Source organism: Neovison vison, chromosome 10 (genome assembly GCF_020171115.1).
Source record: "Neovison vison isolate M4711 chromosome 10, ASM_NN_V1, whole genome shotgun sequence".
NCBI classification, from domain to species: domain Eukaryota; kingdom Metazoa; phylum Chordata; class Mammalia; order Carnivora; family Mustelidae; genus Neogale; species Neogale vison.
Genome location: NC_058100.1, coordinates 73,818,947 through 73,888,112, shown reverse-complemented (window position 1 = coordinate 73,888,112; position 69,166 = coordinate 73,818,947). Strand labels below are relative to the sequence as shown.

Genomic DNA, 69,166 nt, shown 5'->3' with positions numbered 1-69,166 from the left:
AGTGAGATGGGAACCAGGAGTAGCGGTAGCCCCAGGAGGGAGGGGAAGAGGCCTATGGCTTTGCCCTCTGTCTGAATATTCCTGGTGGCAAGTAAGGGAGAAATCTTTCTTGGGTTCTGTCCATAGCAAGACTAAGGGCAGAGCCACTGACATGGCCCCATGGCCAGAGCTCCACAAGGAGCCCGGCAAGTGGCTGAGAAGGCTAATTGTAGCTCTTTGTATTTCCCCCAGGGAAGAGTGGGTAGATGACAGAGTGTCGGTTGAGCCAGGTTGAGCTTGGTGATTGGGCAGAGAGAGTAACTTCTCCCCCACACCCATCCCTCCAAGCTACATGTGGGACCTGAGTCTTAAAGCTTAGGATGTGGATTCTCCCGCCCCTCAGATTCCATGATTGTAGGCAGGGGTGTCCCAGTTGCTGTGGGACAGGCAGAGCTCCCTCCCCAACCATCCCCAGCCTGCCCCAGTGTTCAGGAGATACGGACTAGGGGGAGGCTCCGGTTTTAGGAAACGAGCAGCTCTCCAGAATGTACCCTGGCTGGCTCTTCATGGCACAAAGGTGGCATACATCCCTACAGACATCTGGAGGACCAGAGAAGTAGGGTCTCACTTGGGTAACCCCCAGGAGACAGGGCCACTGTGGGTTAGGACCGCATGCCCATGTGGGAGAGGGGAAGGGCTCAGTCCTCCTGGCCCTGTGTCCAGTCACCTGGATTCCTTGGGAAGAAGCCACCTCTCTCAGCTCCTTCTCCCAGGCTAGACAGCAGCAGCTCTGGGGCTGGATCAGCAGGAGAGACTCCTATGGCAACGTCACAGACACACGTGCTCGGACACACACCCAGCCAGTTTGACGAACCAGTCCTTCCCTACGTTTCTAGGCAGCTGGAGCCAGGACAAGCCTGAGAGGCATGTGAGCTGGGATGGGCTCATTGCCAGGAAGTCAAAGGGGCTGAGGGTACCAGATCTCTAGATCAGCCTTCCTTGGTACTATATAGTTTACAAACCACATTCATGTACCTTTATCTCTCCTCGGATCCTGGAGGCAAACATTATGATGGGTGTTGTTTTCCAAGTTCACGCACGAGGGTACTGATTATAAATCAAGCATTAGGCACTATTTGTCGAGTGCCTGCTGCTATGTCAGACCCCAAGCCTGGCTCAGGAGCACCGGAGTTCTCGCTGACTTCTTTCGATGTCTTCCCCAGCCCTGTGAGCTTATCATTATATCTCTTCAGATGAGCAAATGGAGGCACAATGGTTAAATAACTTGCCAGGGTCACCCGGCTAGTGAGTGAGGGGGCCAGGATTCAAACCCCAAACCTGAATTCCTACTGGTGTATCTGGACAAGGTTTGCCCACAATCCCCAGGCACAAAGTAGCAGATTCTGAACCAGAGAACATGACTTGTCATTCTCATCTGTTGATGTCCCTGCCTTCCTGGGAATTTGCAGGCTGGTCTTAAGGATCCTCAAAAGCCTGGGGCACCTGGTTGACTTAGTTGGTTAAGCATTGCACTCCTGATTTGGGTTCAGGTCATGATCTCAGGGGCACTCCCCACAGAGTCTGCTTGTCCCTCTCGCTCCTCTGCTCCTCGCCTCTCTCTCTCTCTCTCCCTCTCTCAAATAGATAGATAGATAGATGAAAAGAATCCTCAAAAGCCCGAACTTCCAAAGAGAGGAAGGATAAGCCAGTTCCCTTGGCCTCACCTCGTGGCTCTGGGAAAATGATGGGAGCTTCAGCAGCCCTGTTCCTGCCTTTACTTGCCCCTGCCCCACCCCGCCAGCAGATAGCCCTACAGAAAGATCCTATCGGCCTTGGGGCAGGGGGAGGAGTATGTGACCCCCACTGGGAGCACTGCCCTCTGGAATGGCCTGACGTTCCCGCCTTGCTCCGCCGCAGTGTTTGAGAACAGCAGCAAGATTGTGATCGTCATGGAGTATGCCAGCCGGGGCGACCTATATGACTACATCAGCGAGAGGCCTCGGCTCAGCGAGCAGGACGCCCGCCATTTCTTCCGACAGATAGTCTCTGCCGTGCACTACTGCCACCTGGTGAGCTCCCCCTGCCAGCTCTCTTCCGAGGGGGTCCCTGGGGCTCTGGGACTGTCCAGGATCCCACAGGGAGACAAACAGAGGCAAAAACTCATCTGGACTTGGGCCTTGGGGATGTTGGCATCTCTGGCTGTGGCTCCTGGGGTGGAAGTCTCTGTGATCCGTGGTCCTGTGTTTTCACGAGATGGGCATTCCCAGCCTACCCATGCTACCCATGCTGGGCCCCCTTTGTGTTGACCTCACTTTCCAGACTAGGCCTTCATGTCCTCCTGTCCCTCTTGGAGACCTCCCTCTGACTCCCTTTCCTCCCTCCATCTTTCAGAATGGGGTTGTCCACCGGGATCTCAAGCTGGAGAACATCCTCTTAGATGCCAATGGAAATATTAAGGTGAGGCCCTCTTCTTTGTTTCCCGCAGCTCCCTACCCCACCCCAGCCTTTCTGCCCTGTTTCCTCACCAAGTATCCATCTCTAAGCGCACAGAGATTCTAGAAGCTCAGGTTTAGATGGTGGTACCAGTAGGGAACTCAGCCATCATCCTTTCCAGTACCTTGTTTTGTGGATGAAAACCTAAGGCTTCAAGATAAGGGGTGACTTACCCAAGGTCCCACGGCAAGGGAGTGGTTGCATCTGGGCTAGAACCAAGGTCTGCTGATTCCCGGGCCAGTGCTCTTGACGTAATCCACTGATAGGAGCCTAGATCTAGGGTCAACTTTTTGCATGCAAGCTGGGGCCTGGCAGGGAGAGAGGGCCACGGCCTGAGTTCTCCCCAGCTGCCTGTGCATGCAAACACACACACACACACAATCTGCTACCATTTGGTAGCCCTTTGGCACTTTCCTCCATAGACCAAGCACCCCAGCACCAGCGTTCTGCCTCCTGCAGCTGCCAAATTCCCACGCCTACGTAGTTAAGCTGAGGTCTGAGAGGTGCTGGTGGCATCAGCTCAGAGCTCAGGGCTGGAAGGGGGACATAACCAGGGCTGGCCCCTGCAGGTGCCTGGCCGGGCTCTGTCTCTGCAGTAGGACACTCCTCAGACTCTTCCTGAACCCAACACACAGTCCCTCCCCTTCCGTGGCCCTTGAACCCGTGCCCTGAAGTCCCCTGACACTGAGTTTATTCCCCTTACCCAGCCAGTTCCCGGAGCAGGTGGGGCTTTCTTTGATGCTAAGCAGGGGGAGGGGAGCCAGAGCCAGGAAACTCACAGAACCAGACAGGCATGAACTTTCCCATCTCAACCAATCATCTGCCTCTTTATGGGCTTCAAATGGTAACTGCTTGATAAGAGGCCAATAAAGCCATAAACCAGGAGCCAGGGTTTCATAAACAGCCCCTCCCCACCCTGGGCACACATGGCGCTCTGCTGGGGGTGAAGAGGTAGGGAGCAGCAGGCCATTGGCCTCTGCTTCTGTCTGAGGATAGTTGGGGAAAGGGTCTCTCTGGGGAGTGAGAAGATGGGCTTGGGGCCTCTCAAGCCCTCAGTATCAGACGGCTCAGGGAATCCTGAAAGAAGATTCTTTCCTCTGGGCTCTAACCACAACCCTGATCTTTGTTCTGACATCACCATTGCATCTTAGCTATACCAGGTGACCCCAGGTCCCTTCCACTGCATTCCTGCCCAGCTAGGGGCAGAGATGAGCCCTTTGCTGGGACGGGCCAGCCAACCCTGGCCTGGTAAATCCTTAATGGTTCTGGCTGGCTTCTGAGGGCCATGGTGATGGCATGAGAAGGTGATACTCTCCCTACATCTGGTCAACCCCTCCTTCAGTCACTAGTGTTGGTTGAGTCCCATCTGTGGGTCCCGCCTGTGCTGAGAGCTGCAGGAAGGGTGGGGGCAGAAGGAGGTGAGCCCAGGAAAGGTGCCAACACAGTAATGTGAGAAGGCAGACTGATGACCACTGGAAACTGTGGGGCTTTGCTGGAAAAGGAGGTCTTAGGAGGGGTGGGCTTGCCAGTTCAGGAGGATGTTTCTAGGCAGAAGAGGGCATCCCTGGAGTGGGGGGTCCAGCATGAACAAAGGAGCCCGGGGAATAGGGAGGACCCTGGAGCCTACACACGCCTAGGCATTCCTCACTGATCCAGCCTCCTGCGAGGGCCTGGGTTCCCCTGGGACCTGGAGAGGGGCGGGCTGAGAGCTGCAGAACATTCCAGGCCTTAGCATGACCCCTGCCTGTGCTTGACCTGCTCTTCAGATTGCGGACTTTGGGCTGTCCAACCTCTACCACCACGGCAAGTTCCTGCAGACGTTCTGCGGGAGCCCCCTGTACGCCTCGCCTGAGATCGTCAACGGCAAGCCCTACACGGGCCCCGAGGTGAGTGTCTGCTCTCCGCCCGCAGTCTGCCTCCGCCACTGACCGGTGCCTCTAGGTTTTTCTGAGAGAGGTGGGCTGGCTTTCCAGTTCTTCCCCTCTTCAGAGCACAGACCTCCACCCCCACCCTTCACACACAAAAGTGGGGACTAGCCAGGTCCTAGCGGGAGCAGCAGAAACTGGGCCAAGAACTGAAGCCTGCTGACCTCCCCCACACCCCCATCTGGTTTTGTGCCTCCTCACCTTCCTAGTTGCTATTCTTTCCTGGCATCCGTCCAGGATCCCTGGAGAGGTGCGCTTTCTCTCCACCACCCCATCCTGCCTGGAAGGGATGACCTCACCACGCTTTCATCTGTGGCCGCCCCTCCTATGGGCAGGCGATGGACAACACCTTTCTTCTTGAACTTTAGTCCCTCTACAACATCACCATCCTTACTCCTGGGTCCTAGAGGGAGGTGGTCCTTGGATGCCCCGGCACCCTGAGCTCTCCAGAGTGTACCCCTTTCTTCTCTGGGGTTGCTGGATGCCCTCCAGCCTGTGACATCCAGGCATCCTTGCTGACCCTCTTTCTCTCTCTCTTCCCCCCCTAGGTGGACAGCTGGTCCTTGGGTGTCCTTCTGTACATCCTGGTGCACGGCACCATGCCCTTTGATGGGCAGGACCATAAGACACTGGTGAGACAGATCAGCAATGGGTCCTACCGGGAGCCGCCTAAACCTTCCGGTGAGTTGAAGGCCCGGGTGTCATCCTCCAGGCCCCTAGGGTCCTTCCCTTATTCCTGAGGCAGGTGCCAGCCAGGGGCAGGGAAGGGAAGAGGCCTACCCCCTACCTGCTATCCGCTCTCTGCCTCCAGGGTCTGTGACTCAGAGAGAAGGGGCACTCCTGCTCTCTGGTGCGTAGAGCAAGGCTGAAGAAGGGGCCCTGGTCCTGAGGGGCGAGGGATGGAAGAAGAAAAGAGCTGTCAGTCCCAGGGGGCTGGAGGCTATGGGGAGCCAGCTGGGCTTTGGGGTGTGTGGAGCCCAGATAGGACTGGACACATCTGAACGGGGTGTGCAGTCTCAGCGCAGATCGGGATGAACCGCTGAGAGGGGCTGCAGGGGGCCCATTCTCGTGGCTGCCAGTCTGAGGCCCCCGTCTTCTGTCTTCCAGATGCCTGTGGCCTGATCCGGTGGCTATTAATGGTGAACCCCACCCGCCGGGCCACCCTGGAGGACGTGGCCAGTCACTGGTGGGTCAACTGGGGCTATGCCACCCGTGTGGGGGAGCAGGAGGCTGTGCGCGAGGGAGGGCACGGCAGCAGCGACTCCGGCCGGGCCTCCATGGCTGACTGGCTCCGGCGGTCCTCCCGCCCGCTCCTGGAGAACGGGGCCAAGGTCTGCAGCTTCTTCAAGCAGCACGCGCCTGGGAACGGGAGCATCGCCCCCGGCCTGGAGCGCCAGCATTCCCTGAAGAAGTCCCGCAAAGAGAACGACATGGCCCAGTCTCTCCAGGGGGACCCGGCGGATGACCCCGCCCTTCGCCCTGCCAGGGGCAACCTCAAGCTGCCCAAGGGCATTCTCAAGAAGAAGCCACTGCCCTCGCTGGAAGGGGCGAGGGAAGAGCCCCAGCCCAGCCCAGGCGCTGCAGACCCCGGCCAGGCTCCCCCGCTGCTCCCCAGGAAGGGCATCCTCAAGAAGTCTCGGCAGCGGGAATCTGGCTACTACTCCTCCCCTGAGCCCAGTGAGTCTGGGGAGCTCCTGGATGCGGGGGACGTGTTCGTGAGTGGGGACTCTAAGGAGCAGAAGCGCCCCCAAACCTCAGGGCTGCCCCTCCATCGCAAAGGCATCCTCAAACACAACGGCAAGTTCTCCTGTGCCACCCTGGAACTCCCAACCCCCAGCACCTTTGGCTCCTTGGATGAACTGGCATCCGCCCCTCGCCCTCTGGCCCGGGCCAGCCGTCCCTCGGGGGCTATGAGTGAGGACAGCATCCTGTCCTCTGAGTCATTCGACCAGCTGGACTTGCCTGAACGGCTCCCCAAGCCCCTGCTGCGGGGCTGCGTGTCTGTGGACAACCTCTTGGGGCTTGAGGAGCCCCCCACAGAGGGCCCTGGCAGCAGGGGCCTGAGGCGCTGGTGGCAGGACCCCCTGGGGGATAGCTGCTTTTCCCTGACCGACTGCCAGGAGGTGACAGAGGCCTACCGCCAGGCCCTGGGGGTCTGCTCAAAGCTCAGCTGAGGGGGGGTGGGGGTGGGCACTGCCCCGCCCTGGGCAGGTTCTAAAATGCAGCCGGGTGCACCCTGAGGGGGTACTGCAGCATCTCCAGCCTCCCAAGACTAGCCTCCTGGCCAGGAAGGCTGAGGTGGTTTGTAGTCGAGCCCTAGAGAGGGCTGGATGGGAAGTGGGCACATCGAGGGTCCAGGTCCTCAGTCCTGTGGAACGGAGAAGACGGTAGAGGGGAAGCTGGTAGAGAGAAAGGAGGGGAAGGCCTGAGGCCAGTCCAGGTGGCCCCCTTCCTGTCACATGGTAGAGACACGGATGGCAGGAAAGAGCCCTCTCAGCCCGTCTCCTTCCCCGCACTAAGTTTTGTGCACGGTGACTGCTGGCCAAGGATGGGGAATGGAAACTCTTCCCGTACAGGTCCCATCCCCACCTGCCCTTGAAACTGGAAGGTGGCAGCCCTCATGTGCCCGGGGTTTCCTGGGAATGGTCTGCTGGGGGGTGTCCCTCCTTATTTATCTCTGCAGTAAGAGGCCACAACCTCCGTCTCCTCAAAGGTTCTCTCCCCTTTCCCATCCTGCAAACCCGGCCCAAGCCTCCCGGAGTCGCTGCTAGGAATCTGAAAGACTTGAAAAGGCTCAGGCTGCTGCTATTGGACTTCATCTCACGGGGCCGGACTCCCCGGGACCCTACCTTGGACCTCGAGGACTCTAACTTCTCTGGCCTCTAAGCTGCTCCTGTTACTGAGAATGGCTCAGGGCTTTCCTGACCCTGAAATGCCCTTATTTATTTTTATGTGTTCAGCTCTCTGTCTGAAAAAACAGCATCTGGCTGTTTTCAATAATGTGAATATTATGTTCTGGGAAAATCCACTGTGACGTCTACGTTTTGTGAACAGGGAGACCTTTCACGATGATTCCCTACTGATCATGGAAGGGGGTTGGGTATCAAGCCACGGGTCCCACTGCACGGTGTGGGGCGGGGCGGGGGACGTCCCCTGCTCCCTCACTCCACGCCCTGACTCTGTCTACCTGCTGCTGCTTCTTCCTCTGTGGCCAGAAGGAACCATTCCATTAAAAACCAGAACGATGATTGGAAAATAGCCTCTGTTCTGTTTGGGCAGGTTGTGTGCAAGACTTTGGGCCTTCTCTTAACCCACACTCTCCTTGGGCTGCCACAGGTGGGAACTGGAGCACCTGCTTCATTTAAAAAAAAACAAAAAACAAAAACAAACCACAGAACACAACCACCACAAATGCCCAGCTCTTAGCTCCCAGAGGCTCCCGTGAGACGGCCCTCCGCCATTCTGGCCCAGCCCGTTAAGCGCACAGGTTGGGGAGCCCTGGACAGACGTGTCCGGTTTGCCCTTCCAGCCCGCAGCACTAAAGGAAGAGCGGGGTGTGGATTCTGCATCCCGTCCCCACCCTCCCTCATCTCCCACCCCGCCCCAGCCGTCTCTGTTCCCTGCAGCTTGAGGACACCCGCTCCACCTTTATTCTCTCCCACCAAAGAAACCCCTTTCCTCCAGCGCTGGGCAGCTGCTACCCCTCCGGCCCCTGGCCGCCTGCCTCCTTCAGGAAGTAAAGAATGCTTGGAATGCCCCCCCATCGTGGGCCGGCCCTCTCAGCCCCCTGCGGAGCATTCCCCAAACGCCAGCTCCATTGAGAAACTCCCAGGCTCCGAGGGCCAGGATGAAAGGGAGGATAAGGACAAAGGGCGGCCTGCAGCCGGCTGGCTCCAGCTTTACGCGGGCTCCCTCCCCCTTGCCCTCCCCGCCGCGGGCTGGCGTTCCCTGGCCCCTGGAACGTCCCCAGTCCGAGTCAACCCCACGGCACACCTGTCCTCCTGCCAGCCCGCTGTGCCTGCCAGGGAGCCCCATCTGGGCCTTCGCTGCCTCCCTGCAGCTGCGGGGCAGGCACGGTTGCGGGGTGTGGGGAAGAAGGGAGGAAGCCAGGCCACCAATGGGGTCAAGATGCAAGAGCAAACTACAAGTCGCACAGGCCACCCCCGGGGTGCACAGGCCACCCCCGGGGTGCTGCTGTCCGGTATCTTGTTGGTCCGGAAAAACAGGGAGTCTTTACCCTCAAGAAGCATCGAGCTCTGCTGTGAAGTTGGCTGGGCTCACTCACTCCTTCAGCTCTGGAGTCAAGCCCTGTTTGTGCTCCAAGCTCCATGAAGACTAAGCCAATGGCTGTGTCCCCAGTACCGCACTTAAGATCTTAGCCTCTGGGGGTGGCTGGGTGGCTCAGTCAGTTAAGCGTCTGGCCTTTGGCTCAGATCATGATCTCAGGGTCCTGGGATGGAGCCATTAGGCTCCCAGCTCAGCAGGAAGCCTGCTTCTCCTCTCTCTCTCACTCCCCCTGCTCATGTTCCTTCTCTCACTGCCTGTCAAATAAATAAGTAAAAATTATAAAATTATTTAAAAAGGGGTGCCAGGGTGGCTCAGTTGGTTAAACGACTCCCTTTGGCTCAGGTCATGATCCCAGGGTCCTGGGATCAAGTCCCGCATTGGGTTCCCAGCTCAGCGGAGAGTCTGCTTCTCCCTCTCCTTCCACCTGCCACTCTGCCTACTTGTGCTCTCTGTGTCAAATAAATAAATAATCTTTAAAAAAATTATTTAAAAAAACCGAAGTCTTGTCCTCCAGGGGGTTGCAGCCTGTCCGGCAAGTTGGCATGCATAAAAATACATAAAATTCGGGCGCCTAGGTGGCTCAGTGCGTTAAAGCCTCTGCCTTTCACTCAGGTCATGATCCCAGGGTCATGGGATCGAGCTCTGCATGGGCTCTCTGCTTAGCAGGGAGCCTGCTTCCTCCTCTCTCTCTGCCTGCCTCTCTGCCTACTTGTGATCTCTCTCTCTGTCAAATAAATAAATAAAATCTTTGAAAAAAAATACATAAAATTCAAAAGAGAAATTGTGGTCAATTCAGGTAATGTTGAAAGGGAGTTTGGATAACCGAAAAGCATTTCATCTTAAGAGATAATAATGGGGCAACCATTTCTTAGGTAGTTTTAATTTTATTTTGTATTTTTAAGATTTTATTTGAGCAAGAGATGAAGAGAGAGCACAAGCCAGCAGGAGGGATAGAGGGAGAAGCTGACTCCCTGAGGAACAGGGAGCCCAATCCCAGGACCCTGAGATCATGACCTGAGCCGAAGGCAGACACTTAACAGACTGAGCCCCCCAGGTGGCCCTTCTGCAGGACTTCCACATCAAGCACTTCATAGGTGGTATTGAAGCTCTTGGGAGTGTCATTAGTTCGGTGTAATGTTTTATCATTCTCATGTTACAGAAGAAGAACTTGAGACTCAAAAACATTGAGTAACTTGCCTGGCTAGCAAGTGGAGAAACCAGAACCCAAATCCAGATGTCAAAGCTAGCAGGGGTCGGCGGGGAACGGAACTACAAATACTTATAAATACTTACTGAGCATCTATCATGCACCAGGCTTTTTTCCAGGCACAAGGAATCTGGCAATTCCCTCAGCCCGAAATGCCTTTCCCTGCTCTCCACAAGCTCCAAAAGGGAACTGAGAAAAAGAGGGTGGGTGGGAGGTAGGGGGGAGAAGCTGAAGTTGGGGGGGACAGGATGGGCCAGAAGGGGCAGGCCACAGTGGAGGGAAACCGGCAATGTGGGTGAGGGAAAGGCCACAGCCCCTGCAGCCCTGTCCTATCAGCCTATCTGGGAAGGGGGTGGGGTGCGTGGAATTTCTGGGAAGGAAAGGGAAGAGAGGTGTTTGGTCCTGAGGTCTTTGTCCTCCTTGGGGTCTGTTTGCTTAGTGTCTTCGAAGTCAGGGGTGGGAGCAGTAGGCAGGAGAGGGGGCGGGCATGGGGAAGCCCACTGGGGAAGAATCTAGGTGGGAAGACTAGGTCTGGTACCCCAGTTCAGAGAGACTGATTCCCCGTAGCAGGGCCTTTCTCCTCTCACCTGCCAGGGAGCTTCATACCAAAAACATTCCAGAAAGCAGGCTCAGAGAGATGATGCTGGGCCCCCGGGGCAGAAGGCTGGAGCCCTAGGAATATTTAGTGCCACATCAGCGCTTCCGGAATGTGAATAACCCAGACAAGGCGGGGTGGGGGGGGTGGGGGGGAAGCGACAGGGGCGGGGGGGGGCGCGATCGGGAGACAGGAAGGGCCTTCTGAAACCAAGACAAGAAACATTTCAGTCAGAATCCTGTCCCATTCTTGGCCCTTCCCTGGGGCAAGTCCATCAGACTGTCCCTGAGTAGAACTCCCCTGCCTGGGGAGTACCGAGACTCCTCTGTGTGGACGGAGGGAAACCCCCAGGGCACGGTAGCCTGTCCCCACTGTCAGGACTACCTCTTGGTTTCTCCTTTGACTCATCCCGTGGGGGCTGTCCTGAGCCCTGGAGGGGTGGGGGGCTCACGTGAAAGGAAAATGGCAACCAGGGTGGACTCAGGACAAAAGATTAGCTGAAGAGCCTGGACATGTTTAGGCTGAAGAGGGCATTTTGGGGCTTTATGGGAAACCACCTCATAGATGACAGGGGTGATCTTCTGAAAATGTCAATACACTTGTAGGCTCGTGGCCCTCAAAGCAGGATGGAAATCAATGGGTAGCCGCTTCTGAGGCGCGGGATTCAGCTAGATAAGGCGATCGGCCGCAGAATGTGCTGCTTCATTCCTTCGGGAAGTATTTGCCCACAGAGTTCCCACAGCGTCCACTGCTCTGGGCTCTGGGGGACAGGTCTGTGCACAAAACTGACAAATCTCTGCTCTCCTGGGGCTGCCATTCTAGTGGAGGTAGACAGACAAAGCAAAGGTACAAAAAATAAGTAAATTATACAGTATGTTCATAAGTCCTAAGTATTAGAAGAATAGGATTGGAGTACAGGGATAAAGGGAAGAGGGAATCAAATTCTAAACCTAAATTCTAAATGATGAGAGAAAGCCTCACGGCAGAGGTGGCATTTATCCAAAGACCTGAAGGAGGGGAGGGAGCTAACGCTGTGAATATTTGGAGAAACGGTGTTTCCAGGGTAGAGAACAGTCAGTTCAAAGACCTTGAAGTGGGAGCAGGTCAGGCAAATTCCAGAACTGCCAGCGAGACTGGAGCAGAATGAGTGAAGGAGAGCGTGGCAGGGATAGGTAAGAGGTAAGGGGGAGGTTGGGGTACCAGGTGGTGGGTATTATAGAGGGCACGGATTGCATGGAGCACTGGGTGTGGTGAAAAAATAATGAATACTGTTTTTCTGAAAATAAATAAATTAATTTAATTAAAAAAAAAGGTAAGGGGGAGTGAGGGCAGAGATCACATTGGGCCTCGTGAGCCATTATTCAGGCCATGGCTTCTATTCTGAGTGGAATGGGGAGCCAGTGAGAGTTCTGAACAAAGGCAGGGAGGGGTTTGATTGGACATTTTTCTTTCAAGTTCCTCTAGCAGCGTGTTGAGAACAGCTGGGGGTGGGGAGTGAGGGTCAACACCACGAGATTTTTAACCAGAAGGACTGAAAGGAGGACTTCCATCCGCTGAGACAAAGGTTAAGCGTGGAGGGCTGTGGGGGAAGCCAGGGAGCACTTAGACCTCAATGCAGATAAGAGGTATGAAGAGTCTGGAATTTGGGAAAGAATTGTGAGTTGGATGAGCGATAGAGATTTCCCAGTTGTTGCTCGAAGAACTTTCTGCTCTGGGTGCTGACTAGGCAATCTGTGGTGTCCCCATTCAGGAAGACCCTAGGATTTTACAGAATCGGAGGGCAGGGGTTTCCTTAACCCATCAGTTGCTGGAGAGCCTGAAAGCCGAGGAGGGGGCAGTTTGCCTGGTTGGGATCAGCTTTCTCCTCCTGAAGAGGACCAAGGGCTTTCTCTTATGGATGGGGGAGAAGGTTGGAGAGAAATGGTCCTCCAGACAGTCGAACCTTTCTGAGACCCGGTTTCCCTATCTGTACGACGAGAAGGTTGTACTAGATACTTCTCGAGACCCTCCAGGGCTGACACTTTGGCCCTGCCCGTCTCCAAAGGCTTTCATGGGTTTCATAAAAATGCCAGGAATGTCGTCCTTGGGCCAGGGCTCTGCCTCTGACATTGGCAAAGGAGATGGAAGTCGCCTTGTGCCTTCCTGTGTTTCTGAACTTCCTGCTTCAGATAGGGGGAGCTTGGTCGGGGGGAGGTTCGGGAGGGTTGGGGCTTGAGCCCTGCCCACGGAGGGCCAGGGAATCTGCATTTCAACACACCTGGCATGGGGCTCCAATCACACCAAAGGCTGAGAATTTACTTCAGGTAAGTGGTAGCTTCTGTCCTCACCTGGAGTAAGCGCTCAGCCTTTGGTGTCACTGGGGTCCCTTGCCAGGGGCGTTAAAATGCAGATTCCCTGGCCCTCCGTGGGCAGCCTTCTAGCTGCTGCCTTGACAGGAATCACATACGGCTGGCCTGCAGCTTCTCTCTGGAGCTCAGGCCTTTCTGTCATTCTGCCTCTTTCTGGCTCTAAAATTCTCCCCTCACTGGAAGGCCCCATCCTTTTCAGTCATGGCTTCCCCAGTCTCTCCAGGCTCCAATCCTCTCCCCAGAGCTAATCTCACCTTCTTGATGTCACCATTTCCCCTCTCCTGGGGCATTTAGGTCAGGCTGGGGGAAATGAGTCATCCTGGGGTGGGGGAGGGGGCTTCAAGTCCATAAATGGGCAAAAGCTCTGATTTTAGCTTTCTGTCTTCGGGAAAGGGACAGTCTCTTCCCTCCATTATCCTCCCCACTCTGTCATCGTCCTCCCCCAGAGGAATTCCCCAGAGACAAGGAAGGCGTGCTGTGGGGAGGCTGCCTTTGACCAATGGAATTCTAGAAACAGCAGAGCTTCTCAGGGAACTGCGTTCCGGTCTGACTCAGCTTCCCTGATAAACAGACACTGCCGGCCAGGATTTTCCCAGCCCATGAGGCCAAAGCCCCATTTCCGGGTGGAAATGCTCAGCTCTGCCTTCGGAGTTGAGGACCCAGCGAGGGAGGGCAGGACTGGCCACACTCCCCCGCGATCACTGCTGTGTCCCGAACAGCTTCATCCTTGAAGCAGGCCTGCCGCCGCTGGCATGAATGTTGCCTCTGTTAAGGGACACTCCAGGCTCTGCCTCCCACCCTGCCAGTGCCCAGTGCCCTGGGAACGAAAAAGCCACAGGAGGGGCCAGGGGGTGTCTAAGGAGAGCTGTGGTCACCCCCCCACAGTGGATCCTCACCTGGTGGCCATATTTCTTTTGAGTTCTTTTCACCATTGGGGGTCTGCGCCGGCTCTGCTGCGGAAACCTTGCTTACAACAGGCTCTGGGCCAGACTTGCAAAGCTCCAGATACATCAGAATGCCAATTCCCTGACTTACTATGAAAAATGCAACTGCTGGCAAACCAACCAGATACTTGGGTTTGCTGGTGAGTACGTTCACCGTCTGTGGGTCGTTTCACAGAGGGGGAAGCCACATTTCTGCCCGAAGCTAACTCAGAGAGCGTGGCAGGTGGGCCAGGAATGCTAGGGCAATGGTCTTCAATGACTGCCAGGCTCGCCGTCTCCGGCGCGACGCCGGAGAGAAGCCCACACACATCAGTGGTGCCACGGAGACCACCTCACTGGTGTAGAGCGTCCTTTCTAGAGCCAGAGCACATGGCAGCAGTTCAGAGAGTCACTTTCCTAGTTCAGGCCTCACCAGCCATATTGCTGGAGGGGTTCAACGAGACTGCCCGTCCACACACCCCGTAACCAATACCTCATCCAAGAAAAGCGAAGGAGTGAGAGTAGGTGCTCAATAAATGTTTAATGAAGGGTCTCCACCTGCTTCGCGGGCCCCAGCCCCTTATAAAGGGAAATCGGATAGTTAAGTCAGAGAAAACCCATCCCCTCATAAACCCATCAACATGCATTGAGAACTTACTATTGTTCTAGGTGCCAGGGGAAAATACAGACGCAGTCAAGGGACCGTCCCCTCCCTCCAGGAATTCCTATATAATAAAGTTGCAGCTATAAACGAACACCTACGGGAGGATCGTGAGCAGCACCAGTGGGCGTGCCAAGGGTGTGTGTCTGGCACGGAAAATGTGTAAGGCGCTCAGGTCCCTCTGGACTTGGCTGTGACGGGGCCGCTTGCGTGGACGAGGGATGGACTGCTGGCTGTTTGGGGTCCTCACTCTTTGGTCACTAGATTTGTCAGTAAAGGGATAAGCCCTGCTGACCGGGGAGAGGGGGATGGGGGGTGCTCCAGGCGCCCAGGTCTCAGGGCAGGCTCTCCCTTGAGGCCACCCAGCCACAATGCAGGAAAGCCACAGCCTAAGTCAGACTCACTCCTACCCCACCTAGCCCTCATGGGAAACAGGGGGGTCACAAGGAGTAGACATACACCAGGGAGGGACGGAGAGAGAGAGAGAGCTGGCTACCTCCATCCCTCCCTTCCCTGCCAGCCCTGGTTGGGGGTAGGGTGGGGCAGCAAGCAGCAGGCTCACCAGCCCTGTTCCCAAGGAACCAGAGCTACCATCAGGCTCCTCCATTCTTTTCTCCCTGCCTGGAGGGGTTTACCTTCTTTATGATTTATTTATTTACTTTAAAGAGCTATTTATTTATTTTAGAGAGAGCTAGGGGGCAGGGGGAGAGGCCCAGGGAGAGGCAGGGAGAGAATCCAGAGCAGACTTACCGCCAAGCAGGGAGCCCGACACGGGGCTCGATCTCACAACCCCAAGATTGTGACCTGAGCTGAAATTGAGAGTTGGACACTCAACCGACTGAGCCACCCCTGGTTTACCTTCTTTAGATGCCTCTCAGAGCCTCAAGATGAGGCAGGGTTGCAACTCTCTCTCAGCAGCGTCAGCTTGGTCCACGTGTGTCCCATGGCCTGAGGTGAGCATCACTGTCAGCTGAGTCAACTTGGTCCACGTGCGTCCTATGCCCAGGCCCCTTGGATCAGCATCTCATTAGACCCACTTTTCCACCCCTGTTGGGGCAGTGAGTGAGGTCCAGCCTCAGCTTCCTTCCACCCCCACAACTTAGCTCAGAAAGAAGAACCAGCACAGAATCACGTTAAATGATGTGTTCAGTGTCAGCACATCCCCACCTCAGATTCATTTTAGGCAAAAGAGCTGGTACTGATCCTCACTGAAGTCTCTGGTGTTGCTTAGAACCCCAGTTCCCAAATAGTGGTCTGGGGGAACCCTAGCAGTACTCCCCAAATCCTTCCAGAAGATACAAGGATACATGAGGTTAAAACGGTTTTATTAACAATATGACTATATCATTGACCTTTTCCCCCTGATTCTCTAGTAAGTGTACTGTGGAATTTTCCAGGGCCTTCCTAATGTGTGTTGTTACAACAGATGGAATGCTGAAAGAGATGTAAGCATCCAATTCTGTTCGAGAATGTGATTGTACTTAACGCTGTGTACACTTAAAAATGATTAAGATGTGGGGCGCCTGGGTGGCTCAGTGGGTTAAGTCTCTGCCTTTGGCTCAGGTCATGTCTTGGGGTCCTGGAATCAAGCCTCTCTTCGGGCTCCTTGCTCAGTGAGAAGCCTGCTTCCTTTCCCCCTGCCACTCTGCCTACTTGTGATCTCTCTCTCTCTGTCAAATAAATAAATAAAATCTTTTAAAAAATGATTAAGATGGTAAATTTCTTGCTATGCGTTTTCTACCACAATTTAACTTTTTTTAATTTTCAAGAAAAGAATCTAGCTTTCTTTCATGAAGCCAGACATTTAAAACATTTGCAACAATGTACAACAATGCTTCTCCTCTCACTATTTTTGCTTGTTTGTTTAGAGTTTATTTTTGTAGAAATGTTTTGTTCATGTAAACATGTAATGAGTTATTACTACTACTTTTTAACTGATATTTGAAAATAAAGGAACAAGTATTTAATTTTTTTTTTTTTAGATTTTATTTATTATTTGACAGAGAGAGACACAGGAGAGAGGGAACACAAGCAAGGGGAGTGGGAGAGGGAGAAGCAGGCTTCCGCTGAGCAGGGAGCCCGATGCGGGGCTCCATCCCAGGACCCCAGAATCACATATCTGAGCTAAAGACAGATGCTTAACCAGCTGAGCCATGCAGGTGCCCTTTAATATTGCCTGGAATATGCTGAACTCAAAAATTATTTGTTGTCTATCTGAATTTCAAATTTATTTCTTTTTATTTATTTTTTTTTTAGGTAGGCTCCACACGCAGCATGGAGCCCAGCACGCGGCTTGAACTCACGGCCCTGAGATCAAGACCTGAGCGGAGATCAACAGTACGCGAAGCTCAACCAACTGAGCCACCCAGGCACTCCCGAAATTCAAATTTAAATGCGTGTTCTGGGGGCGCCTGGGTGGCTCAGTGGGTTGAAGCCTCTGCCTTCTGCTCAGGTCATGATCCCAGGGTCCTGGGATCGAGCCCCACATCGGGCTCTCTGCTCAGCGGGGAGCCTGCTTCCTCCTCTCTCTCTGCCTGCCTCTCTGCCTACTTGTGATCTCTGTCTGTCAAATAACTAAATAAATGCGTGTTCTGTGTTTTTATTTAAAAAATCTGGCAACCCTGATGGCAGGAACGATTTAGGTTAGACTGAGAAGAATTTGAGTCAGACATCAGGATTCTGATCCAGGAAGGGGTGGATGATTCCCTATCCTGGACAGCTTTTCAGAAAGCGAATGTGCTGCTGGCTTCTCCGTGTGTGGGTGTGTGGGACTAAGGGTCCCAGCCTGGACAGGGGTGGGGGGGGGTGGGGAGTGGGGGTGGGGGACGAAGGATCTTCCATGAGCCAGGCCCCACGACTCACCCACCCTCCCAGAAACCTAGGTGCTCGTGGCTAAAAAGTCAAAGCTGTAGAAAGCGAAACGCCTCTTAGGTTGCTATTATTTAAAGAGGGAAGTGGCAGTGGGGAGATGACGAGTGGGTGGGGGCAGGGTAGGATGTCAAAAACATGAGGCAATGAGGTCATTCACCTCTCCTCTGCTGGTGAGTTCTGCTAAAAATAGTCTGAGGTTGAGTCAAGGGTTGTGGGGAGGCTCAGGGGGACTCTGGGTGGGGCTGTGCAGAGGTACAGCTTGAGGGTTAGGGTTTTGGGCCAGGCAGCCAGAAGACCCAAGAAGTTTGGGTCTAGAAATAAGCAGAGACCAAGAACTGGCTTCAGGAGCAACCCAGAGAAGCGCCCTCCCCTCCAGCTAAGAGAATGAAGGGAAGAGGGACCAGTGATGCGTCCCTCTTCCCACCAGCCTCAGGGAACTCAAAGAAGCCCTTTCCGTGAAGAGACAGTTGTGCCTCAGAAATACGACTGGCAGGGAGGCGACCATGCTTTTAAATTTTCTCAGCTGCGTCCTCGATATTGTCCCCAGCCCCGAGGATCCCGGATGGATGGAAATGCGGTTCCTGCCTTCTGGAAAGCCTGCGAGTCCTGTGGAGGAGAGATCCCATGATCCCATGAACTCACCGTGACAAGAGTTCATAATGGAAGGGCCAAGCGAAGCTGAGGCCCTCCCTCGGCAGCCCCCCAGTGCTGGCCCAGGCCGAAAACCTGCAGAGAAACAGGGCGAGCTCCAGACCCCTCCTAGGCTCCACTTTGTCACCTGCTGCACAGAGAAAAGAACCTGGTTTGGGGAAGAACAGCCAAAGGACAGTTTTTCTCTCTGGAGCCTTCTCCTTCACCTATCACAGCCTGGAAAAGCAGTTAGATGCTTTTTCAGAGGGTTTGTAAACACCATTATTGGTTTTCCAGTGAGGGAGGGAAGCAGGGGGGACTGGTCTACTTTGATCTTGGAGGTCTGGAACCCAGCTTAAAGTCACAGAACAGTTTCTCCTTCCTGGAATCTAGAGCTTCTGGAACCGACATGAACTGAGCCCTTCCTGCCAGGGGGCCAAGGGGAGATACGGAGTCCGGAACTCCAGCCTGCTGGGGGCACAACCCTTAGAGGGGTCAGAGAGTGACTGGGCAGTGCCTGAGCAGGTTCTGAACACGGGGCTGGGCGGAGGGAGCAAGGCTCTCTGCCAAGGGGCACAAGGGGAAAGCTTCCTGAAGGGAGTGAGCTGGGCCCTGCTGGCTGAGGTTTCTGGGTCAAGTAAGGGGGTTTGTGGAAGCAAGAATCTCTTGGCAATTCAATCCTGACCTCAAATAGTCAAGTGTGGTGTCTGTGTGTAAATCTTATCCACTCGGCTGTACTCTATCCTGAACCTTGCCTCCTCCCCGACCACATTTCATTCGCACCAGTGTGGCGGGGAGGGTGGGGGTGGGGAGCGCTCCTGCCAAGGGAAGGGTCTGCACGCACCTGGAGGGAGGGAGGGAAGGGGTCCAGGGTCTCTTTCTCTGACCCTTGGGTTCCTGGGGTTCAGGCTCCAGGCCTGGTTTCTGCCCTGTCCCTCCCCTCCTATAAGTCACAGCCTGGCTGCCTGGCCCTTCTCTGCCTTTGCCAGGAAGGAGACCTCTAAAACCTACAGAGCTCACTGGGCGAGTGCAGGACCGGTCTCCCCACAGCCAGCAGCAGCTGTTTCTCCTCTGTGTGCCCCCCACTGGGAGGCGGGAGGCCCCATGTTGGTAGAAGAGTCTAGCAGGACTCTGTCCAGACGGATTCCGTGACCTTGAGCAAGTCGCTGGACCTCTATGGGGCCTGACCTCCTGTGTGTTCAGTCATAAGGCCTTACTCCGGGATTTGTCGGAGGTGATGAACGGAGCATCCTCGGTGAGCTGTCAAACACAGCTCTTGAAATGTGCCCGGGCCCCACAGTGTGGACAGGGAGACTGTCTCAGGGTTCAGTTTTCAGACATGAGCTTCTGGATGGAGATTCCTGATCTGGAGTCCAGTGATGGCACTGGATGTGCTGGTACCAATTTGCAGAATTTTTGAGGAGGTCCATTTTTCTGGGAAGAGAATACAGAGTTTCCCATCAGGCCCTCAAGGGAGTCCATGAGTAAAAACCCATGAAGAGGGGCACCCAGGTGGCTCAGCAGAAGGTAGTCTTAAGCAGCTACCTTCAGCTCAGGTCATGATCCCAGGGTCCTGGAATCGAGCCCCATATCCAGCCCCCTGCTCTGTGCGAAGCCTGCTTCTCCCCCTCCCACTTCCCCTGCTTGTGTTCCCCCTCTCTTGCTGTGTAGCTGTGTAGCTCTCTGTCAAATAAATAAATAAAATATTTTAAATAAATAAATTAATTAAAAACCTATGAAGAGCCACGGCCCGAGGCTTGGGCTCCTGCCATGGGCCCCATCTGCCAGGAGAGCCCCTCACAACCAGGCAGACAGAGAGTTCTGTAAGCCCGTGGGGACAGCAGTCACATGGGCCAGGGTGACCGACGCGTAGCCATCCAACCTGAACATGGCTAAGCAACCACGTAGTTCCCAAAATGCTGAGGAGGGCTCCCAAGTTCAGCGCAGCCAGCCAGACGACAGGGCTCCCGACAGTCTCCTTGTGCCAGCTGGGAGGTGATGTTCCACTCCCGCTCCATGTGACGGGGCTCTGGCCGCAGTGCCACGCCTCCTGCTAGACACCATGTTCCAAGAAGAACTCAGATCAATGGAAATGTTTCCAGGGGACAAGGCCAAACTGTCAAAAGCTTTTAAAACCAATCTGAGGAAGAAGAGCTGAGAACTGAGAGCACTGGGTTCCAAGCGAAGAATCTGAGAATAAATGGGGATTGGGAATGGACATCACATTCCTGAAGTGCTGTCTAGTGGATTCTACAGAGAGGATGATCATAATTCAGCAAAAGGAAATACTTTCTAACAGTGAGCTCTGGCCTGCATGAGGTGGATTAACTGGGACTTCTCACTGCTTCAACGGTCTGGCTTCCTGGAAGGAAATAAATTGCAGGCGGATTCTAAGCTCTGTCCCGGCAGAAGATGGAGAAAGAACAAGGACCACGCAGGGACTTGGGGGACAGTGGGTAAGGCCCTGGGGAGGGGGGTGGGGCAGGGTAGCCGGACCAGAGAGAGCAGGCCCCTGAGGCCTCTGCTGGCTTTTCCAGAGGACTCTGTTCCAACCACCTGGGGCTGCTGGGATCAAAGCCCTCCCTCCAGGGACCCTGAAGCAGGGTACTGTGCAGAGCGGGCAGCAGGCTGGGCAAGGAGAGAGGACGCTGGCAACCAAGGAAGGCTGGTCTCCAGCCCCCAAGGAGGACAGCTTGGGCTGTCACGGGATGGGCCTGGGGTGGGGGGTGTGGTTGGGAAGATGGCTCATGGGTGAGTCACCAGTGGCCATTGTCTACTCCTGCTCCCTCTGGGGGAGGGTGGCTGGGGGAAACAGAGCCGATGGCCAGCTGGGCCTGTGAGGACAAGTTCCCCACTCCCGTCCTTCCAGCTCTGGGGGCCATCGGAGCTTGGATCCCTGGCTCTCCTCACCCACCACCCGGGAAGGCAGGGCTGGTGAGCTGGCATCGGGTGGACGTGGATGGAGGAAGGTGTCCAGCTCTGCTCACCCCTTGCTGAGAGCTTGTGGGGGTCACGCCGCAGGCCTGTGGGAGAGGCCACCCTGCCCTGTCTGGAAGGTGTGCCCCCCTCTAGTGATCACACCTGAGCCTGAGCCTGCCAGCCACACCCTTCCTAAACTCCTTCCAAACCTGCTCTCACCCAGCAAGCCTGTCGAGCACCCCACCCTACCTCGGGGCCCAGGGGAGCTTGGGGAGAGCAAAGGGAATGTGGGGTTGGTGTCCACAGCGGTCACCCCTGCCCCTCTCCAGTGCCTGGTCTGGTCTGAGGGGCAGAGCTGGCCTCCTATCCCCATCAAGCCCAGGGGACTGTGGCCCTCCGAGGCCACCAGCTCAGGAAAAGTCAGAGGTTTAGGCCCACCTTGTAGTCCTGCTGTTGCCTACCTTGCCTCGCGGCTTGTCTGTGGACCCGGATGCATGTGCTCTGGAGCTTAGGGGCAGGTTGAGACCAGGGGAGACAGCGGCAGGGGCTTTGGAGCCAGACAGGGGACAAGAACCAGGTTTCTGCCCCCTCCTGCCACCAGGAGCTTGAGAGGGGCCTAGCCCTCCCTGAGCCTCCGTCCCATCTGCTGTAAGATGATGACACTATCCATCTCCCGACGCAGTGTTTTACATCTATCTTCTCACTCAGCTCTCAGAGCAACACGGAAGGAGGCGCGGTCATGGGTCATGTCCCCGCCGCAGGTGAGAACAATGAGAACACAGACAGAGGGAGCCTAGCCACGCCGGGCAGGGTCCTGGGATCCTGGCAGGCTGCAGACCCTTAACTGATCCCAGGGCCATGCCCTTGACCCCTCTGCTATATTCTGCTGGCTCCATGGCTGGGAGAAATGGCGCGGGGCAGGGAGCTAAAAGGACAGAACCCGAGGAGCAGGGAGCCGAGGAGGGGGGAACAGGAAGAAGGGGCCTCTCGGGCAGAAGGTGCCGAGAAGGTCCAAAGCAGAGGCAGCTGAGGGGGCTGCTCTGAGGGCAGGGACCACCCACCCCCAGCCTTGAGATTCCTCGGCTGTGCCTGCAGCTTTGGGTTCATGGAAGGGGAAGGACTGGGAGTCTTGAAGCTGTTGACAGCAAGAGACAGTGAGCTGGGGTGGTGTGGTGAAGGTGGCCCCTCGGAGTCCACGAGATGGTGGGGCAGAGAGGACGGTGTGCCAGGCTGTTGATGCGCTTTCCTCTGGAGTGGGGTTCTTTTTTTTTTTTTTAAAGATCTAAATGCAAATCCTGGATTTACCTTTTTTTTTTTTTTTAAGATTTTATTTATTTATTTGACAGAGATCACAAGTAGGCAGAGAGGCAGGCAGAGAGAAAGAGGAGGAAGCAGGCTCCCTGCTGAGCAGAGCACCCGATGCGGGGCTGGATCCCAGGACCCTGGGATCATGACCTGAGCCGAAGGCAGAGGCTTTAACCCACTGAGTCACCCAGGCGCCCCTGGAGTGGGGTTCTTGAGCGATAATTTTACTCTCTATGCCCCTATACTGTTTGCAATTTTTCAATGTGCGTGATTTGAATTTTCATTTAAAGGAAGAATAAGACTGGGAGGCCATAGGTCAAATGCTAATGGGAGGACCACCTGTGGTTTGAGTTTCTTTGTTAAATTTTCATTTTTTTTCTTTTTTTAAGATTTTATTTATTTATTTGAGAGAGAGAGAGAGAGCATGTGCACAAGTGGGAGGAGGGCCAGAGGAAGGAGGAGAGAGACAAGCAGACACCCCACTGAGCAGGGAGCCCAAAGCGGGACTCGATCCCAGGACACCGAGATCATGACTCGAGCTGAAGTCAGATGCTTGACTGACTGAGCCACCCAGGAGCCCCTCCTTGTTAAATTTTCTACAACAAACATGTATTAATGAAACTCAGAAGAATATTTTTGTTTTCGGGCTCTCCGCTGAGCAGAGAGCCTGCTTTCCTCTCTCTCTCTCTCTCTCTCTCTCTCTGCCTGCCTCTCTGCCTACTTGTGATCTCTCTCTCTGTCAAATAAATAAATAAATAAATAATCTTTAAAGAATATTTTTGTTTTATTTTTATTTTTTATTTTTTTATTTTTTAAAGATTTTATTTATTTATTTGACAGAGAGAGAGAGATCATGAGTGGTCAGAGAGGCAGGCAGAGAGGGAGAGGGAAGCAGGCTCCCTGCCGAGCAGAGAGCCCAATACGGGGCTCGATCCTAAGAACCTAGGATCAGGACCTGAGGCGAAGGCAGAGGCTTTAACCCACTGAGCCACCCAGGCGCCCCAGAAGAATATTTTTAAATGAGATTACATCTGTAACATGTCTGGAATTGCACTTTCCTAGTACAAACATCTGCCATGATGGCAATGTTCTCGGCCTGTGCTGTCTAACACTGCAGGAGCTGGTCACACATGGCTACTGAGCACTTGAAATGTGGCTGGTATAGCCAAGGAAATGAATTTCTAATTTTGCTTACTATTGACTTATTTAAATTTAAGTTGTTGTTGTTGGTTTTTTTCAAGATTTTATTTATTTATTTGATAGACGCTGTGAGAGAGGGAACCCAAGCAAGGTGAAGGGCAGAGGGAGACGCAGGCTCCCCACCGAACAGGGAGCCTGATGCAGGGCTCCATCCCAGCACCTGGGGATCATGACCTGAGTTGAAGGCACACCACCCAGGTTCCTCTCATTCAAATTTTGTTTTAAATAACCTGGTTTGTGAGGGTCCAATAAGACTGAAGGATGATGCTGAGTCTTAGAAGTCAGCTTCCTGCCTGGCCACCACTGAGCCCTGCTGACAAGAGCTTTCTCCCCTCCCCTGTACCTCCTCCCTGGCTTCAGAGCGTCCTGCGTCCTGTGTTCAGGATGGGGCCAGCGCCCCCTCCGCTTCCCCCACACCATCTGACCTTCCATCTTGGACCATGCGCGGAGCATGGGGGTGCCTCCCCCTCAAGCCCCACCTCTCCCCCGTGAATGTGTGTCATGGTGGGGACATCTCCTGCAGGCGGGAGCCTAGGCTCAACACCCACTGACTGTGGTGAGCTTGGGCAGTCAATTCCCATTTCCGGGCCTCAGTTCCCTCATCTGTATAATGGGAGTATCAGCCCGAGGTTCCATCAAGGCCCCATGCATGGCCCTGCAGCTAGCTGCTAAAGTCACAGGGTGATCACAGGCTCGGCCAACCATACTGGGCGCTGTTGGCAAGAGGGACTTAAGTAAGGCCACGAAGCGGACTTGCCGGCTGGAAGGTTTATGAGGTGCTGGGTTGGGTGAAAAACATCTGACAAAGGATGTGTCATCGAGTGAAGAGAACTTGGCCAGCCTAGCTCCCCTCTGGCAGCTATCCGCTCTTCCTTACACCATGACCCCATATTAGCAGTTACCAAGCTGTACTGTCGTCTGTTTTCATCTTTCTTTAGGGGTAGATTTCGAGATGCTCAAAGAAGAAAAGTCCGGGGGCAGCTCACCCCAGCATCCTCCTTCTGTTACACAAAGCAAATACTCTTACCAGTTTGGTGAACACAGACGCCAATGTCTCCTTGGGACCATCTCCCCCACCCCCACCCCGACCCCGGGCCTTTCTCTTCTGGGACCTAGCATTACACTCTGGGGCTTCAAGGACCCAGCTCGGAAAAACAGGAAGTCAGTGGAGTTTGTATAAGTTTTGTCTTCCATTCCCAACTCTTTGAAAATTTTTTGTGGTTTTTTTTTTTTCCTCAGCTTCCCCTCCCCCCCCCCCCAACACCACCCAATCTTATCTTATCTTTCTCTGGCAGAGTAAAGAAAGTGTTTAATGGGATAAACTCATTCATACTAAGAGGTAATTGCCTGTTGGTTTTTTTTTTTTAAAGGATTTTTATTATTTATTTATTTGACAGAGAGAGATCACAAGTAGGCAGAGAGGCAGGCAGAGAGAGAGAGGAGGAAGCAGGCTCCCCGCTGAGCAGAGAGCCCGATGCAGGACTCGATCCCAGGACCCTGAGATCATGACCCGAGCCGAAGGCAGCGGCTTAACCCACTGAGCCACCCAGACTGCCTGTTGGTTTTACCCCTTCTCAGGTCACCCGCCACAACAGGTCGCCCACCCACGGGTATCAGACTTGAGTTCGGAGCAATGGTGCCGTCCGCAAGCCCAGCTCCGTCCCCGGTCCGCCATCCCCCAGCTGTGCCCATTAGGAAGTTCCCTCATCTCGCTGAGACTCAGTTTGCTCATCTGTAGGGTTTGTCACCCTCCAGGATTGAGGTGAAGATCCAATGAATCAGCGCACACAACATTTTTAGCTGAAAAGTTCCCAGACAGAAAAAGGGATCGAGTCGGCCATGACTTTGGGCCGGGCTGGGGCTTTCCCCCACCGTCAAATCATACCTGAGGAGACCATGGCTGTGTGTGGAAGCCACTACCTCCTTTTCAATCTTAGAGCTGCCAAGCAGAGAGGACAACCCTGATATCTCTTTCATCCGTAGCCCCACCCGTGGGGGAGGGAGAGGGGGAGGCCAGGATGTCCCCAAGGAGCCCACCCGGCTCCTCTCACTCCCCTGAGACACCTGGGCTCCCCCTGCACCGCACCCCCCAGCCTGAGCATCCAGCAGTGAGGACCCCTGTGGTGGTTAGAACATGGGCCTCAAGGGCGCCTGGCTGGCTGAGTGGGTAGAGCATGCCTCTCTTGATCTCAAGGTCGCGTATGCACGTGCACGTGTGCCTGTGTGTGCACGTGTGCGTGCATACGCGTGTGTGTCCACTAGGCTATGAGCTCCTCGAGGCCAGGGACCGTGTCTTTCTTTACTTACTGCTCTAAATCGTGTTTCTGAAATTTCACTGAACCTCAGGCAGGGTGGTAAGGAGGCCACACACCTGGACCCTCGGCCTCCAAACTCTGATGAGAGTTCCGGGATGAGCAGAGGAAGGAGAGGAAGGAAGGGAACCTCCTTCCAGCCCCTTTCTTCTAAGCAACCATATAGCATCTCTCAGGTCTTCCTAACCGAGGCCCGACCCGGCCCCACCTGGCTGAGAAGTTGAGGAAGGCGGTGCGGTCAGAGACACATAACTGGTCTGTGTTGGTGATTCGTCTTCTGCAGGAGTTCATTTAGTGCCCAGTTTCGTGGGAAACCCTCTCCTCCCCTCCACCCCAACTCCGGGTGCTTGGGGCTGACCTCAACTAGAACACGGGCAAGAGGACCCAACTCCAGTAAAGTGAGTGTTTTCTAACTCAGAGCTGGGCACCCATGAGGGTGGGAACAAGCCAACGCAGACTTCCTGCAGGAGACCAGAGACCAGAGCCCCCAGACCAGCCAGAGACACCCAGATCTTTCTGGAGCATTTATTTCAGGCTCATCGCCCATGAGCTAGAATTGCTGCAGGAACAGTCAAGGATACAGACAGCCTTTAGCGGGAAGATGCACAGGCAGCAGAGCCCAGGCACTAGGAGTGTGGGTCACGTCTTCTGGGTGCATTTGGAAGCACAGCCAACTTGGTGGGTGGCTGCCTGGAGGCTGGGGCACAGTGGAGGGGGCCGGGGCAGCACCGCAGGGGCCAGGATTTGTCATTTGGACAGTTGGCCTTGGGAGACGGGAGTCAAAGGCCAGGGATGGGCTGCCAGGGAGGGAGAGCGGCTCCCGGGAGGAGCAGCTCCTGGGCGGAGCTGAGTGTGGGAGTCAGTGTTGCCCTCACCAACCTAGACGGCCCTTCTGGCTGACTCAGGTCCTGCCTGCAGGTCTGGATGCGCTGGGGCAAGTCCTGGCCTCCCCTCCCTCCCCAAAGGCCGTGCCAGCGCACTGGGTGGGGGCCGAGCTTCCTCCTTTCATTTGCACTAGGAGGTTGGCTACAACCCGTCAGGCAGAGGGGTCACTTGCCAGCCACTTTTTCAAGCCCTGCCCGGCGCTGCCCACAAGGAGGTCAGAGCCCTCTCTGGAGGCCCCAGATGGCCCAACAGCAGCCTTACAAGTAGCTCCCCTAGGACAGAGCTGGGGGTGGCCTGAAGCAGGCACCTACCTACAGGCTCCTCTGAGCCTCAGGAAAGTCCTGCCACTTGGGTAACACAAATATCATCACATTTCCAATGAGGAAACTGAGGCCCATGACCTCACAGACAGGGCGTAGCTGAGTCTCCACTCAAACCTGGGGCTCTGGATGCTGATTCCGGAGCCCACACCGGGCTGGTGGGAGCGGGGTGGTGACGACAGCTGGCCTGGGCAGAGCAGGCCTCATCGGGTCCCTCCCTCAAGCTGGGGCCTGACCCCTGGGTACTGGGCCAGCTTTGTCCATCAGACTAAGGTAGGAGGTCTCTGCTGTAAGAATGTTCTCAGCTCCTGGGAGACGGGAGTTGTGAGGGATCAGAGGCCAACGCCCCACGTCACCCTCAGCCTTGACGTTTTCTGCAAGGTCTGTCTTACACTTCCGGGCAATTCTTTCACACTTGAACATCCCCTGGGGTCAGAAATGAAGAGTCATTACAACTGCCTTGAGCTAGTCTCTGGCCGCATTCTAGGTGCTGTGCTAAAGCCTCACACAGGTTTTCCCTCTTGTACCCTAGACACGCGAGCCCGTCCTCCTCTCCATGGCCGAGGAGATGCCCCTGGCTTTGTCTAGGTGAGCAGCCGGCCGTGCTGGGACTTGAGCCCAGGCTGGCGGGCTCCAAAACCCAGGCTAGAATATTGGGATCTGAACCTCACTTCATGGCCTTCATGGCCTCCTCTCCGATGGGGGAATGAAGCCTGCCATCAGGAACCTTCCATGAGCCCCAGCCCCAGCTCTCTCTTCCCCACCCTGTGGCCCCCGGTCTCTCCTTCTGCCCCCTCCCTCCCCACCCTAGAATCACCCCAAGAAAACTGGAGGAACCTGGAGCAGCAAGGTTGAGTCACCAGCCTCTGCTGTGCTGTCAAGAGGGCTTGGTGCCTGCGAGGGCCGCTGCTGCCCTGGATCTTCCCTCCCCAGCCGCCAGGAAGGCCAGCTCTGTGCGGGCACAGTCCCCAGTGTGGCTCCAGTCCGGCCGCTCACCAGCCCAGCACTGCTGGAGGGCGAGCACACCAACCAGGCAAAAATGTGTCTGTGACTGTCCCCATCGGGGGCTGCACATACATGGTCTGGCCAAGCTGCCTGGACCCCCATGTGTGGGGCTAGGCCTCACAGGACAGATCCTCCGGGAAGGGGCCTGGCTCTGTTGGTCCTGCAGTCTGAAGGAGGATGGTCCCCTGCAGAACAGGCTGCCCCGGGAAACTGTGTGGTGGGAAAAGGAGGCAGATGTGGAGTGGGGACAAGGCACCCCCTTTTTATAGAGGGAAGGAGAGGCTCAGACACAAACAAGAAAGTGTCGGTGACCATCAGAGGAACAGAAACCAGCTCCCTAGTCAGGGCAAAGCATGGCTTTTCTAGATGCCTCCCTGTCAAAATGGGGCCTGGGTGGTTCCCTCCTTTCTGTGGATGACTCTGTGACTGGGGCTGATCTGTCCCCTTTTCTTGGACTTGTCACCTTGCAGCTTCAGTTGTCAGCCGAGTATGACCCTCGTCCTCCATCCCTCCTCCCTCTCAGGGCCGACTGGGGCTGGCAGGGACATTTCAGAGTCATTGTGGGGAAGGCACCTGACCTTGGGGAGGAATGTGGGAAATGTCTGCAGCCTGGAGCAGCCACCCCCCACCTGGGGCTCAGGAATCCGGCCCCCAAGGGAGGTGTGTGTGTGTGTGTGTGTGTGTGTGTGTGTGATTGGAAGAGAAGGGGGGGGTGCAGGGCAGAGCCCAGGAGCGCTGAAGTGTTGGATCACTCCATGAGGTCACCTGCTGAGACTACATGGTTACAGACAGTAAGGATGAACCAATTCTGCCCTTGTGGAGCCGCCAGCACCCAGGTAGAGAGCTGGGTCTCCTAGGGCCCTAGGACTCCTAGGGCCCCCTCAAGCCCAAGGCCACAGATAGAGCTGCAACTTGTGACTTCTCAGGCCCACTGAACCCCAGAACATCAGAGCCCTTTGAAATCAGCACTTAGCACAACCATTCCCCGGTACAGATGTGGGAACTGAGGCCTGAGAGGGGATGGGAAATTGGCCGCAGGTGTGCTAATTATGGCCAGGACTCTGGGGTGGGTGCCTTCCCCATACCCCTCCTGCACCCGGCTTCCTCCTCGCCCCCCCACACCCTCCCACAAGGTCCTACAGGGTTTTTTCTGGGAATCCGTGCCTTGTGAGCGCCCTGAACTACCAGGGTCAGGAGCTGCAGCTGCAGGGCGGAGACGGGGACCCGGCCTCCCTGTGCTCTGGCTGCACAGTAGGATAAGGTTGTGGTAACCAGCAGATGCGCCTCTTTGGGACTGAACCCCGAGAAAAGCGGGAGTAAGGACTCTGCTGCCCTCTCGTGGCCATGCGCAGGGCCAGCCTCCGGCTTTCGGGGCCTGGGGCTGCTGGTCCTCTTCAAGCATCTTTCTCCCAATCCCCTTCCCCTGGAAAGGGCTCTGGGCCGCCGGACGGGCTGGCATCACCTCACTCCCTTATCTCTGAGGCCACCGCCTTGGCCCCCCAAAGCATGATTGTTTGTTTGGTGGTGGTTCCTGGTTGTTTTGGTGATGGATCCTGGAAAAAGGCGGCCTCAGGCCAACAAGGGAGGCCCGGTCTGTTACCCAGAACGCCTGCGTGTGGGGAGACACCCGGTGGTTTCCACGGAGATGGCCCCATCAACCAACACTAGACAGGATGCTTTGAAAATTTAGAGGATATTTATTTTTCAGGAAGGTCCACCACAGCTGACGGGCACTACTGTCCACCGCTCCAGGGGATTTCTCCTTCGCTTTGCGAGAAATGCCCTCTCTTCTTGGAAGTGCCCGTGGGAAGGCTGGGAGGTGAAGAGAAACCATACACAACACTCCAGAGCCTTAAAAAAATAAAGCAACAAACAACCTCCTGCACACGAATACACACATACAAAATAAATAGATGTATAAAAGGCCACTCTCCTCCCGTCCTGGCTGAGGGGCTACTTTGGGAGAGTGGGGCTGGGTGGCTCGGCCCCCCTTCCCCCAGCCAGGATCATCCAGAGGCGAAATGGTATGGAAGTACTGGACAGCCGAAAACAAGGCCTGGCTTCCAGGGGAGGACGGGGCAGGCCCTCTCCCTGGAGCTCAGTGTGGGTAAGGTAACAAAGGAACAAATAAATAAATGAATAAATAGAACCCAACGTGCTCCCAGAGGCCTAAGGGCTTACTTAGGCTGAGGCTCGGGGCCTCTGGGGCCTATTTCCCTGAAAAGAGCAGATCCAGTCACAGGCAGAAAGAATCACAGGGAAAGCACAAGTCCAAAGCCACAGCCCGCCTGACCTCCAGAGCCTGCATCCTTCATATCCTGGGAAAGGCCCGGCGTAGAAGTGAGCCTCAAACCAGCTCTGGAAGGAGGGGTAGACTGTGCCTACTTTCTGGCCCAGCAGGTGCTCAGAGGCTGGGGGGCCCTACCCTTTCTCCTTGGCATTCTGAGACCAGCAGAGCCCCCCCACCCCCTTGCCCTCTGACCTTTCCCCTGACCATCCCCGCAGGAGGGAACTGTCTGTCAAACCTCTGGGTTGGGGCCTGGCCCTCTCCTGCTCCCACTCTTCTCGGACTTCCTGACCTGCCGCATCCTGAGTCAGCTGGGAGAAGTCCTCGTGTGACTACATCACCCCAGCAGCCCATCCTGGTGACCCCTCTGCTCCATTTGGCCACAGATGTCCCCACTGCCTCCATCGGGGCCATGCTCGAAGCTCCCTCCAGGCCAACAGGGAGAAGGCATCAGACAGAAGCGAGAACAGAGAAGGGGGCAGGAGCTGCTGGAATGGACAGTTTGGGCGAGAGGCCGAACCAGACACGTGAAGTTCAAGGGGCTCAGGCAACCCAGGGTCGCTCCTGGAGAAGCAGAGCCGTCTCGGGGCCAGGGAGAGAGCACGGGGCGGGGGTGGGCTGGCCGCTCAGCTGGGCAGCAGCACGTGCTCCAGGAGGTAGGTGACGGAGTCCCAGTGCTTCCAGAGAAGGAAGAGGACGAGGACCAGGAGGGCGGTGCTGGTGATGCGCAGGCGTGTCTTCATGAGGGGCGTGATGAAGTTGGCGATGGTGGACACAAACACCAGGAGCACGGCCATGAGCGCCAGGATCACGTTGATGAACTTGCCCAGCAGAGCCCGCGCGTTGGCGTTCTCCACGCCCTCCAGCTGTACCACCTGCTGCTGCTGTTGCTGCAGCTCCAGCTTAGTAACCCGGGTCAGGCAGGACTCCACGGCCTCCTGCAGGGGTGTGCACACAGGGGTTCAGGGCGGGCAGGCCCCCCGGGCTGCACCCGGCCTGCCCCCCTGAGAAGGCGACCGTCTGCAGCCCTCTCATCTCCGCCGCACCCCATGAGCCATGTGCCCAAACGCCCATCGTCCCTCGCTTGGTGGGGCCCCCCCGCCCCGGGGTCAGTCTCGGGTCGCACCTGGATGTCCCGAGCCCTCTCGTAGGACTGGTAGGCCACCTTCTCCTCCATGCTGGCCAGCTCCTGTTTCAGGTTGGTCATCTCATTCTGGTGGAGCTCGGTCAGGTCATTGAGCTGCTCCTCCAGACGCTCGTACCTAGCCGAGGGACAAGGTGTGTGACAGCAGCCCTGGTCCCCTCACCCCGCTTCTCTCCCCAGGATCAATTTCATTCACCACCACCAACCACCCAGCGTGCTCAGCCCTGTTCCAATTTTAACAGCAAGGACAATGGTAGTTACTATAGACACTGGGCCAAGACTTCACCCACATTATTATTTTTTTTTTTTAAAGATTTTATTTATTTATTTGAGAGAGAGACAGTGAGAGAGAGCATGAGCGAGGAGAAGGTCAGAGAGCGAAGCAGACTCCCCATGGAGCTGGGAGCCTGATGTGGGACTCGATCCCGGGACTCCAGGATCACGCCCTGAGCCGGAGGCAGTCGTCCAACCAACTGAGCCACCCAGGCGTCCCGACTTCACCCACATTATGTCATAGGCTCCTTGTCACCCTCAACTCCATGAGACAAGTACCAGTGTCACCCCATTTTACAGAGAAGACTGAGACACAGAGAGGTGAAGGAACCTGCCTCAGTCACACAGCTCATGAATGGAGGAGTCAGGGACTAACTGACTTCAAGGTGAGCCGCTGAGCTCTGGCCTAAGATGGTCTCCTGGGGACCAGGGACTCAGTGGGACAGACACACAATCCCTGCTCTGCAGGCACACGATGTCCAAAGGTGACCCTTACATGGGCTAGTTTTCAGGCAGGGCTCCCCCTCAATTTCCCAAACCCTCTGCAGACACATAAAGGAGAAAAGAGGAAAAGATGGCCAAGAATCCCAGGGAGCGAGTGCCAAGTGCCCTGCGAGCACAGGGGTGGGGCAGGCAGAGTGGAACTAAGGACCAGAGACTCCAGCATCCGCCAAAGGTTTGAGCTGACTGTGCTGGGTGTTTACATAGTTCGCCTTTACAGGTGTGGACTCATTTAGCCTTCATGAACACTTGGAGTAGGGATTCATGTTATTCCCGCTGCACAGACCGAAGACCAGGTGTGGAGAGCATAAAGTACTTTGCTTAAGGTCAATGGCAGAGTAGAGCTGTGGAGGACAGGCGGAGGCGCCCGGGTGGCTCAGTGGGTTAAGCGTCTGCCTTCCGCTCAGGTCATGATCCCCGGGTCCTGGGATCGAGTCCTGCATCAGGCTCCCTACTCAGCGGGGAGCCTGCTTCTCCCTTTCCCTCTGCCTGCCATCCCCCCTGCTTGTACTCTCTCTCCCTCTCTTACGCGAATAAGATCGTAAAAAAAAAAGAAAAGAAAAGAGCTGGGGTTTGAACCCAGGTAACTTAGCTCCAGAGTCAGTGCTCTTAGACTTTCCAGAGGAGAGGCCACATAGCTGGTCCCTGCCTCGGTTTCCCCTCCTGGACACAGACCCCATAACCACCGAGGAGGGGCGTTCGGGGCCCCTGACACAGGCAGCACCGTCTCCCCATACACGGGTCCCATAACCGTATCTTCCAGCTGCTCTGGCCAGTCTGAGGAAGCCTTTCCAGGGCCTCTTCTGGCTCCTTCCAGCGGCCTGGGACCCTTCTGTGTGTATCTCCATCTGCCCCCCCCCCCCCAGTCCGAGAGCCGGCGCCCATCCCCTCAGGCCGGGCCCGGGGGCACCTACCTGTAGCGCTCCTCCTGCAGACACTGGGTCATGTAGGTGTAGTCTCGCTGCAGCTGAGCCTTCAGGCCCTCCATCGAGTCCTCCAGGTGGGACTGTCCCTCCTTGATCTCCCGCAGCTCCTCCAGCAGCGCGTCCAGGTTTCCGGGGGCCCCGTACAGCGCGCTCAACTTGGGGCTCCCCAGCGCCCCGGCTGGCCCAGCCCCCGAGTTGCTGCCCGCCCCGGCCGAGCTGGCGCTGGCGCTGGAGCACTCGTCATCACTGCCGTACTTGGGGCTGGACACGAGCGTGGCGCTGCCGCTCAGCGCCCGGGCCGCCTCCTCGGGGGCCCCGTCGTCCAGAGGGTCCTTCAAGTGGGCGATGTTGTCGGCGCTGCCGAACTTGTTGCGGATCAGGCTGGCGAACTCCCGGGGCTTGGACACCACGGCGGTGTGGGTGGCCTGCGAGAGGCCCGAGAGGCTGCCCTTGACGCCCTCCACCACGCCGCCCCCGAAGCCACTGATGCCGGCGCGCACGTTGGCGCCCACGTCCTTCAGCCCCTGCTGCATGTCCCGCAGCACGTCCTTGGGCTGCCGCGAGGGCCCGTTCTGCTCTATCTCCTTCAGGCGCCGCCGGTAGTGCTCCAGCTTCTTGTGCAGCTGCGCGATGGTCTGGGCCGACTTCTGGTTCTTCTTCTCGAACACCTGCTTGATGCGCGAGGCCTGCTGCTTGTCCGCGTTGTTGGCCAGCTTCAGGTACTCGGCCACGTTGTCGTCCCGCGCCTCCTGCTCGATCTTGATCTGCTCGGTGATCTTCAGGATCTTCTGGTGCAGGTGGTCGATGGCGGCCTTGGTCCGCTGGGGGTCCGGGGCACCGTCCGCCACATCCAAGCTCATGGGGCCATCAGTGTCACCATGGCCTGGGCCGCCAGGGAGGCTCAGGGCCACGAGGTCTCCCTTGTCGACCTGGGGAAGAAGCAAACAGGGCAAGCATGGGTGAATCGTGAAACCACAGCAGGTGACGTGGCAGGAATCTCTCACGTGTCCGTGGACACCTGTGGACTTGGTCTCTCTGCCTGGGGGGTAGATGCAAGATGAATAGGAAGGCTCAAGGCAGGAGTCCAAAATAACAACACAGTATTCCTTTTCCAACTACCATTTAAAAAAAAAAAAAAAGACTTTATTTCTTAAGTAATCTCTACACACGACGTGAGGCTTGAACCCACAGCTCTGAGATCAAGAGCTACACACTCTACCAACTGAGCCAGCCAGGCTCGTATTTGGAAACATCTGTGATCTACATGATTCTCACAACATCCCTAAAAGGCAGTCCAGGAGGATCTACTCCTCCTCTGGCCCAGAGTTCAAGCAAGTTGCCCAGGGACACCCAGATACGACACAATGGAACCTCGGACCCAGGACGCTTGTTGTCCCTTCCCATGGACCAAGCCAGTCTGAGGCTTCAGTGGAGAGTCATGCGACTGGCTGGTCGGCCATGAGACAAGTTGTCCCTCTGGACTCAACCTCCCCAAAAGGCTCCGGCCTGCAGCAGGCCTCTCCCCAAGTGCTGACCGAAGCCTATACCTTGGCCCCACGCAGGCGCAGGAAGCCTCTCCGCCCTCCCCACCCCGGCTTCCCTGATGAAGTTGGGTAGGTCTCCCGCCTCTGCGGACACCCCTCCCAGCCCCTCCATCACCTTCCAGGTCTCTCGAGGAGTCGTCAGCAACCTCCTCCGCTTCATGTTGCTGGGAGAACCCGGCCCGGCCCGGTCTCCCAGCTGCGGGAGGAGAGCACGGCCCCACCCACCCTGCGGGCTGGGGCCTGGAGATTCAAGTCCCAGAAGCAACCCCGAGGGCCAAGGGCAGCAGGGACGGGTCCGGGAGCCTGGGGGCAGCAGGGCCCAGCTCGGGGGTGGGTGAACGTACAGGAAGGAGAGGACAGCCCCTTTCCACACCAGCAGGCAGGCTTCCCAAGTGCATCAGGACGGCAGAGAGGAGAAGAGAGGCTGAGAAGGGATGGGGGCGGTGGGGAGAAAGGAAAGAGAGGGCGCAGGAGATAGGAAAGATGGGAAACCCGGGGTCAGACGAACACGGGCGGGTCTGGAGTCCTGCTCTCGCAGGGCCAGTTCCCCCTCAGCTACTGGAGGATCTCTCTGTCCGCAGCTGGGTCCCCAGTGTCTTATCGCCATGCAAGAACGGAAGCGGCAGGAAATGGCTCAACCCCATGTATTTTTACACACAGCAACCCCCAGGACGGCCGGGTCGGATCATTCGCTCTTCGTGTGTGTGGGGCGGGATGAGGTATGTGTGGGGGAAGGGGTTAAACACAAAGAGAGTGGCCCGGTCACACACACCGGAACCGGAAGCAGCCTGTGCCAATTACAGGCAGAAGTCACTGCACTCGGCTTCTGCTGAGGTGCAAAGTTATTGGAAAACACTATTGAAAACAAAAGCCCTGCCAAAATCAGGGGAGGGTGGCTCCTCTGCCGGCTTCCTCTGAGGCCTTTTCAGGTCACAGCGCCCCTGGGGATGCTGGGGACAATGTCGATCCCTTTTCCAGTTCCTCCCCTTACATTTGCTTTGGGGGGTCTCCCTTGGTGTCTCCTGGCCCTCCCTCCAGGTGCTCAGACCTCCAAAACTCTGGTGCCCCGGATTTTCTGACCTTGTACACCAGAGGGGCCAACTCCACAGTCTCCTTTAAATGATCTGTCCCAAGGTCTAACGGCTACGCCAGTTCGACTTAAAACCCCATCCCGCAGTTAAACCCCTTTCTCCTGTGCTATTCCTGCAGTGAAGACAAACAGTCTGCCTCTCCATTGTCCTGACCCTCCGTAGTCTCACCTGAGAAATGGGATAATCCTGCCTAGGCTTAGGTCTTTGTGAGGATTACACCAGACGATGTCTAGCAAGCACTTAGCCCAGTGTGGGGCATACAGAAGGCACTCATAAATGCTGTCCAGATCTAGGCAGCACAATTTGGGGTGGGGTGGGGCGGGGTGGGGGATGAAGTTTAATTAAGAGATTATACCAATCAATGCACTCAATATTGATATGACAGTGTAGATACTGCAATACAAAAAATTCGATTCTCTAGGAACATAGGACTTTTTTTAAAAGAGCAGGACCCATGTGGAGAAGGCAAGGGAAGGGGCAGAGAGAGACTGAAGCAGGCTCCATGCTCAGCAGAGCCCAGCACAGAGCTGGAACGCATGACCCTGTGATCATGATCCAAGCCGAAATCAAGAGTCAGACGCTCAAATGAACACACGACTTTTAAGATGAAATAATCAGGCCCTTTGCTAAGGCCACTGTGCTTCCAAAGATGCTCAATTCTCTTTCCCCTTCTTGGTGGGAGGAAAAAAAAACATTCAAAAAGTGAGTTTGGGGTCTGGCTGAAGCCTGGCTTAATGCTCAGCACTGGGCGGTTTGCTGTCTCTACAAGGAGCAGAGCATCTGTTGCAGGGCCGGGAGGGGTGTGGGAGGAGCTAATGAGATAGGGATGCCGTGAAAAGAAGTGCTTCAGGACTCCGAGGGTGTATAACATAGCAACTCTCCCCCTACCTTGGCTTTACTCCGGCAGCTTGGTGCATCTCCTCCCATGACTTAGAGTCTGTCTAGCTTACAAATGGAAAAGCAGAGTGGAAGCCAGCTATGAAATCCCCATGAATGAGAGGAGAACAGACCTTCCTGGCTGAATGAGCTGGAGCCCTGATGGTGGGCTGCAGTGGCCTGGGGCTGGGGTCCTGGCCCCCTTGACTGCCTCTCCCCCCTGCCCTGGGACCCAGACTTGAGCCTGGTGGTCCCATAGCAGGACACTAGCTCCTTCCCGCCCCTCCACTGGCATCGACCACACTTGGATCCCGCTGGGTGCCTCTAGTCACAGAACAGCCTCCCCCCGCCCTTCTCCCCATAGAGGATGACGCGTGTTGGAGTTGGAGGAAGGTGGGGAGTTCTCCTTCCTCCACCGAGGACCCCCCCCCACAGCAGCAGGACCCCTTCAGGACTGAACTCAGAGTGATTAAGGGAAAGGAAGCCAAGGAGGTGGCAGACAGCAGGCAGAGGTAGAAGAGGGAGAATACTTTAACAAAGGAAGGAAAATGCTGGCATAAGATGATAAAACGATGAAGGATAGAAAAAGCAGAGGAGGAGAAAGAGATATGAAAAAAAAAGCACACACAGGGGTGCCTGGGTGGCTCAGTGGGTTAAAGCCTCTACCTTCGGCTCAGGTTATGATCTCAGGGTCCTGGGATCGAGTCCCGCATCGGGCTCTCTGCTCGGCGAGGAGCCTGCTTCTCCCTCTCTCTCTCTCTGCCTGCCTCTCTGCCTACTTGTGATCTCTGTTTGTCAAATAAATAAATAAAATCTTTAAAAAATAAAAAAAGCACACACACAGAACAAAAAGCATAAAGAAAGGCAGTTGAGACTGCAGCATTACGGACAACAGCCAGGAAGGGAAGCAGCCCAAGGGCCCATGGACGGACGAACGGATGAAGAAGAGCGGGTCCGTGTGTACCACGGAATCCCACTGGGCCAGAAAGAAGAGCGAAACCTTGTCATTTCCAAGGGCACGGATGGAGCTCGAGAGTGTAATGCTGAGCGAATAAATCAGTCAGAGAAAGACAAATGCCATATGATTTCACTCACACGTGGAATCTAAAAGACAAAATAAATAAACAAAACCAAAAACAGACTCCTAAATACACAGAACAAACTGGTGGGGGGGGCGGGAAGGGGATGGGTGAAACAGGACAAGGGGACGCGGATTTAGCTTTAGAGTCCTGGCTCTGTCCCCCAAGGGCTGTGTGCCCTTGGAAACGTCACGAACTCTTCTGGGACTCCATTTTCTCATCTGGGAAAGGGAAGTGATGCCCCCTCCCTCAAAGGGGTTGTCAGGAGTGTGACAACAGACACTGAGTGAAAGCAAGGGTCACAGGACCATCTCGGGGCATCCAACAGGTGCTCAAAACCAAAACTAAATTGGTTCTTCACACTCGCTCGTGTGGCTGTACATTTCAAAGCGAAATAACAAGTGCTGGTGCGGAGGGAGGAAAACCAGAGCCCTCACGCCCCGCTGGCAGGAACGTAAAGATGTGTAGCCGCCGTGGGAAGCAGTTTGGGGGTTCCCTCAGTAAGTTCAACACGGGTCCGCCGTATGACCCACCAATTCCACTCCTGGGTCTACATCCAAGGAAATTTTAAAAATGGGTGTTCAGGGGTGTCTGGATGGCTCAGTCCTTAAGTGTCTGCCTTCGGCTCAGGTCATGATCCCGAGGTCCTGGTATCGAGCCCCGAATCGGGCTCCCTGCTTGCTAGGAAGCCTACTTCTCCCCCTGCCGCTGCCCCTGCTTGTGCTCCCTCTCTCGTTCTCTCTGACATATAAATAAATAAATAAAATCTTCAAAAAAAAAAAAAGAGTCCAATTCTTGGTTTCAGCTCAGGTTGTGATCTCAAGGTCGTGAGATCGAGCTCCGCATCAGGCCAAGCATCACAGCGAACATCACAGCGGAGTCTGCTTGAGACTCTCTCTCCCTCTGCTTGTGTCCTACCCCCTGCACACTCACTCTCTTTAAAATAAATAAATCTTAAAAAAAAAACATAAAAATATTTTAAAGGCTTTATTTATTTATTTAAGAGAGAGAGAGAGCGCGCGGGTGTGTTCAAGCAGGGGAGTGGCAGGCAGAGGGAGAAGCAGGCTCCCCGTGGAGCAGGGAACCTGATGTGGGGCTCCATCCCAGGACCCTGGGATCATGACCCGAGCTGAAGGCAGTCGCTTAACCAACTGAGCCACCCAGGCGCCCAATTAAAATATTTTTAAAAATAAAAATGGGTGTTCAAACAAGCGCTTATACGCAGATGCTCCCAGCAGCACTTCTCACAAGAGCCAAAGTGTGGACACAACTCAGATGTTCATTAGCCAGCGAATGGGCCCACCCACGAGTACGACCGTACAATGGAATCTTATTTGGCCATAAAAGGAACGAAGTAGCATGGATATATATTACGATGCGGGTGAACTTCAAGAAGATCACACTAAAGCAGAGGAAGCCAGACACAAACGGTCACACCCCGAAGGATTTCCATGCATGTGAAATGCCAGAATGGCTCAATCCACAGAGACAGAAGCCAGACTGGCGGTGGTCAAGTGCTGGCGGCAGGGGAGGAGCAGGCCGTGGCTACTTCCCGGGTCTGGGTTTCCTACGGGAGGTGCTGACCATCTTCTGAAACTAGACAGTAGTGGTGATTACCAAACCTGGATGTGGAAGGCAAGGGGTCCTACAACCTCAGCTCCAAGTAACATCCTATCAGGGTGGGCCTGCGGGAGGCTACCTGGGTCCTTCGTCTTACGGTCTCATTTTCAACAGGGCAGAAGCTCTTTCTAATGCACTCCCAACCCCCTATCCTGGGGCCGAGTCCAGATCGCTCAAGCCCTGGTCACTGGCAGGTGAAAACTCCCTGGGGCCCCCAGCCAGAGCAGAGCAGTGAATGCACTACCCAGGTATCACCGCGCCTCTCAAAATTGTCACAGGCCACCTAGCGTTTTGTCCACAACCCGTGACCAGCACCATTCCTGGAACTGCGGCCCCAGCACCACGGTCTCCCCCCACCACCCTGATGCACCTGACTCCAAGATGAAGCCCTATGCACGGGCCAGGCCAGTTCTCACAACGGGAGAATAGTGAAGGAAGGGCCATGCTTCCTCCCACAGTGCTGTTCCATCCCCAGGAGGCCACGTCATGCCCCCCACTCCCTGTACCTACTGGCCAGAGCTGAGGTCATAGTCCTTGCTCTGAACCGTGACTGAGGTCCAAGAAGTCCTGGTGAATGTTCTGGAAAAGCCGGAGATGGGATGCTGCCTAAAGCATCCAGGGTGCAACTTTCTCTCTTCCTCTCCCTGCTTCCTGCTCCTGGAAGCACCCCCTTCACGTGGCTTCCTGGAACCATGGACTCTCCTCCCTGCCCCCTTCCGGCAACTCTGAATGAAGCCGGATTAGGCACACTGCCAGATGGGCTCAGGCTCCTTTGGGGCTCCTGGGGCTCCCACCTCCTCCCAGGCCTGAGCCCACGCCCTCTGTGAAGCTGGGTCCAGACCTGGGGTAACAGCCCGCCCTCCTGCACAGCAACCAACCAGCCTGGCCACCCAGATCCCTGCAGCCAAGAGCACACGGTACATGCTCCAGGGCCAGAAAGCATCTGGCTTTCAGAAAGCTCTGCGCTGGGAGGGAAAGGGACCAGCCACTGTCAGATGGGGATAGTGGTTCTAGTTCTCTAGCAGCAGACAAAATACACGAAGCGATCTTCAAGGGGAACCATGCCGACAAGCACCACTTGCAAGGTCGGAGCGCTCCACCCCTGTGCTCCCAGGTCCCCACGAGACTGCAGAGGGCTCTCAGCCTGATTCCCCGCCCCAGGGGACAAGAGTCCCTTCCCGGATTTACGAATTACCACTGTTAGGGTCCCCAGGGCAGGCTGACCCAGAAAATGAGGACTTCCTGTCATAGCTCTCTGCTCAGGGACCAGAAAGCCAACACTAAGGTCACTCTTAGACAAGGAAAAAAGAGGAGAAGGGAGGGGAGAAGAGCCCTAGAGTGTCCATGTCCCTTTAGGAGAACAGGCAGCCCCTGCCATCCTGGGACAGGTGGTCTTTGGGCTCCCTCCTGGAGGGGGAACAAGAGGGTCTGCGGGTCCGGCCCAGCGGGCTGAGGTCCAGGCAGGTTGCTGTCCTGAGCAGGTCTGGGCTTCCAGAGGCTAAGAGCCCTGAAGGCCAGTGTAATGGCTGCTGTGGGGCCCACATGACTCAGTGGAGATGCTGCCCTCTGCTGACTTCTCACCCCGGGGCCTCCGATCTGAGCACCCCTCTCGGGAGGGAGAACACTCAGATTCACTCTTTCTACCAGTCGAGTACCTCTACCTCTGAGAGGGGAAGGGAAGCCAGCCGGGGCCAGGACAGTCGTGGCCAGCTAACACCCTTCTGCCTGAAGAGGCAGTTTGACCTGACTGGGAAGCACAGAGAAAAGCGATCTGACTTCTCCCACACCAACCTGACATTCCAGCTGGAGCTGGAAACAGGATCCTAAACCCTGGTCCTCAAAACAGGACCAGGGGCTGCCCCCACCCTCCCAAATCAGCAGGCCCAGCCCATGGGGCCGCTGGCTCTTTCTCTGCCCTGTGGGGATGGGAGGGCAGTGGCCCAGCTGCAGCGCTGGACACACCATCCCAGCTGACCCAGGCACCCCGACGTGGGAAAGGCGCAGAGGGAGGGGGAAGGGGACAGTACCAGCCCGCCCGGCGGTTCCACCGGTGCCTGGGATCCTAAGCGGCTTTTCTCTGGAGGGCGGGGAGGCAAATGCTGAGAGCACTTCATGGGACACACGTGGGGCCTTATGTATCCCGGGTCTGTCCGCTGGGGTACAGGGAGTACCTGCAGCGAGGCCCCAGCCACCATCAGGGGGATTCGACGGACAGAAGCCTGATGGCTCTGGTGCCCTCCCCGCATTGCCCCTTCCCTCCTGACATGGCATGGCCTTGGTGGCTTTACAAGGAACTGTATGCTGCAACGAGAGATTTGAGGGCGTGGAGCATATCCTTTCGGACCGCACGTGCAAGCTCAAGGCAGTGGGTACTGTGGTGAAGGCCACCCTTAGCTAATGCCTCCAGCCGGCAGGCGCTGCCTCCCATGGGGCCCTCAGGGCCACCCTCTTCTCTCCCTCCCCTAGCCCTCGGCTTCCCGTCCCTTATGACAGGCCCACCTACTGGCTCTGGTCAAATCCATGCCCCGCCCCCAGCCACCTCATCCCCGGACCCACTGACAAGGCACCTGACTCCGCCACCTCCTCACATCCACAGCTTCCTGGGACTGCCCAAAGCTACCCTCCTGCCCTGGGGCCTCCTCCCGTCTCCACCCCGCAAGTTCTCCAAAAGCTCTGGGCACCCAGCACTTAGCTCCTTCCGGACTCCCCACTGTCCGCCTGGGGTCAGGGCTCTGGGATCCTCCCAACCCTCACTCCCTGGCAGTGTTTCTCTGTAGACAGAAGCGATCACAGCCAGGCACACGCCTCCCACTTAACCTCCCATTAGCTCCTCTGGTTCTAAGACGAGTGATACATGGCCACTAGAGGCATCTGTGCCAGGGTGCAGCCGTGCTCCTGCAAAAGACCCCCTGACCCAACCCCAAGGGCCCTCCCGACACTCCTCAGGCTAGGCGTGTGGAGGCCTGGAAGCCTGGTGTTCACCCTCTCCTCCCCACTCCCATCCACAAAGAGCTCTCTGTAATGGGGAGGGGGCCACACCTTGAGAGACCAGAGAGTGAGCATGAGCTCCTGGCTTTCTCCCAACCCTGACCCGTGAACTTGCCTCCTCCCACCCTCTAGGGGCCTCACCTGTGTAGGTCCTGTGTCCCGAAGCCGTGCAGGTGAGGGGGTGCCAGGACCTCTGAGGCTCCAGCTTTCCCCGGACTGGGCCAGTCCCCCAGGGTCACAGTCCCTGGGCAGCATGGGGCTTGCCAAGGGAAGCCGGGGTCTGCGAGCGGGTGTGCCCAAGCTCCCAGCCTCTGCAGCCGCCATCTCTAGCCTGACGGGGATTAGGGGCGGATTGCTCTGGGAGATTTCCCCTCCCCTGGGGCTCACAGGCTGTTGCTTCCCATCTGGGAGGAGACAGGCAGGATCACTGAGCGGGTAGACCCAGATGTGATGAGGTGCCCCCCAACCCTGCTCTGCCCATCCTCAAGTCCAGCTGCTGCCACAGTGAGTTCAGGGAGCACGAGGAGCCCCAGGTTTGACAGGCAACAACTCCACCCCTGGTGGGGGAGGCAGAGATACAACATGCAAGGACACGTGTACCGGCATTACCACCCACCTAGATGGGCACTCTGCTCGTCCCCTCCCATCGTACATGCCTCCCACCATCAGAAGCCCTTCTCTCAGAGTCACGGTCCCATGAACTCCCTTTCTTCACCTCCTAGAGGAACTAGGGCTCCTATCCAGGCTTCCAAGATGTAAAGATCTCGAAAGCCAGAAAGGCTGGAGCCTGGAGGGGATTCCCTGTCAGATCCTAACATAGCCATCTCAGCCTGGAGCCCCCTACCCCTGCTGCCCTGCCCCCAGGCTTAGGGCACCATCACTCCCGAGGCACCCTCCCTACCCGAGAGCTCCCTGCTGGAGTCAGGACCCAGCCAGCCTCAGCCGAGGGACTCCTCTGCTCTCCGATTTTCTTCCACAAATCCACTCTACTCGGACACCACCGCAACTACTTCTCCACTGGCTTCTGCTCCCCTTTCCCTTGCTCTCCTCCCCACCCCACCCCAACACCCCCAGCATGGCTCAGGCAAAAACACCTAACATCAAACACAGAGGACAAACTCACAGCAGTCCCTCCCTCCTTGGACTTCATCTTGACGTTCCCAGCAGGAAATCCTGTGAGTGGCCAGCAGAGGGGGCCAGAGAGCCACGGTTGAGGCGAGCACGCCGCGAGCTGCCGGACAGGGTGGCCTGCAGCGGTCAGGGCCGGGCTGGGTGTCTCAGGGAGGCTTCCGAAGCAGAATCACCAAGGGCACGGATCTTGCACCTCCTTGAGCCAGCCGAGGGACTCAGAGCTTTAATACTGAGGGTCCACACGTGGTAGGGTGGTCCCAAGAAGGTGCAAAGAGATAAGGAGAGCCCAGGGCCTATCTCTGGGGCCCAATGCCAGGGCACGCAGCCAAAAACACCAAGACCAGAAATCCCCACACCCTGGGCTCGTGAAACCTACAAACATTAATGGTGGCGGATGACTTGGGAGTTTGTGACGACAGGAAACTAGCAAAAGCCCATCACACAGGTCCCAATTTCTGGAGGCCAGCTCAGCTGGGTGCAGTCGGGAAACACCTCCAGCAGCTTCTGACATCTGCCAACGATCCCCCTCCCACCGCATTCGATCTTTACTTTATGCTCTGGCATTACGCATCGTTCCCCTTGCGTAATAGTTATGTCTAAATGGGCTTAGGTCTTACTTCCCCTAGGAAGGCACGAATCACATCTTCAATATATCCGAGCCCCTCGCTGTGCCCAGCATAGCCCTGACCCTCCCTCCATAGGCAGAATGACCGAATGACTTAGCTCATCAAGCAGCAACAGACACAGTCCATCCTCTGTGGCTCTGTCGGACGCGGCCACACACAGCCTAGTCTTCTCCTACAAAGACGTCCCTCTCCTTCTAATACTCATGACAATCCTATAAAATAATATCTACAGCAAAGTGTTCAGGGACCAAAATTTTCAAAAGCTGTTTTTGCATGTACTCTTAATGCGTTCTAGACAAGAACCTTTTGGCTACTTCAAAATTGTCATCAAAAGACTTTACTTTTTCTAAATCCAGACCAGCTCTTACTGATTTTTCCCCCCAGTATTTCTCACTGCAAAAGTGTGTGGTTTTTTGTAAGATCTTGTTTTTAAATCATCTCTACACCCAACGTGGGTCTCAGACTCACAGCCCTGAGATCAAGAGTCACATGCTCCACTGACCGAGCCAGCCAGATTCCCCTGCAAAAGTGTTTTCTAACTAACTACTTAAGAAATTTTGGTTGGAAAACATCCACAACCAATTAAAAAAGCCATAATTTTAAAGGTCTTATTTTTGTATATTATGTGTCAAGTCAAATTCAGCATAATGCCTAAAAGTGCTTCAAAAAATATTTGTTGAATAAATGGAACAATTAAAAAAAAAACAAAAAAACCAACCACCACTCACCTCTCTCCCTGCCTCCCTCCTTTCTAGGCTCCACCAAGCTAAGATCTGCAACCTTTCCCTACAAGCAGAGCAGAAAAAGGCTGTGCCTGCAGGAGTCCAGAACCGGGGAAGGGGCTGGGAAAGCTAAGCTCTGGGACTCTCTCATGAGCTCTCACTCTTCGGACTGCCCAGGATCGTGAAGGCTTTGAAGCACCATGAAGAGGTTCCTGCAACACAACGCACCACCAAGACAACGCAAGGAGAGTCACCGTCCACAGGCCTCCGCCGTCTCCCTCCTGGGAGGGTTCAGCTCCTTGGCTCTGGAGGACAGCCCACCCGTCCGCACCATAACTGAACAGCAGGGCAAAGGCGGGTGGAGTGCAGGGGTGAACCAACAGTCTGCTAAGAGAAAAGGAACAAACAGGATTCAGGGGGAGGACTGCCTGGCAAGCCAGAGGAAGAGAGATCCCTTTTCCTCTAGAGTCTGTTCTTGTCTTTAGATGTAGGAAATGTTCCCAGACCTGCCAAGGACACAGAACTTCTGGCCCCGGGGGCGGGGAGCAGGGAGCCCGAGGCGTTGTGGTGAGGTGGTAGGAGAGGGGATGTGAGCCCTGGATCTGGGTCTGAGTTCCACACTCACTCTGGGACCTCAGTCAAGTTCGCATAGGCCCTGAGGCTCAGTGTCCCCGAGGCCAATGGGAGGGATATGTGAAGAGTAGGGGAGACTGGAAGGCTGAAGGGAAATGCATCCCAGGAAGACTCACCAAGGCTGGGCTCCGTGAGGGCTGCCTGAGCCTTCCAGAAGCACAGCAGAGGGCCTGGAGCCCGAGGGCTGCCCTAAATCCTCTGCCCGTGGCTCACTAGTGATGTGGCCTCCATGGGGCCTACACCTGCTCCTCCACCAGCCCAGGAGAAGGCAGCGGGACCCCGAAAGCAGGAGCCCGGAGGCCTTCAGGAATGAGACCAGGGAGGGGGCATCTGGAGGCGGGAGGAGAGGGTGAATGAGCCCCACCCCGGAGGCTCTCCATCCCCAAGCCTCAGTTTTCCTGGCTGCAAAATGGTACATCTGATCAACTCACCAGGCTGTAGCGAAGCTCAAAGGGGACACGCCTGGCACACTGTAGGTTTTACTGCACAAGATGACAAGGTGACAAAGGCTGAGGCTCCCTCACCCCACGTGTATGTCCTTGCACATGCTCACACACCGCATTGTCACTCCACGAGGTACCTGGGAAACGGGGCCTGGGATGGGAAGAGCCAGAAAAGCAGTTGCCACCTGAAGCCAAGTGGAAAGGGGTAGGCAGGTGTGGGAGAGTCGCAGTGGGCACTCAAGCACTGGGCTTGCAAAGGACATGAACCCCAGAGCAACCTCCTTCTGCAAAAAGAAGGTGCTCCTGGGTGAATGTCACCACATGCACTTGCTGGTAGGGAGCCCTCTGGCTGTCCGGGACGCAGGCCCTAGGTCAGCCAAGACAGGGCAGTCCCTGTGGCTCCCGCACATGAGCCCAGGCAGCTGGGCCGGGGCAGGTGTCTCTGGTGGCAAGCTCTCCACCTTCCCAGTTAGCCTGAGTCTGGGGTGACAGATGGGCCGGTGGCATCCCAGGAGGGGACACTGGACCCTGGGCACTGGATGGGAGCCCGGCTCCTGCGCTGGACCAGCACGGCCCCGGGTTCTCCACTGCTGAGCTCTTCTCCACTCAGACTCCCCTCAGAATTCTCAAGCCAGGCCCCTTCTTTCTCTAACACTCTGCACCACACTTTTCTGCTCTCTTCTTGGCCATTGTTATGATACCTCAGCCCTTCCCCTTTTATCTTCCTACTTACTCTTCTTTCTCTTGGAGGGGAAAAAAAAAAAGCACAAACCCTGTATTCCGAAGGATGGGAAACCTGAGAAGTCATCAGCTTTAGGAGCTAAAGACAGCTACATTGAGTGCCTCAGAATAGAAGGTGAGACCTTCAAAATAATCAGATTCCAGGTGCGCTGTGAAAATCTCAGTTAGGGTCCCTCCCCTCCGTGGGAGGCTGCTGATTCTCTACCGCTCACCTCTTAGAAATGGGGCTTAGGGAAGGGGTCAGCATTCCGAGGCCATCCCCTAATACTCACTTGTCGACCCTACCAGAAGGTACATTTTCCTAGAAACTCAAGCAATGACAAAGAGCCCTGCATTTCCACCCACCCCTCACCCCCGGGAAGGCAGGAGGGGAGGAAGTTTCACAGTCTTCAGGACAAACTATCGAACTATCGCAACCAAGGTGGGCATGTTTCTAAGGAGCGGGGGTTGAGGGGAGAGGCTGGGCCCCATGAGCAAGAAAAGCAGGCAGGAGGCCACTACCCTTGGTCACTTTGAGGAAAATCAAAATTGGTGTCAGGTGGATAGAAAAAGATGACCGTTTCATAGCCACTCCCTCTCCTGGGCAGTGGGGACACTGGGGACAGGTCTGGGAGAAAGTGACCCAGAGAAGATGCAGCATCTTCTTTTTGGACAGTTTTTAGAAAAGCAGATCACTCGCCTCACACCCCCACTCCATCTGCCAAGAAGAATTCGGAATGATTTCTTTCTGAAAGCATAGGACTGAAACGCAGAACTCCTGGGGCGTCCTGCCGACTCCAGGGCTCCTCACGTCCCACGAGCTGCCCTGATTAAATGAGAAAGGGAAGCGACAGTGTTCTGGAAGTCGTGACATGCTGCTCCACCACGTGCCGAAGCCAGCTGGGCTCAGAGGGACTCGGGCAGCGAGTCCTAGGGGCCTGCCCCCCGGAGAAGCCAGGACTCAGACGTGGGGCCCAGATCGCATGTGGGTCTGAAGCTGCCTGCTCTGGCAGTGAAGAAACCTTATATAATGAAGTTAAGATTACAGAGCACTTGTCTTTCCAGCCACCCGAAGGAGGTCACGGTATCGCTTTGGATCTGCCTGAGCTTCTGCCGGCATGCTGCTCAATTATTCACCAGCCCTGGATCCTGGCCCGGCTCCGGGGTCCCAGGAGTGGGCTCTCTGGAGAGGTGGAAAGGATGCTGTGAGAATTCCCCAAAATCAGACTGCGGTGAAGGTCCAAGAGGACAAAAGAAGCAGAAGCACAAGAGTCGGCCTCTGGAAGATGAGGGAAATGGGGACTGGGGGGGCGGGGAGGAGGCGAAAACAGTCAGACATCCCAGCACCTGGCAGAGAGAGAGAGAGAGGAAGGTCGGACAAAGCTACTGTTTCCAGAAACATCGCTCACTGCCTGCAGCCCCCACACTGCAGGGCAGGGGAGCCCTTGGTCCCTGGAGCCCAGCAGGAATGCAGTAGGGGGTGTGTATTCACCCCTGCTTCTGTTTCAGAGCCCTCTGCCCTGCAGGGTATAAACAGAGAAAGTTCAGACAGCCTGTGAGAAGAAAGAAGAGGCAAGAGAGGGGATCAGGTTAATGCTACTGTATTTCCATTGCCTCATCTGGCGCCAGAGGGGACCAGGGTCATGTTTCGCATCTCAGGGATGTGGTTGATCCAGGGAGGAATGCACACAGGGACCGTGGAGACCTGCGCCAGCTCCCATGACCCACGCCCGCATTGCCAGCGCCAGCTCCTCGCGTCTGGAACCTGGAACCGGAGGAGAGAGCTCCTGCTGCTGCTGCTGTTACGGGCTCGGCGGGGGGCTCGCACCCAAACCTTGGGCCCGCCTTCCACTGGGGGAGCATGGGAGGGGGGCTGAAGTTCCCGAGGGAAGAGGCTGGGCTAAGACATAAGAGTGTTGAAGATGCAAGACCCTGGGTCTTATTAGGTAACTTGGACATGATCTAATTTCACCACCCATCCCCGGAATTCCGTACTTCCAGAAGCCAGGGCTAATCTGGAGAAGAGTGGGACCTGCCAACTTGAAGGGAAGGCATGAAGGTTGGTGGGGAATAGATGAATAAAGGCGAATTCTAGCAGCCAGGTGCCTCCTAGGACAACGAACTGAGCCCACGATCCTATTCAAAAAGAGAAGGCTGTGGCTCCTGATCTGTGAGTCAGAGCTTTAGGTAAGGGGGAGGGCTGTCACCTTCTAGCCCCTCTCCTGCTTGGACAGGACCCGTACCAGGCAAAGGGCTTCACCTGAACATGAGGAACTCGAACTAAGAGAAGAACCCCTTGATTTGTCAGGTACCACAAGACAGACTGCTGTCTGGGGCCCGAAGGACCCTGGCAAACAGGGTCTTTGAATCACTGAGACAGGGAACAAAGGTTCACAGCACATCACAGCGCTGGCCCGCCTTAGCCCGGCGAGCAGCTGGCAGCCTGGGCACGGCCTCCGGAGTCCCTTGGGAGGCCGCTGGGCTGGCTGCTGCTCTTCTCCCTCCACCTGAGGAGCCTTTCCATGCAGAGAAGGAGAGAAGGGAAGAGGGGACGGGACGGGTGGCAGCGGGGGGCAGAGCAGGTGGCGGTCCTCTCCAGCAGCTGGGAGTGAGCTCCGGCTGGCGCAGACCCGAGCGTGTGCAGGAACGCCTGAGCGGGCAGACTGCCGCATGGCTCTGAAGGTTGACGTGTCTGCACGGACGGGACCCAGCGGACCCTAGAGCGGGGCCCCTTCGGCCTCCCATGTTATCCGGCCTACGAGCTCAGACATACGAGGAGGCCCCACAGACGAATGGTCTGGCCTCCCCCAGCTGCTGCGGGGCCACAGTTTGAAAACCGGCTCTCGGCAGAGCAGCCCCACCCGCTCTGCCCCCGCAGGCTCTCAGACATAAACAAACGAGGGCCCCCCGGCACCTGCCACCATCGGTCTTCTTGGCAAGTGCCTAGGGCTAAGGGTGGCCCCTCACGTGTCATCCCTTGGCGTAAACAGGGGTGCTCCCAGGGCGGAGAAGAAATCTTGTTGTCGAGTAAGTCTGGTGGAGTCTACTGAGGATGTCCAGAGTCTGCTCTGGTCGGGTGATGAGCTGAACACCACTGGTTGCCCAGCCTGGAGCCTGGAGATAAGACCTCCCCGAGGCCACAGGAAGTATCCAGTCATGACAGGATCCCTCCGTTCTCTGCACCTCGCTGTGTGGACCTGGCCTCCCCCACCCTGCCCTGCAGGCCTGTCATCAAAAGGCTCCACACTGGTCTCCTAAGGCTATCCATACTCCCTGTGTGGGCTCCAGGCTCCCGCCGCATACCGCTCCTTGTCCTCAGAGTGCACTAACCACACCATCCAGAAGGGGACGGACAGGCAGCCAGAGCAAGGACAGGGGCCCACCTGGCAGCACTGGCCATAAACCCAGGTTCCCACACTCTCCCTCTCCTAAGACCCTCCGGCCCCGTGCACCTTCCAGAAGCCCAGAAGAGGTATGGGACGCATGGTGACAGCTGGGGGAACATTTTGATTAAGGCCAAGAGGGAAGCAGTGACCAAACCTGATGTGGAAGAAACGAGGAAAAGGGAATAGAAGCCTCTGACCCCCGCAGGGGCTAATCCACTCCCTGAAAGGCTGGGAGCAGGAAATGAAGGCAGGGCAGGAAGAGTTACTAGGTTTCTCTGAGAGTACACATTTTCTAGGAACTGCTGCTCAGCAAAAAGAGACAGAGAGAGAGAGGGAGAGAGGGAGGGAGAGAGAACGAACTTATCTGCCAGGGATCCAGGCGGCCCAACTCCATGGCACCTGCACCTAGTGGTTCCTGCCGAGGCCTGGGGTCCCAGGAATCCCAGGGGTTAAGGCGGCGCTATACACAAAGAACCCAGATGTCACCGCATTCTCTCTACACCTGCCAGTGCTCCAACAAAGGCTGACAATTTTTTTCTGCTTTCTAGCCTTCGGGCAGAGAGAGAAGCTACCCTGGCCGTGGCTCCAAAAAGGGTAGGAAGCAGGGTCTGGGGCAGGCATGGGCATTTGTTTTTGCTTTTAAGGGGAAATCATTTAAGGCATGATGTCAAAAACAACTCACTAGATCTGGAAGGAACGACAGCCCGATGAGGTCACCAAGGCTGAGTGGTTACCCAAGACTCTGAGCCCCTGTCTTGTCCCCCTGCTGCACCCCTGCTGTCCTCGGGGGCCCCCTGCTCTCTTTGGGTGGGGGCTAGGCGAGCCTCCCCATGACAGCTGAGGAGCCAGAGCTGCCCCTGGGCTGTTCCAGTAACTCAACCCCCGCCAGGGCCGCGCTGGTCCGAAAGCCAGCTGGTGAGTTCCAAACAATGGCAAGGGGTGTGGGTAGTGGGGGAGGCTTATGAATTAAAAATAGATGCTAGTAATCACCAGCGAGCTTGCAGAGAGCATGTGGGGAGCTGTGTTTACTAGAGAGAAGAATACCTTCTATTCATGCCCAGAGACTGGGGTGGAACCAGCAGCACATCTCACCCCGACCAATGGCCTCTGGGTCTGGGGGAGTCAGCTGATGGAGGCTTTCCTGATGGCTAGAGGACCCCTTTCCTCCTCAGGAGCCCCCCAGGGACTCACGTATCCCTGGTGGGACAGTTACAGGGCAGGAAAGCTGGGTCACAGAAGGGGGAATGGCAACCAAGCCATAATGTCGTCCGCTTGAGCCGAGGCGAATCTGCACCCTGTGGATACCGCATAAAACGGCCCTTAGCGCTTGTAATGACTTCACATCTGTCCGACCTGGCAAACGTTCTAGAATGTGGGATCCGGTCTCCTCTCTGCTGGGAAGTGGCCGCGTGTCCTCAGGCGAGCAGTGTCCTGATTCCTCTAGGCCCAACTCCTCAGCTGGGAAACGAAGACAGTGCCCGCCCTGACGGCTTCACGGGGATGTCATCCACCAGGCAATAACACGGCAGAGTTTGGGAAAGCTGAAAAGTTCTAACTAAATACGGATAGAAGACAATCCCAGGAGCCATCCTCTCCCCCGTGACCACGCTGAACCCAGGGAACCGTCCTTCCCTGCAGCTTGCCCAACAGTGTCCAGCCCCAGTCTTCCGCCGGCAGCAAGAACAGAAGCCTGGCCGTCTCGGGGCAGTGTAAAGCCCAAGCAGCAGCCACAGGCAAAAGCCTGGGGAGAAGCTCCCCAGCGAACGCACCTGCCTCCAAGCCCCCTGCACCCCCAGTCCGCAAATGTCAACAAGCCTTCACCACCAGCTTCTAACGGGGCCACCGCCCACCCGCTCCGTCTGCTCAGGCAGCGGGAGAATAACCAGGTTCACATTCTCCCTCCTCAGGAGGCAGCTGTGGTCCCAGGACCCTCGCTTGCCGGGATTGCTCTAATCTGCTCTGTGAAGTGCTTTCACTGACACAGCATGGAGAGGCGGGCCGGGCTGCTCAGTGCAAGAGGCTCGCCGGGCTGCTCAATGCAAGCTCCTAACCCTGTTCGCTCCACCCGGCCCCTCCGGGTCCCCACTCCACAAGGCCTTTTAGCCGACACGCAGAGCTCACTCTTGGAACACACTCTCCACAGCTGGTACGATGCCTGCAAATGGTCCAGTGCCGTCCTTTTAAATCCTGTCTATACACGGACGATTCCCCGATGCATGCCTCCAGCCTGGGTCTCTCCCCAAGACTCCACACTCACACACTAAACAGCCTCTTTGGCATTTCGACGTGGATGTCGGAGGCCATCTCAAACACAACCCGTCCAAAACCTCGCTCCGATTTCTGCCCCCACGGCCCCCGCCAGATACACATTCCATTTGCCTGTTTTCCCAATTCAATTAATGGCAATTTCTTCCTTCCAGCTGCCAGGCCAAAAACCCGTGTGCCGTCTCTGCCTGCTTCCTTTCTGTCAAGCTCTGCGTCCATCAGAGACGGATGGAGCTCGAGCACAGAAGCAAATCCAGGATCCAGCCCCTTCTCCCCACCTCTACCACACCCACCCAGCTGCAAGCCGCTGCCAGCTCATGCCTGGGGTGGGGGGGGGGATTTCACTAGCTTCACTAAGCAGGGGGAGCAGCAGAGGGAGACGAGGCAGGTTCCCCACCGAGCAGGGAGCCCGACACAGGGTTTGATCCCAGGATCATGACCAGAGCTGAAGGGAGCCGCCTAACCGACTGAGCCACCCAAGGCACCCCTGCAGCAATCTTCTTAAAAGGTGTCACGTTATCTGTGCAAAAACCTTTTCACGGCTTCCCATCTCACTTGGGGAAAAAAGTCAGAAGTCCTTTTACCTTGCTGGCAAGGCCCTTGGTGATCCACAACTCTCCCCACCCATCTTTAAAAAACCAACAAAACCCAAAGTGGGTTTTGTGTCTACCATCCTTTCTCCCAGAGGAGCGACACGTGCTGCCTCCACTGCCACCATCTCCTCGATCCACTGAAACAGGTTTCTTGTGGGTTACCAATGACCCCCACTGCTTACGACTGCCTGTGTACATTTCTGAACCCCGATGTGACCTGTCCCTCCTGCTACATTTCGCCCTGTTGAGTACTTCCCTCCTCCTGTAAACTCCTTCCTCCTTTTGCTTTGGCGTCATGTCTCCCCCAGGACGACGCCTACACGTCTGGCTGCTCTGTCCTTTGTATGTCGGATCTGTCCTTGGACTCCCGCTCATTCCACACATGCCGTGAGTTCAAGCTCAGTGCTGACTCCCAGAGTGCCAGCCCCAGCCCAGACCTCTCCCCCGTGAACCTGACTACTGGCTGGTGTTCTTTAGTTGGATGGCTCCAAAGGGCACCAAAAGTGAACTCATGACTTGCCTTCAAAACCTATTCCTACTCCCATGTTTCCTCAACTGGAGGACGTCCCCTCCCTCAAGCTGGTAAGCCAGAAACCCGGGAATCATCCTCTTCTCTTTCCTTTCCTTCGTCTTCCTCTCTACTTTCTCCCTCTATGATTCCAACTTCCAAATGCCTTCTGAATTTGTCTCAGTAGACTCCTCGAGTAGCTCCAAAAACAGTTGCCTTGACTTCACGCCTGTTTTCTTCCCAGTCCAACACTGAGGTCCAGAGAGACCGCCTCTCCCCGGCTTCCTGCCTAACACCCATGGATGGTTTCACGCTGCCCTTGGGATCCGGGCTCTGCCTACCTGTCAGCCCCTGACAGAGCTGGATGCTCCGACCACAGTGGAGCCTAGAGCCCCATGCACCACTAGCCGGTTTCTGTGCCTGCTGTACCCCCCCGCCCCTCCCCCTCGTTCTTCCCTGGCTAAATTATACTCCTTCAAGATTCAACTCAATGGCTTCCTCCGAAGGTCTTTGCCAATGGCTCTCCCCTCCCCCTGAACCCCCAAAGCTTCAATAGCCTCTACCACAACCTTATCACCCGATTCTGTCCATCTACCCATCTCCCTCCCCTTGCTCAGAAAGTTACGTGAACACAGCACCTTCCTCTCGTTCACCGTTATGGCACTTAACAAGCGTTCAATAAGTACTTGTCATGTGACGAAAGGAACAAAGACAGAAAATTCGGGAAGTGTCAAACTAGATGTTCTCCTTACCAAACAACCCTTCATGGATTCCTCTCCTATCTTCTTTGGTTGGTAATAATAATAAAAATGACACTGTGCCAGGCTTTATGCCAAGTATTTATACAAATATGAATCCGTGCAATCCTACAGCAACTCTACTGTTATCAGCCTCATGTTCGACTGGGGAAACAGAGGTACACAGAGGTTAAGTGACTGGCGCAGCTAGCAAGCGGCCGAGCCAGGGCTGGTGCTGGTCTGTGCTCTTAACCAACTGTACCTACCGCTTCCGCATAGCATGTTTAAGGTAAATAAGCCAGAATTATTATCAGCGGCAGCAAATCATAATTTTTGAAAAATGTGGAAACACAGAAATGGGCCATTTGGGGATTATCTCTGGCTTTGGGCTCAGTCCTACCTCTGACTCCTGCATCAGAGCAGAGAGGTCTGTGGGCCGCAAGGTTTGGGTACCCGCCAGGCGGGCGCCCCCAGCTCAGCGCCCTCCTCCCGACCCACCTCACCTTGTCACCGCCGCCCTCGGCCTCCTCGGCCAGGAGGTACACATTGCCCCCGTCAGCCAGCAGCAGGGCCGTGTCGGTGGTGGAGGAGGAGCGGGGCCGGCCCTGGTGCTGGTGCAAGATGGCGGCCAGGCTGCTGTCCTGGGGGGCCTTGCGCAGCAGGTGGGGGCTACCGCGCTGGGGCTCCAAGGAGCTGCTCTTGGTGCGCCGGCTGCCGCCCCCGCCGCCGCCCCCGCCGCTGCTGTGCAGGCTGGCGCCCCGCTTGATCGAGGGCCGGGAGCGGATCTGCTGCAGCACGCGGTTGAAGGCGGTGGGCCGCGCGGGCAGGTCGTGCAGGGACATGGCGTAGGAGACGCGGTGCATCTCCGGGGAGCGCTCCTTCTCGTCCGGGGACTCATGGTCCGACGTGCCCTGCTGCTGCTGCTGGGAATCCTGAGACGTCTGGTGCTCCCTCTCCCGGGACCGGCGCCGGCTGTGGAACAGGTGTTTCAGGCCGTGGCCAAACATGGAGCCCTCAGAGAGCTGCTGGATTTTCTTAAAGGGGAGAGAGGAAGAACCGGTGAGTGGAAAGCTCTGGAATGCCCAGTGGGTGAGGAAAGAGCTAGGGTGGGGGGTGGGGTCTGTTCTTAGGAGACCAGTGGACCTACAACATTTGTCTGAATTTGGAAGATCCTTGCAAAGGGTCTAAAAGGGCACCTTGCAGGAAGGTGGTAAACCCTGACCCGGTCCTCTTTTACTGCCAAACGCAACCCCCACAGAACATTCCCAACCAATCCATGGTTCAGGGTGACTAGGCATGATATCCTGTGGCTAGTCCATGGCTTGGTGGCACACACAAGTAGCACCTGGCTTCCGGGGTTGTATCTCTCTGGATTGATCCCCCACCCCCAGACTCTGGTACCTCCCTCCAAGTTAGGTTCTCCTTCAAGCCGCCCTGTCTCCATCAGACCACCAGGATACCATTTCTAGAGAGGCCTCGTCCCAGCATTCTCTGGGAAAATCAGGACCATACTGTTGCGGTGGACTCTGCTAAGTGCCTACCACATATCTGTTCCCTTTCTTACCAACCAAACTGCCTGGTTTTTGCGCACTTTGCTGAAAATTCTTCCTCCATCACACGCCCTTGCAGCTAGGAGTAGCCACATGACAGCTTTAGCCAATGGAAAACCAGGTGAGAGTTTCTAGCAACACTCGCCTTCCTGATAAAGATCCTTACCCTTCCTACTTCTTCCCACCTGGAATGTAGACGTAATGTCTGGGCCTGCAGCAGCCATTTTGCAAACATGAAATGACCAGCATGGTGATGCAGGGCTGCACGTACACAGGAGAGCCATGAACAAGTGGCTTGGGAATGTGACGACCCCATGGTAACACCAGAGCAGTCGTGAATGCCTACCCTGCGATTCTGGCTGCATGAATGCAATAAACCTATCTTTGTCTCTGGAACTCTAGCATGGTTTTCTGTTATTTGTAGCCAATCTAATTCCTCTTTTTATTTTTTTTTAAGATTTTATTTATTTATTTGACAGATAGAGATCACAAGTAGACAGAGAGGCAGGCGGGGGAGGGGGAAGCAGGCTCTCCACTGAGCAGAGAGCACCATGTGGGGCTCGATCCCAGGACCCCAGGATCATGACCTGACCTGAAGGCAGAGGCTTTAACCCACTGAGCCACCCAGGCGCCCCTAATTCTTCTTTTTTAAAAACCTGTATTAACTTAAGTAATCTCTAAACCCAGTGTGGGGCTTGAACTCACAACCCTGAGATCAAGAACCACATGATCCACGGACAGAGTCTCATTTCTGATATAGTTGGCAATAAAATAGCCTTAACTGGAGCTTCCAGATTGGTGAACACATCCACTTGGGGGGAGCGTGGTGCACCCTAGTCCCACCAGGACAGAAGCTCCTGCCCTCAGGACCCTTCCATACTCCATCCCTGGTACCTCTCCATCTGGTTAGTCATCTGTATCCTTTATAATACCTTTTATAATAAACTTCACTTCTATGGGCATGTCTTGTAACGCAGTCAGAATGTGACCACTTCTTTAGAATGTGGTTTCTAAATGAGTGTCTTTTCCCTCAGACTGGCACAAACTACTTAGGCCGCGGATCCCAGACTGCTCTGGCCCCGGCCTTCCCTCTCCGCTCTACTGCTCCCCCAGGCTGCACAGCTCAGGCCGGGGCAAGACAGCGTGTGGTCTCATTCCAGGCAGCGTCCGTCGAGGGGCTGGCTGATTTGGCCAAGCCGAGCCCCAGGCAGAGAGCTTCAGAGACAAAGAGGGGATTGGGATGTGCAAGACCAGAGGAGAACCCACACTCTGTAGCTCCTAAGAGGGAAACTCAGAACCTGGTCATTTGGGGCTCAGGGAGCCATAGCAGGTCTTCGTCTGTGAGGAACAACCCATAACCTCATGAGAGAAACTCATTTTTAAAAAACAGTTCAAAGAGATGAGGCGCCTGGGTGGCTCGGTCGGTGAAGTGTCTGCCTTCGGCTCGGGTCATGATCCCAAGGTCCTAGGATGGAGTCCCGGGCTCCCTGCTCAGTGGGGAGCCTGCTTCTCCCTCTCCCTCTACCACACCTGCCCCACGTGTGCTCTCTTTCAAATAAATAAATAAAATCTTAAAAAAAAAAAAACAGCTCAAAGAGTTACATGGATTGAATTTTCTTTTTTTCTAGAAACAAACAGAGCAGAAAACCTTAGACCATGCAGAAACCGGGGGGGGGGGGGAACCCACGTTTAGATCCGAACGAGTTGACCCAGCTCCTACCATTTCTTTACACCTCTGGATTGTTCGTGGAGTTTAGGATTTCCATTTTTGGCCTCTTCGGAGTCTCCCAACCATCCCCAAAGTAGGCAGGACCCTTCCATCACCCATTCCACAGACCAGATAGGTCACCTCACCTGCCACACACCATGGACTCACGGTTTATAGTTTTCAATGACTTCCTTTTTTTTTCTCCTGCTCCATTATCTTACTTGATTTTTCCCAAACACTAATAAACGCAACAGCAGCAACATTTCCACTTTTCGATGAGGAAATGAAGTCTACCGCCATTCCTCCTCAAGAACTGACTATTGGGGGCGCCTGGGTGGCTCAGTGGGTTGGGCCACTGCCTTCCGCTCGGGTCGTGATCTCAGGGTCCTGGGATCGAGCCCCGCATCGGGCTCTCTGTTCAGCAGGGAGCCTGCTTCCCTTCCTCTCTCTCCCTGCCTGCCTCTCTGCCTGCTTGTGATCGCTCTCTGTCAAATAAATAAATAAAATCTTTAAAAAAAAAAAAAAAAGAACTGAATTCTGGGGCAGCCTTGGCGACCAGGCTACCCCGTGGGAAGAACAATCCCTGCATGGGCGGCCTGAGGTGGGGCCAGGAGGCACCTGCTTTGGGCAGAGCCGTCATGTGCTGGGCCAATGGACTGGGGAGCACACTCTGCCATCGACTTGGAAATGGCCAGATCCTGTGGCCTCCGCAGCAGGGACAGCCAGGACCCTCCTTTGTCCCCAGGCCCAAGCTGACACCAGACCGCCCTCCAGGCCTCACGGAGGGGGCCAGCTGGCTCTGGCACTGGCCCAGCCGCTCCTGCCAAACAGTCCCATTGCATATTCCACATTGTCCTTCTAGCATTCTGTTCCAGGTCTCTTTATCCTCTCCCGACCACTTCTTACCTAGCTTCTCCAACTCCACGGCGCATCTTCTAGATCTGCTCGGTTCCCCTCAAAAGACTTTGCCAGAGGTCCCAGAGCTCAGAGCCATCTCCTCCCCCTCCAGGCCCCGGGACACGAGCAGAGGTGCTGTGGCCAGCAGCCACCACTGTCTGCCCTGTTGCCTCGAACCCTAACATCCTTGGTCAGTTTATTTTAAAATCACACAGCATTTTGCAAAGCGCTAATTTACACAATCATTCTAACCTGAGGCTAGCCTCACCTCGGGAGGGAGAATGGAACTAGTGTCAGCATCTCCGTTTTGCAGATAAAAAAACTGAGGTTCAGCACGTGCAGTTGCTCATTCCAAATTACACAGACAAGCTTCTGACCTCCGGTCTAATTTACCTTCGCTGGCTCACACACTGATTCCAAGACTAAAGCAGATGGCGGTATTTACAGGCATCCCAGAACAGTCTCCCAGGCAGGTTTAAAACAAACCCAAAATGCCTGGAGCAGGGTCGATGGGTTGCCCAACTGTGGTGGTCGAACTGCCCATGTCACATTGTAGGATGCAGGTAAGGGCTTTAACAACCATGGGCCTTCAGTTCACACCTTCCCCATCTGTTCTGCAGGTGAAGGAAAGCCAGAGATAGCAGTCAGATGACCGCAGGACTTTTGCCCCAGCGGCACCGAGGAGCCTGCTAAAAAGTCTACAGTAGGCATGAGGGGAAAGAACAAAAAAGGAGTCCAAGAATAACAGGACAAGGGTGTTGCTCCAAATAAAGGGGTTTTCCCTTAAAAAGTGCTAGGCCAGAAAGCTGGGCAACATGGGAGCTGGTCGGGGGGGTGCTCTGCAGGTAGGTGTCAGAGAAGAGACAGTTGAGTTTTGACATAACATGGTAAGTGTTCAAAAAAAAAAAAAAAAACCCCAAAAAACAAAAAACAAAAACAAACCCAACAACTCAGCACATACACATAACCAGCCGCAAGTTTTGGAAATGAGGAAAACCATGGTGACTAGCTTCAGGGAACTTGGCCACCAACGCAGCAGAAAGCACCACCTGCTCTGACTAACAGGTCCCAGCTACTAAATGTCATTTGCTTTTCCACGCTGACTTTTGCTTTTCCCCAGCTGCCAGAAACCATTTTGGTGGCCAAACGAAGCCATGTATTAGAAGAGAGCTGAGATGTTTCAGAGTTAGGGGTGAGACATAAACAGAGCTCTCCCGATGTATCAGAACTAGGCGGAACTGTCTCAGAGCTGCCCGGAAGCCGGGAGTTAGCCAGAAAGGACGGCTTCCCAGGGCAGGTGCCAAAGCCAGGAGACGAGAAGGCCAGGGCATTTGCTGTCCCCTCCCCTGGGACTATTTTTCAGGGCAGCGAGGACCCCCTGCCCTTGGGATGCCATGCCTCTCCCAGGAAGAAAGGGTGAACTGGCTGATTTCTGCAAGATCCTTCCCGAGAAGGCTGTGGTCTCTAAACAGCCAGGCTTCATCCGTTCTCCTCCCTGGGTGTGGGTCCACCAAAGGGGAAGTGTGCTCCAAAATTTGCCAACCCAGCTGCTTGAGGCCAAAAGTAAAATGCCTCGGGGTACGGCGTCTTTAGTACCATGTGGTTAAAAATAGCCCAAAGCGGCTTCTGATTCCTACAGGTCCCTGTGTTCTTAACTCCCAGAAAAGCTGCAAGGCTCTTAACAAGCCACGCTAACCTATAGCTAATTACCCCAACCTGACAGCTCAGCGCACATCCCTTCCTCCCACCTGGGTTCGGAACTCCCTCTGCCCCATCACAGCGTCGGCTGTGAGGGTTCAGTGGGGTGACTGGGTCACCATGAGCCTTAGCAAGCCTAGGTCGCCAACGTTCCTCTATTTATAGGGTCTCTATGGAAACAGGGCCAGCATTAAAGAGCTAATCGCTGTCAAAACCCACAGAGTCCTACTCTCGGGATACAAAGTGGATTGCGGAAGTCTCCAATTGCCCTGAAGCTGCTCTGGGTGGGGAGCCTGGGGCTGGGGCGGGAGAGGAACACTGACCCCAGGTCCGGCACCCACGAGGACAACGCCGGAGAAGAGTGAGGAGCTGCCAGTGTTCAGGCCTGTCTGGGGTTTCCGTTAGAAACACAGTGATGGAAGAATTTTCGAATCATTGATTTCTTCCCCAGCATCACAGCTGACACTTAAAGAAACAGACTTCCATCCAGGGGCACAGGACTTCCCCATTCTCCATTTTATTTTAAGTCTTCCTTCCTTGATGGCTTCAAGAATTCTGCCTGGTGCCAGGGCAAGTCTGGGAAGGTGGCCTCATCCCTGGGTTTCTAGGCAGAACTGACTCAACATATACCAGCACGGAAGATTTAAAGCGTTACCTGAGTGCCTCTTGTGGTCCTTCCCCTGCCTCCCTGCCTGCCCCCTCCGTGAAGCCATCCCTGACCGGTCTCACTGCCTTGCTCAGAGCTCCAGAGAGCTCATCATCCGCTCCCCTTGCAATTAATCACGTGCCCATGACCTGGCTCCCGGCGCTCCCTCAAACCTGTTAGCCGACTTTCCACCTGCTTATGGCCAGACTCCTCCATAGGAGCGAATGGAGGACACGAGCTCTGCCATCTGTATCTTCATGTCCCTAATATTACCTGGCGGTTGCTGCATCATAATATATTTTCTGGCCAGAAACCATCCAAGCGTACAAAACCCTCTTACAAAGGACTTAATTCTTCGACAACAACCTTTTGCAAAATTATAAAATGCTCAGACAGGCAGCTTTCTCTTGTGCCTACCCCAGATCCCTCCTGCTACTGTTCAAAGCCTTATCTTTTTTTTTTTTTTTAGATTTTATTTATTTATTTGAGAGAGAAAGAATGAGAGGAAAAGTCAAATCTTGCTCTTCTCCCACAACCACAAAACACTCCTGCTATCCCTCAACCACTTTGTTCTTTAACTTCTTAACACAGAGACAGGCTTCAGTGCTGGGTTGATCAAGGTGGGCCCTGTCCAGTCCTGGCCTCCTTCTAAGAACGCACCCTCCTGGTCTGTGAGGATTTCAAAGGGAGAGGCCATTTCTCAGAGGACAGAGGAAGACAGAGAGGAATTGTGAGCTAACCTCCAGAACCACCGAGAGATTTTCTTCCCCAGCTCCTGAAACTCACACTTTTTTTTTTTTTAACTTACACCCAAAATTCAGGTCTTATCTGATGTTTCAATTCCTTTTTGAGGGAGAGGGAGACAGGGCTGTTCATGGGATTGGCTGCTAAGAACCGTTAGATACACAAAAAGCAGCACAATCTGTAAATACTGAGCCTGCAAGATAGTTCCCACAAGAACCACGAGGGCAGCTGCGAATTCTAGAACCCGAGATGTGGCAGGGGAACAGGGAGCTGCCTTTGCCACATGCTTCGCCATCGGTCACCGATTCTCCCGGAGCCCACACACAGGGTGCTCCGAATATTACTGCCCATGGCGCATTCGCTGCAGGTGCGGCAAACACCAGGCGGACTCAGCATTCCTGCCACCCCTCCACCATCCCTATTTACAGGGCTGGGACAACAAAGGACCCTGGACCCACAAAGCCCCTGGCACGTGCTGTCCCACTGTCTCCATTTAGGAAGCCCATCTCTTATTTGGTCATTAACATCCTACTCTCTCTTTAATATCTTGCTCTAGGGACACCTGCGTGGCTCAGTCAGTTAAGTCTCCGACTCTTAATTTCAGCTCAGGTCATGATCCCAGGGTCTTGGGATCAAGCGCCAGGACAGGCCCCCTGCTCAGCACAGAGTCTGCCTGTCCCTCTCCCTCTGCTCCTCCACCCACACACACGCCCGGGCGCTCTCTCTCTCAAACAAATAAATTTTTTTTTAAAGATTTTATTTATTTATTTGACAGAGAGAGATCACAAGTAGGCAGAGAAGCAGGTAGGCAGAGAGAAAGGAGGAAGCAGTCTCCCCGCCGAGCAGAGAGCCCAATACGGGGCTCGATCCCAGGACCCTGAGATAATGACCTGAGCCGAAGGCAGAGGCCTTAACCCACTGAGCCACCCGGGTGCCCCACAAATAAAATCTTTTTAAAAAATATCTTGCTCTCATCCCATCTCTTCTGATCAACCCCACGTGTTTCTGACTCCATCAAATGATGCTCAAAGCACCCCTAAGTGTACGTGTCCTCTAATGGATGATTTTCTGGCAAGTAGTTCATCCTGTAGACTGGGAGCTTACCTGGAAGGCCAACTACTTACTGCCTGTTGCCAAAGAACGAATCTCCCCTTCCCCCGATCCGAGGTCTACAGCAATCCTACGTCCCTGAGGAAACCATCCAGCCTCTCGTCCAGCCTGAACATACCGCCTTTAAAGCAGAACTAGGAGGCCACATAGAGTCCCCTCTAACCCCAGAACCTTCCACTAGACCCCCCCAGAGCGCACACACACCTTCATCCCACCCACGTTCCCATGAAGAAGCTTGTCCACTGAAGAAGTAGAGACACGGAAACCCGTCAGTTGGATCAAGAGACATTGCCTTAAAAAAAACAAAACAAAAAAACCCAAAACACAAAAACAAATAAGGGGCACCTGGCTGGCTCAGTCAGGAAAACATGCAATTCTTGAACTTGGGGTCGTGAATTCAAGCCCCATGTTGGGTGCAAAGCTTACTTAAAAAAAAAAAAAAAAGAAAAGAAAAGAAAAGAAATTAAACAAATACAACAATAGAAAAACGAGCACGGCTTTTGGGAATATCAATGTTCTTTCTCGACGTGGGTGGTAGGTAGATGGGGCGTCTGTTTTGCTGTAAACTGCACATGTATGTTCTCAGACACTTTCCAGGACATGCCCTACTTCACAGTTAGAACAGCGCCTTTCCCAGGGAGGTTGCTCAGCATCTGCGGACTCCTGACCCCTTCCCATGGACAGTCTACAGGAGTGCTGAAGGAACACGGGCCATTCGCGAGGGGCTCATGCGCCTGTGCTCGCCAGGAAAGGCGGTGAGCCAGTGAGGAGAACCCCACGGCCTCTGGCTGGGACGTGTCCCCCAGCTAGTCGGCTTCTCCTTGCTTTTTCTCATCTTCACTGCGAACAGGCAGGAAGGTCGGGGCATCGTGGTAATGAGAAAACATGAGCTGGAACCCACATGAGTCTTGAGTCAAAAGCACTTCAAACCAGGGCTGTAGTAACAGACCTCGGGGCACCCCCTTTTTTTCCTCTGGGAAAAAGATGAATAGTGCCCAGAAATCCCTGGGGAAATTATTCAAAGGGGCTTTGGTGAGGGGAAAAGAACATCAGGGGAAGGACTCTGGCCAGCACACCCAGAGTCTTCCTTTTGGGAAGGGCTTGATTCCTCTGGCTGCAGAAGGGGTGGGAGAGGTGCCGAGGCTGGTGATTTCCTCCTTGCCTTGAGGATTCTAGACCTCAGGGACAGAACCAGCTGACTCTTACACTCAGCCACTCATCCCAGGCCTCAGCAAGAGCCGTCACATGCTGTATTGTTAACAGGAATGTGCACTCCGCGTCCCTTTCTGCAGTTTTCCCTCAGCTCCTCCCCATTCCCATTCCTGCCGGAGCAGGGTTATCCCGCTGGAGAATTCCGGGGTCCTTCGGGTCCGCCAGCTCTCTCCCGTTACCAGCTATCCTGGCCTGTCCTTCCAACTAGCAGGGAATTTGCAGCAGCCCATGATGAGAACCCGAGCGGTTAAACAGGACTCCCAGGCCACAGGGGCTGGGCACTGGGACTCTGGATTGTCGCTTCATGTTGCAGGGGGTGTCACCTCAAGTGTGTGGAGCAGCGAAGAAGGTCCCCGAGTATCCCCAAGAGCCTCCTATAAGGCAGTGTCCCTTTTCAGGTGATTTTCCAGTAACAATTATATAATCGCTCCTTTAAGATTGTCGTGTAAACTATTTTTCCTTCTTTTCACTGGCCCTCCTATCCCATAACCATGACCCCTGACCCCTGTAGCAGAAATTTCCAGCGCAGAGTAATACACTCCACAACGCCGAAGGGCCGCGGAGAGATGCCAAAGGGGCCCCTGGAACCTGTGGCTGCTAATAGCTTGGGCATTTAGATCTCTTTGGCAAAGACTAAAACCCCCCCTGCCCCAATGGCCATTGGAGGTAGTTCAGACAAAGCCTCTGATTTTTTTGGCCTTCCTCAAGATCATTTCCTCCAGCACACTTAATCGATCACAATGCCTGGAGTTGTCACAAGAAAACAGAACTGGGACCAAAGGACCCAAAGTTCCTATCTCCCAAGTTTAAAAGGAAAACCAAAGCAGAGCTGCTGATCTTCCTATGCCAAACCCAGGTACGGGGCAAAGGGAGGTTACAAAAAAAAATGAAACTTGCCCCTTTCCAGTACCACCAGCAAATCCAAAATAAGCCTGCTTCTACCCCATGCTAGAGTCAGTCACGGAATTTTTCCCTCATCGAAAAACTGTGCCACCAAAACAACTTTTCCATTACTGGAAACCAAGTTTGGACATACTTCAATATTCTTATTCCTTTTTTCCAGAAAAGGGCTCAGGAAAGTTGAGTGATTTGCCTGAGATCACACAGCAAATCAAATTCCGATGGCCCCCAAGTTCCTATCTGGTTCCAAAGTCCCTACCTTGTAAACATGTTTTGATAAAGCAGACAGAGATAAACAGGAAAAGGCCCTGCTTGTCACTCCACGCTCCCACTGAGCCTGCAGCAGCTCTGTTTTCTGCTCCTTGTGCCTGGGTCCACATGGCTGTGATCTACCTCAGTGAGATGTTTCGGGTAGGGGAGTGAGGCTCCTGTTCTCACATCGAATCTCAATTCTGCTTCAGGGAAGTTTAGCAGTTAATATCAGGTGTGGAGTTGCTGCTGTGTCTGCCCTAGCCACAGTGAAGGTGTCGCAAAAAAAAAAAAAAAAAAAAAGATGAAGAAAAGAGAGAGATGATATAGGAGGGTGGAGATGAACGAGCTTCTTAAGGCAGCATTATCCAGAGACAAAGACACCGCAGCAGCCCCCACACCACCACCAGCCCACCTTCGCTCATGTAGGCAACCGAGGGAAGTGAATGGAGCTGGCAGTTTGCACTGCCGGCCTGAGCTGGAGACTGGGGGAGTTTCCAAGGCAGCTTCTCATCAACTCAGGGAAGGGTCCCATCTGGCCATAGAATCGAGGTTTACTTGCCGGACTCATCTTGGATGGGCCCAGAATGAGGCTGGAGGCCAAAGGCTGCAGAAGACGACTCCCCTCCATTCCACATCCACATTAAGGGGACCCATTTCTGTTAATCATCTCACTGAAAATAGGAACCACACGGGGTGGGCTCACAGGTGACAGCTGGGACAGGCACCAGGGGCTCCTTGGGCCTGACTCACAGCACGAGCCTCTGCAGGCTCTTGGACAGGAGGCTTGCCCCCAACCTCTGAAAAGGGCAGGCGCAGCCCCAGAGGTCACACTCCCACAACTAGCAGTTTTTTGGAAGTACATGCAAGGAGCTAGCTGTCTCCCTTCCTAGACCTCCCCGAGGCCCACAGACAGGTAACACACACAGGTAAGAGCCCACTCACCTGCGCTCCGACTTCCTGACTCTGAGCTGCTCAGGCCAAACGAGGAATGTCATTGGCTTATTCTGGTAAGCTCTTTAGTGGCTGCTGCCATAGGATACAGGCTTTATTTAACATAATGGAGTCCTCTGGCTCCCCTAGCCCAGACCTTGTACCCCCTCTGGAGAATATCTCCCTGGAGGCATCAATCTCCAAGGTATCTAAGTTCCTTCCTTGGGCTGACATCTCGCTCAGCCCCGTGGTGAGCCGGCTTGCGAATCCTGAGCCTGCAATCCCTGGAGCAGCTCCCGTAAAGGTGCATTATTTATCCCTGCTGCCGTTCTAATTAATAGAGAGACACATTCAACATAGCGCGATCATTGTCTCGGCAACCGCGGGCCAGGAAAATAAAGGGCTCCCAGGCTGCATGTGATCGGCTCTTCCGGATTCTGGTTCTAACTGCCGGCTCAGCATGTGTGCCCCAAACCAGCCCAAGTCCCGCTCGGCCACCTGTCAGTTCTCCACCCTGGGGGTTGGTTCAGCCGGCAGGCAGGGATCTCCAAGCACTAGCTTAACCTCTGGCTCCACCTAACGGCAAGAAATCCACACTCCCCTTTCACAGATGGACAAACTGAGCTTCATCCAGGAAGGTCCCAAAAGGAGGAAACTAATGCAGCAAAGGAAAGGGATGGTCCTCTGCTCCGCCTCCCATGTTGCAATTTTCTTCCCCTGCCACCTTACAGGAGGGAAAGTGATGTCAACTTTTTAGTTAGCATCTTGGATTTCTCCAGCCCTTTGTCTGCGAACAGCACTTCACACACATTATTCAAACCATCTCGGGTGGGTGAGTCACTAGAACGTCTGCTGAATAATGAGGAACAAACACAGAGGCCTGAAACGGAGCTGAAAGACGGAGGCACCAATGGTACCTGACGTCCAGCCCAGGGTTCTGGCCGGACATCCTCTCTGACCTTTGCCTGTCTTCCCCATCACTTTCATCCTGGGCAAGCACTTCTGCGTGGGGCGGGGAAAGCTAAGTCGCCGGCTGGGCTTGCCGGGGGATGGTCTGCGCTCACCTTTAAATCAGGAGGCTTGCTTCGGGGCCCCGGGTTGGGCGTCACGGCCGCGCCCGCGTCTGAAGTTGGTCCGCCTGCGGAGTTAGCACCCGCGGCCTCCCCAGGCCGGAGGTCCGCGCCCGGTAGGGGGCCCGCGGCATCTTCCAGCCCAGCCCCATCCTCCTCGCCCGGCTGTTGCTGCGGCTCGTCCGATTTGCACCTCTTCATGGTGGCCGTGGGTCGGCAAGGGGACTCTCTCCTTCCAGCGCGCCGTCTTGGGGGAGACCGCACCCCCTCTTACACTCAGAAGACGAGGCCCGGGGGTCTCAATTAGCAACGAGGAGAGGGAGTCGGCGGGTCACAATTTCTTGAATTAAAAAATCTTTTTTAAAAGGAGGGTGAGGGAGGGGCGAGGACACGGAGCCTTGGTTACAGCCTGGAATAGTTCATTCCAACCTGGGGAACGGAGGCAGGTCACAGTCGAGGCTGGGCGACAGGAGTCCTTGGGCAGTCATTGGAGCGGGAGGAGGAAGACAGCCCCCGGCCCCCCAAACTTTCTGCTCCAGGGCGCGGACAGGGCGGAGGGGAGCTGGGCGGCACGGCGCATCCCTCCCGGCGGGCCGGGCTGCTGGGCGAGGCAGGGCACCGCGCAGCCGGCCGGGCAGGTCTTCGGCGGCCGCCCTCGGCGCGGGCTGCTGCGCCCCCCCGGCCCCGCCGCCGGCCCCCGCCCCGCATGGGCCGGCCGCGCAGCCCGCAGCGCGCCCGGCCCCCTCCCCGGCCGCGCGCCCCGCTCCCCGCCCGCCGCGCCGCTTGCTGCAAAGCCGCGACCGCGGCCCCAGCCAGCGGTGAGCGCGCAACCTACCCCGCCCGCTGCCTCCGCCCGCGAGGGGGAAGGCGAGGCAAGGAGCGAGTGACAACGGCAACGGGCCAATGGGAAGCCCGGAGGGCTGAGGGGGCGTCGCGCGGCCACGTTTTTAGGGTTGGTTGCACCGCGCGGTCCCCCAGGAGGTATCTGGAGGGCTCTGCTGCTGCGTTTTGGCATTGCAGAGAGCGGGCTGCGGAGCAGAGGCGGGGCGGCGCGCCACCCCAGACGCGGTCTTGGCAGGAGCCGGAGGGACCCTCCCAGAAAAGGCTCTCTTGGGAGTTCCCCCACCCACTCGTTCTATTTGGCAGGGAGGGGGCGAGATAGGAATGTTTATCATCAGTGCGTTTTGCTCTAACTTTGCACATTACGTGTGTAGAGCCCTTCAGCGAGGGAGATACTGATCCCCTCTAGGATGTGTGGTCTGCAGCACACACCCATGTCCACATTCAGAGCTGCAAATGCGGAGGGAGGGGCTGCTCTTCTGTCCCTTCATCCCTCCTTCCACTTTAAGTAGCTATCTCCTAGGAGTTTTAGCTTTGTGCTCAGAAATTAGAAAGTACTGAATTAGTTAACATAATAATGCAAACTATGAAAAGGCTTTTAAATCAGAAGGGGTGTTAATAGCAGGAGGTTGATACATATGGAAAGGAAGAACAAGAATGCAACCTCCTTTTCCCCTGAATCTCAGCCAAGCTGTGCTAGTAACCTGGAGGCAGAAAAGAGTAAATATTGGGGCTACCAAGATATGGAGCAGAGTAATAACTCCATCTGAGTGTCTACTGTGTGATTACTATGGATACAATGCTTTTTGTCCATGCAGCAGCAGAGACCACTGGTTCTCAAAGGATGGTCCCAGAACCAGCAGCATCAGCATCCCCCGGAAACTTAACAGAAATGCAATCTTAGACACCAGCAAGAACTACAGAATCAGAAATAGAGTACAGAAATCTGTTTTTTTTGGGGGGGGTAAAGATTTATTTATTTGTTTGAGAGAGAGAGAGAGAGACAGCGGGGAGGAGGGACAGAGGGAGAGAGGGAGAAAATCCTAAGCAGACTCCCTGCTGAGCACAGATTCCCTGCACAGGGCTCATCCCAGTTTCCTAAAATGAGGACCTGAGCTGAAATCAAGAGTCAAACATCTGGGGTGCCTGGGTGGCTCAGTGGGTTAAGCCTCTGCCTTTGGCTCAGGTCATGATCTCAGGGTCCTGGGTTGGAGTCCCAAATCGGGCTCTCTGTTCAGAAGGGAGCATGCTTCCCACCCACCCACCGCCTGCCTGCTTTTCTGCCTACTTATGATCTCTGTCTGTCAAATAAATAAAATCTTAAAAAAAAAAAAAAAGAGTCGAACACTTAACCCACCCTGGAACCCCCAGAAGTCTGTTTTAATAAGCCCTCTAGGAAATTCTGATGCAAGCTAACAACGGAGACGCTAGACTGCCGTGGAGGGACCCCTCGGTCTACGAGTACAGCGATGATCCCTACTACGCATTTTACAGTTTACCAATCGCGTTTATACCTGTCATGCGATGCTAGTCTTGCCTCAGTCCTAGGAGTTTCCTGACTCTGTCCTTTTTCCCATTCCAGCCACTCATTTTCATGTGTATCCTAGAAGAGTCTGAGTTGTTAAGAATTTACTTCAGTCAGGCAGCTATT

The 69,166-nt window shown here is 55.2% G+C and overlaps 2 protein-coding genes and 1 long non-coding RNA gene across 5 annotated transcripts in view; 1 reads left to right on the top strand and 2 right to left on the bottom strand.

The window, feature by feature from the left end:
• NUAK2 (NUAK family kinase 2) overlaps positions 1-7,653 on the top strand; it is an 18,130-nt gene extending 10,477 nt beyond the window's left edge. Inside the window, exons 3-7 of the mRNA XM_044267736.1 lie at positions 1,897-2,048; positions 2,371-2,436; positions 4,239-4,358; positions 4,946-5,078; positions 5,505-7,653. Coding sequence (XP_044123671.1) covers positions 1,897-2,048; positions 2,371-2,436; positions 4,239-4,358; positions 4,946-5,078; positions 5,505-6,571 — 1,538 coding nt within the window. The 3' untranslated portion in view covers positions 6,572-7,653. The remainder of the gene's footprint in view (positions 1-1,896; positions 2,049-2,370; positions 2,437-4,238; positions 4,359-4,945; positions 5,079-5,504) is intronic.
• Positions 7,654-29,539: 21,886 nt separating this feature from the next.
• On the bottom strand, positions 29,540-67,279 carry TMCC2 (transmembrane and coiled-coil domain family 2). 3 transcript variants are annotated; one of them, XM_044267731.1, is made up of 5 exons: positions 66,670-67,279; positions 54,462-54,992; positions 32,985-33,925; positions 31,279-31,414; positions 29,540-31,090 (listed from the first exon to the last, which is right to left on the bottom strand). In XM_044267731.1, exons 1-5 carry the CDS (start codon positions 66,874-66,876, stop codon positions 30,779-30,781), a joined length of 2,127 nt encoding a protein of 708 aa, XP_044123666.1. In that variant the 5' UTR covers positions 66,877-67,279; the 3' UTR covers positions 29,540-30,778. The 3 variants fall into 3 exon arrangements, with proteins under 3 accessions (XP_044123666.1, XP_044123668.1, XP_044123667.1); XM_044267733.1 differs by lacking the exons at positions 54,462-54,992; positions 66,670-67,279 and adding an exon at positions 45,738-45,802; XM_044267732.1 differs by lacking the exons at positions 54,462-54,992; positions 66,670-67,279 and adding an exon at positions 34,656-34,762.
• On the bottom strand, positions 37,273-44,985 carry LOC122918836. The gene is made up of 3 exons (XR_006386686.1): positions 44,902-44,985; positions 37,603-37,611; positions 37,273-37,295 (listed from the first exon to the last, which is right to left on the bottom strand). It is a non-coding gene; the product is annotated as an uncharacterized LOC122918836 (long non-coding RNA).
• Positions 67,280-69,166: the final 1,887 nt, after the last annotated feature.

Excerpts from the sequence above, each read along its gene's own strand:
- TMCC2 (XM_044267731.1), bottom strand. The coding sequence starts at position 66,876 with ATGAAGAGGTGCAAATCGGACGAGCCGCAGCAACAGCCGGGCGAGGAG. Across the intron at positions 31,415-32,984 it reads CTGCAGGAGGAGCGCTACAG|GTACGAGCGTCTGGAGGAGC; the intron begins GTAGGTGCCCCC and ends TCCCTCGGCTAG. Across the intron at positions 31,091-31,278 it reads AGAGGGCTCGGGACATCCAG|GAGGCCGTGGAGTCCTGCCT; the intron begins GTGCGACCCGAG and ends ACACCCCTGCAG.